This window comes from Ixodes scapularis, unplaced genomic scaffold (genome assembly GCF_016920785.2).
Source record: "Ixodes scapularis isolate PalLabHiFi unplaced genomic scaffold, ASM1692078v2 PGA_scaffold11__112_contigs__length_91849675, whole genome shotgun sequence".
NCBI classification, from domain to species: Eukaryota; Metazoa; Arthropoda; class Arachnida; order Ixodida; family Ixodidae; genus Ixodes; species Ixodes scapularis.
The window spans coordinates 72,054,821-72,126,433 of NW_024609837.1; the positions used below are offsets into that span (position 1 = coordinate 72,054,821).

Below are 71,613 nucleotides of genomic sequence, written 5' to 3' on the forward strand. Positions count from 1 at the left end.
AGGGGTCTTGGACTCCTTGCACCATGGGAGCCAAATTGTCCAGGTCAAAGTCCAACATATAGCCGGGCGCAGTTGAAAGGGTTTGGGGGCAAAGAAAATACGCAGAGGTGTTCCACGTTGCAAACCCCCCCCCCCCCCCCCAGCTTTTCGGCGACGCGCCGTAGTTCGCATTTCCCTACGTTCAGAACCAAATATATTACTGAGAAAAACTGAAGGCGAGACGAAGATAAGAGCATCTGGGGACGTCGAAGAGTCAACCCCGGATTGAAAGCATTAGCGGGTACACGAAAATAATAACTGCCACTCTCCCCCTAATTAGAGCGAGCGAGAGCATCGTCTGCAACTTGCCAGCGTCTCGCGTTCGAATGCGCCTGAACAGTGAGTTGAGACAAAGGTAGCTTACCTTTGCGTCCACTTACTATCCTTCCAATAAAGCTCGACCCTCTGACATTCTTGCGCACTCCCCTATTTTCCTCTACCTCAGTTTTTCTTCGCACCATTGATGAGATCCTTCTTGCCTCCGCAATCCGAACCAGGAGGAACCATGTTACGAAAACAAACTAAAATTGTACGATGAAGATGCAATGAGTGCAAAGGTTCAAGCGAGCTGTACATGAATGGCAATAATAATCCCTGGAGAAGCAAAACAAGATGGGCAAACACAAATCTCCAAACACAGCTATAAGTGACTGGTGCACCACCAAAAAAATCCGCCTGGCCCGGGTATCGAACCCGGAGCCTTTCCCTTTCCAGTGAAGCGCTCTACCAACTGAGCTAACCAGGGGTTAGACGTCACTAGAGCAAACAGGTTTTATCAGCCACCACCCGACTAACACCAACAAGGTTGAACGGCCATCATTTTTAAGGTTATGATTAAGATGAAATCAATACAAAGGTGCAAGTCAGGAAAACTTACATTTCTGAATGCCTTTCCTGTGATTCGAGCTTCGAAGTCATAAGTAGTTCAAAAATTGGGTGCCATTCTACTCTGTGAAGGTGACACAGACGTGGCATATAATTTTGAAGAAACGCACGAACACATTTATTGCCTTGATCATCGTGACAAAAATTACGCAGGCACACGTAACGCCGGCCACCGCCGCCGACATTGTCGTTGCCGCTGCCGCCCTTGCTCTTCGTACGCGCACTGTTCTTCGAGAGTCCGGAGCATTCGCCCCCCCCCCCCCATTATGACGAGAGAAAAGAGGGGAAATTTAAAGTAGAGAACGGCAACCCAAGCTTCAAGAAGAATTCAGGGTATGGTGTTCCACCCGCCGCACGCGCGCGCCTTCCACGTATAAAATATACCAAGTAAATAACAAAAAGAAAGCGCTAACAAAGGTGCGTGCAAGATGCCCTTGGTTTTAGGCTTTTACATAAGAACACTTACTGCTGCCATAACCTCCTCTATACTGACAATGCCTGGCAGATTGCCATGAGACGCAGCCGTCGAAAGTGAAACGGTACAGAGGCACACGACGGATGAAAGGGGAGATATGTAACGGGCGCCCCGCTGCGGCGAGACGCCGAAATACACTTGTCCCGAGCGATAGAATGTCCGCTCGTGCTCCCTGCGCTCTTCGCGCTACCGCTTCTCTTCTCTTCGAGTTTGAAAAACTTGTTTCGGGTCCTTGCCTCTGCAAAAGCTGTGCGCTGAATATCAGGTTCCCCGAGAATTGCCCTCTGCTATCACATCGTTTCTCTCCAATTCTGTGACCTGCACTCATGGCTCCGTCGTCGAACTACCAGGCTTTGTGCGTAGAAACAGGCTATGCTGCTGCACACGCCGGCACGTGCGGGGTGTGGGTGCGTCGCGGTGCGTGCGTGCGAAGCGAGCGTAGATTGTTTGTTGACGCACATCAAAAATCCCCGGAACCCTAGCCATTAACACCTTCACTGTAAAAGGCAAGTCATACTGCACCAAACACTTAATGTCGTTCGCACATTGTTGCGTCAACTGCGCTGCTCTGTGTTGCGTCATGCAGCACAGCCCCTCCCCATTGGCTCGTCGTGAGGGTAGCCATAGCAACAGCTCGACGCATGCCATCTTAACGCATTCAAACGCAGATGTCTGAACCAGTGTTTCTGAGAGATTATGCTTATATGATTTACCTGCAGTCTTTGCATGAATCAATTTAGCCAATCACTACCTAATAATGATAAGGTTTCGAGCTTTTGTTAAGGTCACCTAGTAAGGTTTAGCGATATTTCTAAATGGTTGGTAGCTTTCGGGTGGAAATTTAAACATGCCTATCACAAATATAGGGACTTTGATGATTAAATCGGCATAGCTGTATGTGGGTCACCAAGCAGGCTACTATGACCGGATGACCCTTATTCCTTTAAACGGCATAGAACGCGCGATACAGCTAAAGTTAACTAGTATGAAGAAATAATGAATGCACATAATAAACTTTACTTCACCACTAAAATCCAACGTTTATTTGATATCAACCGTTTGCACACAGCTTTTTGAACGTGAAATTTAAATTTATCACACGTTCGGTGACAAGTGTTTAACACCAAGATGACAACCAAACTTCATGGCATTGCAGAGGTAAGCCACAAGAACCATACTGCTGGAGAAAATACTACAGTTTATCTTTTTGAGAGTGTCGAAAGTTATACTTTAAACACAAACGCCACCGCCACATAGCACACAAAACATGCTTCATACCAAACATCACATCTAAAACAATTTTGACATACATATAGTTTGCAAAAAAAAAAAATATATATATATATCTTAAAAAAATTCTTCGCTTCACACGTACAATAACTTTTTTTAGTATTAGAGAAAATAAAGACGTAAACATTTCTTTTGGATAATTCAATTAAAGCCATATTTCAAAAGCCTCACAACCTAAATTGAGAAAACGACGGTACCTTTGAGTGGGAGCAGTTTACGCATAGAACATCATGTGAAGAAAACATGTGCCGCACTCAATACATTTTTAGCAACTACCACTTGAATCTACGAATTAATGCCTAAATACTCTCTCCTCAAAATCGCACCAAGCATCATTACAGGTCGTAATGTTTTGGGCACGGAGTGTTTGATTGCATACCCATCCTCGTCGAACGCTTACGCCGCCCTCATTTTAATACACGCTTAGCTGTGTTCACGACGAACACTGAAGCATCTCTCTGAAGCTTTGTATTCTTGATTACTATGATCGCTTTGGTAAACGCCCCTTTATAGTACGGAGAACAGTATGAGAATTGGTAAAGGTGTGTACCAAATGGATCATGCCTTAGGTTTGTATGCATCTGACTGTAAATTCTTCACATTTTTCTTCATACATTCGAAGCTCCTATAAGAAACGGTTTCACTACTCAACTTGTTTTATTTCTTTCCACTGTTCTGTGCTAGAATATAGAAATCATATCACTTTAAAAATATTTTATTTAATGTAAGCCGAGCCCGGTACTTACATGTTGTTTTTTTACGCCTACAAAACGTTTTGCTCTAAGAAATACTATCCAATTCGCCTTTAATAGAATGCTTACCGCAGTTCCCTTCGACCTTCGACCCGACGACGAACCCTTTTCGTCGTACCTGCCATTCGCATCCTCTGTCGTGACGGCGGTTTCCCGATCACCCTCACGCCTTCTGTGCAATTTCTGCGTGCCAGTCGAACTACAGCTGCTTCGCCAATGAACACCAAAATCGAGAAGGACATTCCCACGAGCCAAGCAAGAAAAAAGGGTCTCAGGTCTCTGAGACTTAGAACCAGTTCCTCCCCGTGCATCAAGCTGCGCTCGTAAAAATAGCTTCTCTTGTATTCCGTGAATGCATAATTCCTTTCGTACAGGCCAGCCTCTACCGCTCTACTCAAGGTCGCATCGAAATCGTGGCGGTAGACAGAAGATGCCCTCATTTCCGGTCCTACAGGGTAGGAAAACACGTTGTCTTCGGTCTCGACGTAGCCTTTATCATAAAGCTCTCGTCTCAAATCCTCGCTCAGACCCGTTCGAAAGTTGAAGGTAAAGAAGGTGTCCCTCCCATCACCGGCGATCTTGATCTCTCGATATATTTTTGAATTCGACTTTCGAATGTGGAAGCATTCCCTTCCTGTCTTGATGGAACTTCCGTGTTTGGAACTCCATGCTGTTGACTTTTTTCGAGAAGATATGGAATGCATATCAAGGACGCAGAGCCGATGGCCTTTGATAAGAAGCTCCTGAAATGAAGAAAACTGAGCGACCTCTCCGTCGAGCGGAAGGTTGTTTAAAAGCGACGTCATGCGGCCCTTCAAGACAGTCGACATCACGACAAACATCAAGGCCATCACGCCGAACAGAACCCGGTACGGTTGCCTGTTCAGCAAACGGCTGTGAAGTCGAACGCTTTGTTGAAGCAATGCCGCCACCACCAGAAATATAAAGACTACTGCATTGGCATTCGGCCTTTGCGTCACCTTCGCTATGAAGCCATAGGTCAAGACCAGGAAAAGGCAAGACGCGAGAAGTCCTATCCATACCTCTTTCGAAAATGGCAAGATAAATATTGTCTCCTTGGGAACCGGATTACGCTTGCGAACATAAAAGGAATAACCAGCCGATCCAAAATGATGGAGAGCATAAAGGACGTCTGACACATCTCTATCTGGGCGATTGTTTAAACTACTTACAAACGAGCTCAGATACATATCATAAGTCGTAAAGGAATGTCTAGTGCTAATCGAAGCATTGCGGTACGCCAAGAGCATTAAAGTAACGTTAAAGCTTGGATGCTCGCAGTCGTTAGCTTTGAAACATGCAAAATGTACATAGTTCCCGTTGAGCGTTCGTCGTCGTGTTGGCAACAGCTCACTCGTGAGAGTCTGGTGTTTGGCGGCATTCCTTTCGAACTCGCTAGTCAAGAAAGTACTGCCGTTGTAGAAATCTATAAAGTAGCTGCCGCTGGCTCTACGGTAAGGGAGACAATATGGTGCTCTTGTAGACCATGAATCATCACTCGGAAAATCACAGGCGTTCTCCGCTACGACAAAAGCAGTCATAAAGTAATATAAATCGATGGTATTCAATAAGTCATTTGATTCGCATTTCCCGCATACAAAGAAAACCATATGAAAAAACAGCTGCCTAAACTTCTCGCACGGCTTTCCATTGCAAGCTTTCCAGTGCTTGTAGCCGTCAGTCCACAATATTACTGTTTCTTTTCGGGACTTGAGGAAATCGTTGAAAGCCGCAGAGTGGTCCTTGAGGCAGTCTGGGGGCACGAAAACGTTCAAGAACTTGTTCCCAGGATCGAAGGAGAGGAGAAGGTCGTTGAGGATGCCTAATAATCTACTCAAGACACTCCCCGGACTTTCATACTGGATAGTTTGAAAGCTTGCCGTTGCTGCCAGGAGCACAGCCAAAAAGATAACCCTTTCCGGAAACGAGAACATTTCTGAATGTCAGGGAGCGCTATATTTTTCTGAAGGATCTTCTCATCTTTCCTCAGAGTTGAGATGATAAGGGATATAGAAGATTGCATATATTTTCAACCGTATATTTAATGGTCGTGGGCTAGCGCCATTGTCAGTGAAGAAATGCAAATTGATCGCGATTGCGTGGACCTTCCTGGCGTCTCTAAGTGCTCTAATCTCACGCGATGCCACTCCGATTCATATTTCTGGTCAATGCAAACACATCGCGAAAGAGTAGGAACGGACGCCAAATGGACGTGCCCACCGTTCGCGAAGAGCTTCGCAACCTACTACAAAAATGCATTAATGAGACACACCGCCATGAGGATCGAATGCCGAAACAATGTTTGACACAGCTTGCTTGTTCAAAATTAAATCTTTTCGTCTCATCGCAAATCATAACGCACGCAAACTAAAACGTACTAGACAAAAAAAAATACATGGTGCTTTTTGTTGTTAGATAGTTGAATTGTAATATCTGTAAAACGCGTGTTTCTACTGAAACGCGCATATGTTAGTGTGTGAAGAAACTTGATAAAAATAATTTCTTTGTCGGAGGAGTGTTAGTGATATGCATTAACTATTTCCCAGTACTGCATCGGTAAGGGTAGACAAATAACACCCTCCAATTTCACTTTCTGTTTCACTATGTTTTCCCAGGCCTCAAACGAATAGCTGACCTTCTTTTCGGTATAACAGGAGAGGGTATTATAATATGTGCAGATACTATGATAATCTTGATATGCCTTTGATAACAAAATTAACCGATGTTGAAACTGCGACAGAGAGTTTCATAAAAACTATTTCGGGTGGAATGCGCATTTTCATTCCCGTGGGTACAGTAAAATCTTCAAAATTTCCTTTTTGGTTTTCTCCGGAACTCAGACGGCATTGTTGCAGAAAGCTTCATTACCACAGACAGTACAAGAAGAGTGGCTTATAGTATTGGTACGACAAATACAATGTGTGTAGAGCTTTACTGAAGAAATTGTATGAGCAAGATGACATGCGTAAACATTTCGGTGGACATCCACCTGCTTCGGAACGGCTCCTGCGTGTCCGGTTTGCAGCGTATCCCGCGAGGCGCTACGAACCATAAACCACGTGCATAAACAACGGCCGTTTTAAAGAAGCCAACAACACTGGTCGATTTGCAGGACGACGACAAGGACAAAAACAGTCACCCGAGAACAAGGGGGTGAGCTGGTCTTGAAACGTCGGGCTCCCCATTAATTTTTGGTTCGAGTTTTCCTTTCATTCAAGATGACATGCGCCGCAAAATGAGAGTCGAGGGAAACCTAGGGACAGATTTTTTTTTTTTTTTGGCAATTTACGAAGAAACACTCGAAAGAACCTCGACAGCATAATACTTTGAATGAAGAGGGTTGCAATTATCACTCGCCACCAGATCTCGCTATAAAGTTTTGCGAGTTTTTTAGTTCAACTTTTTCATCTAAGTCTCCCAATATTGACACTTTCCACACTACGTGGAGTTCTGGGGATGCGATGGCAGCGGAGGAAGTCGAAATTTCTGAAATAATAGATGCAGTGCGGAAACTCAAGCCAAAGCTATCTACGGGTCTCGATGCCATCCCCCGTTTTATTCTATAAGGCTTTTGTAGCATACTCGCACCTTTTTTTAAATATATTTTCGATTTGTCTTTTAAGTCTGAAACATTTTCTGCCGCATGGAAAGCCGCTGTTATTGTACCTGTATTTAAATCGGGAAGCCCAACTGATAAAAAAAAATTATAGGCCGTTGTCATTTTTGTTTAAACTGACTAAAGTTTTTGAGATGGTAGTTTGTACAAGAATGTATCGCCTTTTTTAAAACAAAATTAGTCCTGCCCAGCATGGTTTTATAAGGCGCAGATGGGCAGTAACAGATCTTGGTGAGTGTATGCAGTTTTGCGCTCCAATCATAGAAAAACAAGAGCCAAGTTGATGTAATCTAGTTAGACATGACGAAAGCTTTCTAAATGGTCAATGATAAATTGCTTTTCGTTAAGATGTCTGAATATGGAGTAAGCAAAAGGTACACAAAATGGTTTAGAAGTTATTTGTTAGGACGCTCATCCATACGTCGCTACATGTTGGGTGCCTCAGGGATCAAATCTTGGTCCCCTTTTATAGATACTTTTTTGCAACAATTTTGTTTTGACTGTATAAAGTTTTCTCAGATGTTACAGCATGCTGATGATAAAAATATCTATTCCTCAAAATTGAGACCCCTGGAGATTGCTTGCAATTACGAAGAGATATTAATGCGGTTAGTGCGTGATGTTCAAATAATTGTCTTACGTTAAAATCAAGAAAAACAAGCGTCTTCAAATTGAGCCGAAAAAACCATTGTGCATACGTATTCTTATATGTTGAACAAGTGTGAAATAGAAAGGAAATCTGAAATTCGGCATCTCGGTGTGTGATGGGATTCCACCCATCGAATTAAAGCACATGTCAATGCAGTAGTTGCTTCATCGTTGAGGATGCTTGGCAGGGTGCCAAGATTTACACGTGACTTTAAAAACTCGCGCACTGCAATATTACTGTATAACTGTTACGTCCGCTCGAGATAGAAGTTTGCATCAACCGCGTGGAATCCATTGACTTTCTCTGGAATAGAGCGCATTGAAGGAGTTCCGAGACGCATTATCTATTTAATTTACGACCGACACTTCGGTAAAAAATTTGCACTGATTATAAGTCGCTACTTTGTATATTACAAATGGCCATGCCTTGGTGAGGGAAGGCATATTCGATATTTGTTCTATTTGCATGAATTATTGAACGACGGAGTGGCTTGACCAGGTTCGCTAAGCGATATATAAACATTCACTTAATATCTCGCTCCTTAAGATATACTGAACTTTTTCGTGTTCTCAGACATTCTAACCTCTCGCCTCTCACAAGAATGATGACATTGTATAACAATTTTGAGTCACCTGAAAAAAATTTTTGTTATAAATTTTTAGCGATATTCAAAACGTAGTGGTAGGGAAATTGACATAGGGCATCTGCATTTCAATGTTGTCTTTATACTTTTGTTATTGCAGTGTTTGCATTACTTGTTTCGTTGTGAATGCATCATGGTGTACCACTGGTAAGGCGTTTAGCTGTTGGTGGGCATCCTCAACTCAAGAACAAATAAGTAAATAAATATGCAAATATGTGCGCACGCATGTCTGCAAGGGGGGGGGGGGCATACCGTGCGAAAATTTGTGTTGCACTTATTTCGATTAAAATATTAAGCATTTCAGGAGGTTCCAAATTAGATCCAAACGCGCGCCCAGTTAATTTACTGAAGTTTTTTGATAATTTTATCCGTTATTTTTTCCATGATGGCAGAGATCCCGCCTACATTTTACAATGGCCAGCAACGTTTTTTCTGTTGGATCATATTTCATTTATATATATCGAGGATGAAGAGGAAGATAATAGAGACACACACTTGATAGAAAGGTGACTTTAGTTGTTAACATTTTTAAAACGTTCTCCTTAGAAATATATTAAAACTGCTATGATTCACCGAACCCCAAAGGGTCGAGGAGGGTGCTTCACAGCTAAACGCGGTTTACAAACTTCATGCAAACCTCGCGTCTCCGGTCGTCTTCCGCCCGGTTACAGATGCATTTAATGAAGATGTCTTGGCTAAGCCACCGATTAGTGCGACGACGAAAATGATTCAACTCTTACTTAAAGTGTGCAGCACGCGACGCGTGCTACAGGCACGTGCCAGAGGCTCACGCCGTTCCTTACGACCCTGCACCAAGCAAGAGTAATTTCTACCTCTCCAATACATGACTTGCACTGTGCGCGAGCCTTCTGCAGCGCGCATTTTGAACCACAGAATTTTATTTTTTCGGCAAGAAAACATCTCAATGACCAACAGCATATAGTGCGGAGACGGCACGTTCAAGCAATCTTAAATAGTAAAAGTTTTCTCGCAAAATGCGATGTTACTCACGCTAGCAAAAGTGGACATCAAAATTGTCAAGTTGTGCCGTATATAGAGCAGTCTCGCGGTGATATGTTAGCAACTTTAGAAAATGCTAGAGCACGCATGACTGATAAAGCACAGAGTTGTAAAGTGAGTGCCCAAAACAAGTGCACATCAAGCGAATATAGCACCAGCCTCCCGGGACAGTATTTTGCCAAGTTTCGGGCTCGCGCATGCCGTTGTCCAAATGTGATTTTATTATAAATACCTCGTTTGTCCTTCGCGCAATTTATGTGTAATTAGAAATATCATTGCATGCATCTCTCTATACCTTTTTGTAGTAAGGGTTTGTGTATGAGCTTATTTAGGAGAATGCCATTTATTATTTATTTTCCCGTACACGTCGTGCAATTGCATTAGAATTCTTTTTTATGTGAGGCACTGCCCTTTTTAGAATACCCGGTGACCCGGTGTTTCACACTGCCAAATGGCGAACAAAAAAGAACGTTTCCGCAGACTCAACACCTGGGGTATTTTTGCGTATCGCCCTCCCGTGACGGTCAAAGCGGTAATGTGAACCTCATACAGTTAAATTTATACTGCGTAATAAATATATATTTAATTACAACATGCGGATGTGGCAACATAAATAAAGGACCGATTACTTCAAGATTTCTGCAACTCCAGCCCGCCACTCGCACTCTCGGGGACGTTCATTGAACCAAAGGAGAGAGGACGGCGGTGGAGACGGTGGCGGGGAGTGTCGGACAAAGGGGTGCTTTTAACGCGTGGTTTTGTTCGGTGTGTTTCTGCATCATGCAGTTTTAACGAAAAAACCCGAGTACTTCAAAATAAGAATTGATCCGTTCCGCTTCGTAACGGCGTCGCACGAAGAGACCGGAATGCCTAATTTAATCGGCGACGTTTCGTTGATCGCATACGCTGCTGATTTCGGGTCATGCGCATAGGTCGGCATTTTAAGCTGTCCTCACTCAAACTCACGATCACCATTTTTTCCTCAATCAGAACTCACGCCCACTCACGATCACGATTTATTCAAAATAGGATCATCACCCGGACTCACCCTCACGGTTCAACGCAAAACCAAAACTCACTCGCCGTCATCATCACGGTCGTCACGCTCACAGATCATCACGGTCATCACCCTCACAGGTCATCGAGAATCATCTGACTCACAGGTCATCACACTCACAGATTCTCACGGTCCTCACACTCACAGGTCATCACACTCACAGATCCTCACGGTCCTCATACTCACAGGTCATCACGGTCCTCACGGCACACACTCACAGCTCCTCACGGTCCTCACACTCAGAGGTCATCATGCTCATCACACTCACAGGTCCTCACGGTCCTCACACTCACAGCTCCTCACGGTTCTCACACTCGCAGGTCCTCGCGGTCCTCACACTCACACAGGTCCTCACGGTCCTCACACAGGTCTTCACGCTCATCACACTCACAGGTCCTCACACTCACAAGTCATCACGCTTGCCGGTTGCTTTCTTTGTGCTTTTCTTTTGTTTCTCTGAGGCCGTTGGTTTGTCTTCGCGTGAGTCGTGCGGCGGGGAAACCACCCCAATACAGTGAACTTCTGAGCCACTAATCCAATTTGAAAGAAATGTACTAGGTTAATGTTTATGCTCCGCACGTTTCTACCAAATTTCGTAAACCTGGATGAATTAAGAAAGAAACTAAATGCAAGCTGACGAAAGTGGGTGCGTTTAACTTTCGCCTGCCGACAAGGGCGGCGGAAAAACACAAACGCGCCTTCCGACAGGTTACGCAGACGTCGCAGTGATTAGAGCATCGCCTCGCTGTACATACCTCGCTCACTTCTACACAGAAAAACAATTACTACATATATCACCCCGTTTCTTTTTTTGTGCCACCCACAGGTACTTCTAAGGAAGTTTATGCAGAATGTATATATAATAAACATATGGATCGACCCAATTTTTTTTTTTGGGGGGGGGGGGGGGGTGGGAGGGGGGGGGGGGAGAACGGTTATATTAGGTAGGGTGGTTTCACGTGACGACGGTTTGAAATCTCACCATAATCCCTGTTGACAGTGGTGTCTGTCAGTCGTATGCTATTCTATGAACAGAGGCCGCGGTGGCCGAGTTTTCTCACTCGAGTTGCTTCTGCTTTTGTTGATCGACCGTGCTTGCCGGAGTAGGCTGCGATTTAGGGAGAATCATCGGCCGGCATTGTATTTCAGTCACCTCTGCCTTTATAAAATACTGTCAGCATTTATTATCTTGATACATGCAGCCGTCCTTAAATTGATTTCATTTGGATTGGTTTGACTTTGGCATGACTTAGCTTGGTTTGGTTTGGGGGATTGGGGCCGTCCCCATGTGGTTCTTTGTCGCGCTCTCGATCATGTAAGGTGCGCCACTTTTCATGTGGCAAGCCGCGTCATTCTTGACGCGCAGATTTATAATGGGCAATCAGTTCGCCGAGCAAGGTTTCATAGACAGATTGTTTCATCGACACTGCGATGTTTCATCGGCAGATCGTTTCTTCGACATTTGTTTCATCGATGTGTCATCCGAAGATCGTTTCTTCGACATTCGATGCTCGACAGAGCTTACTACTCAGCCACCATATTACTACATTTCGTCGACACTTTTTTTTTTGTTTTGTTTTACTCGTACGTCCAGACGACATTTCTCTTTCTCTCTCTTTCATCGACGCGGCGTTGGCTCCTTGACGTCATGCGTTCTTCGCGTGTTCGCAGCGCACTACGGTGTCCGCTTCGGACAGGGCAGAGGTGGCGCAAGCGCAAATGCTCCTCACTCTTTGTACGCATGCAGTGCAGTGTGCTGTGCGTGGTGTTGCCTGTGCGCTTATGTCGCTTACGTTGCTGGAGTAGTGCGTGCGGCGCGGCGGCCTTTTGCACACGTATGGCCGTTTGGGCGCGCGCTCGGCATGTCTAGTGGATATTTGTTTACGCAAGGAGCGTGCCCTATATGGGAAGCTGAGGCTCGGCGCTCGGCAGCCAGACGGTCGGACGTAATTGTTGCTTTCTGTCGTGCTTTTGGCCGCGTGCACATTTGACGCTCGCGAGGTTCTGAATCATTCCAAACTTTGTCTAAAAGGAGTTTTTCTCGACGCAGTGGTGGCTTAGTATACCACTCATTTATTGTAGCATCATGTGAGGCTTATTTGGTGCCCAGTAATGCACGCGAAATTCCAAAACTGACGTTTTGCATTCTCGTCTCGCAAGTGTTCCGAAATAGGTAGTGACGTAGAGGTTAATCTGTTGGTTTCGGTAGTCTTTAAAAGTCCAATGAACGAGGCATTTGCAATGTTATAGAGTCGGAGCATGAGGAGTTTCAGCGAACATAGGGGGCGCTCCGATCGATCCAACATGGCGGAAAAGAGGGGGATAGACTTGCGACGCCCGTAGACCGGTATCGTATAAATAAAAAAAAAAGCGTGTTGTTCTCTGTTTGTTTACGTGTGCGAGGCGATCATCGCTTCAACCAAGACCTACCGTGATGCTACAAATGAAGTGTTCAAGCCAGTCGAAGGCAAGCAATCTTGCCATAGTCAAGCTTTGTTTGCAAGTGTTCGACGTGAGCTCTCACGCTGGTGCAGCTGTCATCAAGTTGAACCGAATGTACGCGGGTCCAAAGAAAGGTAGTACATATCAGCAATGTTGGCGCGTTGAAACTATGACGCGTACTTTATCTAAAACTAAACTTATCGGTCTGCGGCTACAAACATTTTCGTTGACGTTGCTTAGATGATGTAACCATTCAGCCCTCGCATTGAGCGGTGTTGCGAACTCTTCGGTTGTTCTAGTTAATAGTGCTAAAAAGCGGTTGGATGGAAAGTCTAACAGCTACAGCATACAAGCGACGATTGAGGTCTTTATCCTGCGTTCTATGTATGGAAACATCGGTATCCTTGGTGTTATATCGCGATCAGCTGGTCGCCGATCGTCCTGTTTTTATGCATAATGTAAACAAGCCCCGGAAGCGTCAATCTCATTTCGATGTGCTTGTGCAGCCCTACAAGCCTCCTTTTGGCTCTTGTGGAAAACTTTATTGTGATAGCAATAGTCTCATCGGCCGTTCGAGTTGTATGTACCACGGTGATATCTGCTGTGCGTGATCTGCAAAATAGACAAGTCTGTATTAAATGCCAGAAGGAGAACAAAGGTAAAGCTTTTTTAACCTTTTTTTATATATTTTTTATTTTTTATTTTTACAAAAGAGGGCGAAGCTTTTGAAACAAGAGCAACCTAGGCTGATATTTGAGTGTGCTCAAGAATGAATGGCAAAAGGTGCTTATGCTAAGTGGTAGGTGTACACAGTTAATTTTCTTTTGCCTCTGCATTGTAAATTGAAAGATATGTATCAGCAGAAGACACGTGTCCTTTTGAAAATGTATTTTATTAGGGCAAAAATAGGTTTTCACACACTAACGAAGAGTTCGCAACACCATTTAATGCGAGACCTGAATGGTTACATCATCTAAACAACGTCAACGCAAATGTTTGTAGCCGCAGACCGATAAATTTAGGTTTAGATAAAGTATGCGTCATAGTTTCAGCCTCAAACGCCAAACATTGTTGATATGTACCTTTCTTGATGACAACTGCACCAACGTGAGAGAGCCCACGTCGTCGAACACTTGCGCACATATCTCTACTATGGTATGGCAAGATTTCTTGCTTGAAGTGAAGATCATCTCGCTTCGACTAGCTACGACCACCCACCGCAGCAATGCAGGCGTCAAAGGGGCGCAACGCAGTCAGTCGCTGTCACCCGACGCTGCTCATTTGGCATTCACGGCTTTCCGCCCAGGTGCTTCGTTTGTACTTGGCACCGAGTGTTATTTTCTGTGCTTGTGTCTGTGCTCAGTGGCTGGAATTGGCCTCAAGAGCAGCTCTTCAGGCTCAATAGCATTCGCCGAAGAACTTCCGAAGAAAATGCCACCCAGGAAAAAAAGCACAAAGACACAACGCACCAGCTTGGCGGACTATGCACTGGGCGCGGAAACCAGGCCCTGCGGATTATACACCAAATGCAAACTAACTAAACAAAACAAAAACATTTTTAGGCTCAAATTGGTTTCTGCGGACTATACGCCTGGACACTGCCTGTTATTATGCATTGTATATTCACTACTGTTTGTCGCGACTTGAGACTGTCTTCCTGTAATGATGCAGAGGGGTCAACTGAACCTTGAAATTAGCATATTTAAGCACATCTAGACACGATGTTCCTTGAAGCCAGATGGTCAGGGAAAAGGTGTGCTATTACCTAATTTGCCAACAGCACACCAATGGTCACGATCAAAACTCACAGAGTCAATGGGCAGTTTTCCACCGCAATATTTATCGCCGAGTAATCACCCATTTGGTCCATTAAAACCTTGAGGCTGTAGCCACGAGCACACCCTTTCTGGATCTGCAAAGCTTATGCTGCAGACATGCATCATCACATGAGCATGTTTCTTATCAATCTTAAACATAAAACGCTAGTTATGCAACGAAATTCCCATATCATCACATTTTTAGCAAACTGAATGGTCCCACCTGTTACACTTTTAGCTTTGGAAGTAAACCAGTTCACAATACCACCAGTGGCATGCATCGTGCGAAGCATTAGTGCCGCGTGTGGCAACAAAATGTCTTAACTAGGGAAGCAAACCTAATCGATCGTGTTGATTAAAGCACCTAGATACGGGAGAAATTATCAATCAATCAAAGAAGGACCCTCGAAAGGGAAGTTTTCTCGCCGAACGAACATTACTTTTTATTGGGCAATCCGCAATGGTAAGGCCGAAGACATTCACTCCGTGATCGGTACAGAAGCATTTGCTTAGTAGTCGGTCGTGCGTGATAAAAACAAAAACAAAAACAAAGGTGGATTAGAAACGCGATAGATTCGCCTTTGCACGGAGTACTTACACTTAAAATCGTGTCAACATAAAGCGACTATGGCCCGCCATGCTAGCAGCTATATTAAAATTTACCCGTGTAGTCGTCACACCCGTGCACCAACCGAAAGCGTTGCTGCAAGCCCCTCCGCCGTCAACTTTGAGTCGCTGATGAGTCTGAAGAACTGTGTTATGAGGTCCATATCCAACCACTGAGCACATACACAAGCAAAGGAAATAATACTCGGTTCCAAGTACAAGCGAAGAATCCGGGGCGGAAAGCCCTGAATGCCAAACGATCTGCGTCGGGCGACGGCGACTGACTGCGTAGTACACAGGTTGCGCTCCTTCGACGTCTGCATCGCTGCGGCGGGTGGTCCTAGCTAGTCGGAGTAGTTCGTGTCAGCTCTGTTGCTCGTACCGGAACACTAGAGCCACGTAATATTCTTGCTGCCGAAGTTTATAAGCCTACGTTCGCGGCCAACGCATTTACACAAAGCCAACGCCCAGCTAACCTATCCCCCTCTTTCTCTTTTGGCGACCGGCCGCCAGGGCGGCGACATCGTCGCTGAAACTCCTCAATCGTCTACGTCGTCTTCTTTGCCATAGGGCAGCTGACCCATTCTACGTGCGCGAGCTCTCGCTGGAAGCGTAATCCTATTTATATAGTGCTCATCCGTGTGTACTGTAGCGAATATTTGAGGCCCAACATATCGATAGTTTATTGTTATCAACCAGGAAAACGCAATATCTGTAAACACCCCCCGACAAAGAAAGAAAACGAGAGCTCGCCGTTCGCTTTGACCAACGTTGGCTTTGACCAATAGACCGATCTCACCAACTGTCTGGAGCGTGCGTAACGCAGCCATAGTTGTACTTTACAGGAGGCAGCGGTAGTGCACGAGACGGCTTGTCTCGTGCACTACCATGGCGTTTACCCTCGTGCGGCGGAAAGACCACAGTTCCCGCAATTCATTGCGACAGAGGAGGCATTGCGAAACTGGCGATGAGGTCGATCTATTATCCCAAGCCCGGTTCACAAATCTGCGTTTCGAGCGACAGAAACAACACGAACGACATGACAAAGGGGACGATTATGTTCGTATTACAGAGCGTGACAGATAATGCAATGAGCAGCTTCGTCAAGCAATCATGTGTCACGGTTGTCCCGGTGTCATGTCGTGAGTGTCGTTTCTGTCGTTCCTGTAGCTCGGAACGCAGATGTGGGAGCCGGCCTTTACGAGCCTACTTTGATGTTACGCTTGAACGTCACGGAAAATCGGTCTTCTCGCCTTTTCGAGGTGCTGCCACGGGTAGAAATACTAGCGGGGTATTAAATGATTTGTTCGGCCAGAGCCACCTGTATACTCTGTGCCTGGCAGACGGAGGGGAGAACAATAGCGGGCGCCCTGGGACGCCGTCGAAAAAGTCGCCCGCCACCGCCGCGCCCGATCGTGGGGGCGCCACCAACATTGCCGCCGTAGCAGACGACGCGAAAGCCGCAACGCGTTTAGAAGCGCTTGCAAGCCATGCCAAAATGTTTAAAACACGAGTTTAAGCTCCCTTTGAGCACACCACCCTTTCCAGCCGAGTTCTTTCCGTTTAGTTCTAAGCAAGGCTCCTGTGTAAGCTCTGCGTTTTTCCAACCGCAAAAATAAGCCAGAACGAAACGAAGTCGAAGCGTGCCGCTATCTTCGGGTGCCGTCAAGTAATCGAATTTGAAGTTAAAAAGTGAGAGCATGCAGCCCTTGCGATAGTTAATACTTGTTGAGAAAAAATACATGACAGGTCATTTTCGGAATTTTCGCGCACCAAGATCACGAAGTTTAAGCAGTGCGTATGACGCAATGGTTTTTTGAACTACGCGCATACGTCTGTAAGTGAATTGATTAAAGTAAGTATAAAATAAAAATTTATTTCGTGCATTTAGTTCCAGGAAATTAGCAGCACATTCAAGAAGTTGAAGTTGAGTGGTTTTTTTTTTTTTTTTCATAACTCGCGGAAGTGATGACAAACGGTTTCTCCGGTCATTTAGTTGCACATTCTCAAGAGATATTATAATTAATGTTGCATAATTATCAAACCCTCGGCCTTTCTGTAACCATCGGTTCTAGACAGATTCTTTGTCGCTCAGTTAGCAAGTGTTCATTCAACGCAGTAGCGCACTTCAACGACCCGCTGATCAATCTTGCCGTCTGCTACTCCATGGTAAAAATTCATTACGGGCTTGAATCATCGCGATATGTGTCATATGCCTTCCAACAATAAGAAGTGTTTCAGAATTGAATTGTAAAAAATTGGTTATCAGATATATTATTTTTGTTTTACAAGAAATTCTTGCCTCACTCTGAGTACCTATGCATTCGACCATAATAACCTGAAAAGAAACATGAGTAAACAACGGCAAAGGGGGGGGGGGGGGGGGGGGGGGGGAGAGCACAGCGTCTTGCACGAAGCCCGAGAAGCCCGGGCAATTGGCGCCTCGGAGTCGCGTCCAGCCGGCGCGCCGGCAACCCGGCCGTGGCCGTGGGGCAGGCGCCGCGGCCACCGCGCGCCTCCGTCAGCGAAGGCACACGGCACACGGCGAATTCTGCGAATCCCGATGAGCCAGTAGATTTATTGGAGTGAGACACGTGGCAGCGTCTCACAGGCGTCCATTCTAGATGCCATCTGTATCTATGCCACGCTCTAATTGGCCCACTGAGTCGTAGCTTCCACAGTCTGCTAAGTGTGCACATAGGCAACCAGCAATGCAGCTTGGCACTACACGTTGCGCCATCTAGCGACTGAAAAATAAAACAAATTGGGTAGGCCAGTACGGCCCGGGTCGCGAGGACCGGGGGCGGGCGCATTTAGAAACCACGTGTGAACGTGGCATTTTGGATCGGCGTGAGCCTTTTTGGAACTGTTTTTTCATAAAATTAAGTCTCAACTTCACGTCTCTATGACCTTTCCGGGTTCCTGTGACATCTCTCCCAGCCTAGAGTTTCCCCCAAAAATAAACGCCGCTACTGCTGCGTGAAAGACTGCCACAGTCGCGCAGGTGACCCAACCGTCAGACTTTACCGCTTCCCTTTAAGACCTTGGGAAGCGACACGGCGACAAAGTGGATTACTGGAGTGCGATGCATCAAGTATGTGAACTTTACATTAATTGTTGAAGTGAACGAAAATAGGTGCGTAGACTTGGAAAGTGGTCTGACAGACTCCTTTTGCAAAATAACGTATTTATACAAGTTGTTTTACGAGTCTCTGAGACAGCCATTTAGAGAAATACCGTAGGACAAATCGGGCCGATTGTTGCTTCGCTTTGACGTCGAGAATCAGGCGATCAGGTCTTCAAGCGAGACGCCCTACGACCTGTTCCGGCACTCGTAGTTGCAGGCGTGCATTTGGTTGCGACCGCGCGCGCCGTTCCGCACGCGCGGTCGCAACCAAAACTTTTTAAGCATGCAAGTTTTCAAATAGTGGATTTTCGTAGAACAAATTTTTGTTTGTTTCGGCTACCAAATTTAATGCTGAATCTGGTAACAAATGTGACGGCGTGCAGAAAACAGGATGAAATTTTTTTTTCCAGAAAAAGCTCATGCGAAGCGTAGATATCCTTCTCACACGCACACTTTTTTGCCTGTCGCCTTTTTACACCAGACTTGTGCACTGTTCTCTAGCACGGAGAGTTTGGTTCTAATTACCCAGATTTTATTCTCGTGTCGTGGGGGCGTCGGGAGAAGAAGAGGACGGTCGAGCGAGGCGCGAGCGGGGGCCAGCCGGCGAGGAAAGAGGAAGAGCGTGCTGCACGAGGCTGGGGCCGGGCAGGAACGATAGAGCCGTTCTGGCTGGTCCGGCTCATGTCGGTCCCCGGAGCATTCCACCAGTGAACTTCGGATCAGGACCGGCGGAAACGGCGAGCCTGGCCTTGTCGGCCTAGGCCATGACGGTCCAGGAGTGGTTCCGCAGCGAAACTCTGGCTCTGATAGCCCGGAACAGCTAGCGTGCGCAGTGCGTGGGAAGGACGATCCGCAGTCGTGAACACGGACTGCGACTGCGAGCTATGAACGACAGGTGACATCTAGGGTCGGCGGGTCCGGACTGCCGGCTCTCGAAGACGGGCAACCGGGAAGTACAGTAAACCGCGTTCGCTGCCTTCTCGTTGTGTTGTGTCACTTCCTGGGAGACGAGCGAATCACAGACCGATCGGGCGGCGATTATTATAGAGCGACCCCGCAAGTGCACGAAGACAGTTCAAACTGGTGTCCAAATGACAACTTCAAATTATGCTCTAAACACTTCGACCTATCAAGGCTCCCGATGATCTTAAAAAACCGCATACAATGAACAGGGACATGGCACGCACATGCACACGGGGACTGCTGAAATCGGGGTCGCCGCTGCTCGCCACGGCCCGACGGGCAGACTGGCCGACCCATTAACAGACACCTCCGCTTGTGACGCTGAATGCAGCACTCTCGTGGCGCCGCCTGGCCATTGCCGGCTGGCTATCATGCACTTGCGCCATCTTGCCCCAAACGACACTTAAAAGCATGATATCTCACAATTTGAAAGACCTCACTCGAAGCTTCGATCGATCATGACACCGCCGTTGTTGCACTTCCTGAGTGATGACTCATTTGCGAAAGGTACGTTAAGGTGCGCGGAAAAAATAAAATTCCGGGTGCTGATGACGATTATGCGAGTCATTTAATTTTATTGCAGCCGTGCGAACGTTATAGCTTACGAAATCATAAACTTCTGTGCCCACTGATACCAACTTGACAACAGGAGCCTTCTTGACAACAAGATCCACACGAACCTTTCCATGCCACAGAGAGAGGAACGCTAACCGTTTGGAGCGCTCCCCCAACTCCGACGTTACCGCGCCGCCTCGAGGCGCCATCAGTCCGTTGGCGTCTCGCCGCCTGCCGTGAAGCGAAGACCGAACGCCGAGTACAGACGTAAGCGAACCCCCCCCCCCCCCCCTCCTCCCCATACGCCCTCTGCCCTCTACAGCTGGTTGAGACATTGCGGAGGGCGCTGGCAAGAAGGAGCCTGCAGGAACAAGCACCTCCTTCCTCCCCCTCCTCCGCCCTCCACAGGAGCCGGCACGCTTACATGGCGAAGGAGCAGGCGAGCGACACCCAAACCAACCCTGACGGCCTGAACCCCACGCAGTAGTTGCGAAGCGAGCGTCTCCTCGCCCACTAAGACGGCCCGGGAGCTCACTTGACCAACCCGGCTAAGATAATACCAGCGCTCATCGCGACTCATCATGGCCATGGTCCTCAGGCTCACGTCATCACGCAGACTAATGCGATCACCGAACTCATATCCACCCTAAGACTCACGTCTTGATTCAGGCTCATGCTCATGAGCCTCGAAACTCACAATCACACTCAAGATACCTCAAAACTCACACTCATGAGTACTTCACTTAGCGCTCAAGCTCACACTCATACTCAAGAGTATTAAGAACTCACAATCACACTCATGATCAAACTCACGCTCATGAGTTCGCAGGGCTCACACTCGCACTCGCACTCATTAGTTCCCAGAACTCGCGATCACACTCACGATCAGACTCACGCTCATCAGTTCTCAGGAGTCGCACTCACACTCACATTCATGAGTTCACGTAACTCACGATCACACTCACACTCACACTCACAATTTTCCGAGACTCGCGGCCTCACTCACGATCACCTCAAATCTGACGGTGAGCGTGAGTGATCGTGAGTGATCGCACTCATGAGTGAGAATGCCGAGGTATGGGTCCTGCACGCGCGAAGCAAACAGCAGCGCGACCGGCGGGGTTCTGTTTCTTATTTTTTATTTTAGCCGGTATTTATTTTTTACGTTCGTGCGCTTCATCCGCGGGGTTTTTGTTTGAACGCTCTTACGCTTCGCATGCAATTATAGCCCGAGAGTTTTGATATTAGTTTTAATTACATATCGTGAATATGTGTTGTGAGTCGGCTCGAGCCATAAGTTTCGCGCATATAATAATTGCGTTCCGGTTTGAGGTTAGTAAGTAGTTCTGAATTTGCCTCCCCGGCACACCACGGCAGTGGCGGCGGCGCCGATGCAGGAAGCTGGCATCGAATCGAATAGTGCTCCATCGTTCGTAGCTTTCACGGTGCAAGACAAAAGAGCCACGAGAACCGTTTCTGTTAACATGTTAACATGCAGCATGTTGAAGCTACGAATGACACTGCGCTATTTGAGTCGAACCAGTGTTTTAGGAGATCGTTCCGATAGCCCTGACAACGATACCAGATACGATGCATGTGCAAAGGCGGCGACAGAGTACCAGTTATTGTTTTTGGAGTCGTCTGATTCTGAATGATGTACTAAAACGCATCGCACAGCGCAGTGTCATTCCTAACGTCAACAGTGTCAAGAAAATTGGTTGTCGTTGCTTTCCCTTCCACTGTGAAGGTTATGAATGACGCAGCGCTATCCGGTTCGAACCAATTCGCACACCCCTAAAATAATCTCTGAAGTGATGAGAGCCAATAAGCAAATGGAGCATTCACGGAATACAAAACTAACCCATTAATTGCGCCAACAGGTCACGTCACCCTCTTCAGCGGCACTCCGCCATCTTGGTTTATATTGGGCGAGGCATCGGCACACACGTTGCTGGGGATCCCACTTGAACTGACCGATTTCGCATAACCAGTTTGTCTCTCGCACGCCCTCACCAACTGCGACATGACGACAAGAAGCGTTGGCAAGCAAGCCGTGACGACGACGACGACCACGACGACGTCGTCCTCCCACAACGTGTCTCAGCAAGACCTCGGGGACGGCCCGTCGAACCCGGCGTCGCCTCGCTCGTCAGTCACCAACGCCGGCGGCAGCCGAGAACGCTCGCACTCGCCGCACTCCGCATCCAGAGTGTCGCGAATCCAAGAGAAGAACAACCTTGCCTACCTCAACGATCGCCTGGCTAAATACATGGACCACGTTCGTCACCTGGAGTCCGAGAACAGCAATTTAACCGAGCAGGTCAAAACGAGCCAGGAGATCCACACTTGGGAAGTGGTTAGCGTGAAGATCCTTTACGACCGCCAGCTCGCCTATGCACGCCATTCCGTCGACTTGACCGCGAACGAAAAGGCCAAACTTCAGCTGGAAGCTAAGAAGTTGCAAACAAAGGCCGAAACACTGCAAGCCATGTGAGTAGCCAGCCCATTTGGGCCGCTTTCGGTTTTTGGGACGGTTCCATGTACAGTCGGGGACAAAAGTCTTCAGGACACGCGAGCTGCGACTGGAACGCATTGCTCTGCCATCTGCCGTCGGGTCGCCTGGTTTCGAGATCACAGAAAAGCGCATGCGGGTCCTACTGCGCCTGCCAACATGTGCGCTTTCCCGCTCTTCTGCGGTGCGGCGCCTAAAGGCCCATACGCACATTCGCGTTTGAGCGCGGTGCGTTCCGTAGCGGCAAGCGGACGCGCTGCGTTGCGAAGACCGCTTGCGCCAATCTTGTACGCACAATTGTGTTGACACGCAGTCAACCGCAGTGAACAGCCAATAAGAACGCGCTATCGTCGCTAGTGGCTCACCAATAGTAAGCGAAATCCAAGGCAACATGGCGGCGCACAGCGACAGTGTCGAAGTGTTCGATCTTGGCAGGGTTGGGCAGTATCGCGATACAAATGTATCGCGATAATATTTCAGAAATACATTTCGTATCTGTATTTCTGTATCGCGATACAGTTTTTTCATCAGTATCTGTATTCCTGTATCGAAATACATTTTGAATGTTCCTTTGTATCGCGATACAATCAGAGTGAAATGTATTTCGCTACATTTCTTGAGAAATACTCCCCCCCCCCCCCCCGAAAAAACAAAACAAATCCGAACGCATTTTTTTGTTGTGTTTTTTTACTACAGAGGGCACCAGGGTCAGGGAGATGCTGGGGATTTGTTACTATGCTGACCAAGGTTCCTTCTGATACTCCAAAATATTTTTCAATGCGTCCTCTTCTCTCTTCTGAGAAGTGTTGCGTAGTCGGGGACTCGAACCAGGTGGCGTGCCAGGAGTGCAGTCAGAGCACTTTGTGCCGCAGGTTCTTCGGTAGTGATTTTTTTAGTCATTGTTTGCTGGCATCCAAAGCGCGCTGCTAACCGCCTTTCTTGCCTTAGCGTACTCAGTACACCCAGCCGGCAAAGCTGAGTCACAGTCCGTTGCAGCACGAGCCTGGCGGTGGTTGAGTTGAAATAGTAGAATGACTCACGCAGTGAAGTTCAACACATATTCGAATGCGTCTGCGGCTGCGCCCGTAATATTGCACGGCTCAGGGGTACGTCATCTGCCGACGTGAATGTGACCTGCTGTTCTGGTGATCCGAACCCAGGAAAAAGGTCAGACGTGGCCTCTCTGTGCCGACCCAGACTTCGTACACCTGCGACTCGTCTCGAGCGCGCTGTTTCTCAGAGAGCTCGCACTAGGGAGCCTTCATATGCGCTTTGCTAGGGTGATGCCATTCTTTGTAATACCACTCGCCGACAGACCAGCAGCCATCTTGGTTCTCGGCGATGATCCGTGGGGCTTATAACCCTCCCGGAAGCAAGCACATTATCTCACAAGTTCGGAGCAGCGGTGTGGAACCCACGGAAGGGGGATTAGCGTTTTCCTCCTCGGTTGGGAAAACCGATGGACACAAAAGCCACTTTCCAGCGCTCGGCGAAACAATGGAGAACCAAAATGGCGGTGGGAGAGGGACTGGGAAAGGGAAACGGGCAGTTGGCATCACCCTATGCGATGCGCACATGAAGGCACCCTAGCTCGCACCGGTGCCGGCAATATCAGGTCGCAATCCACGAGGTCTATATTCGGAGTATGCAAGACGAAACTTGAGGACTGCAATCCATGCGTTGGTAGCGGAGGGTCGGCAGGAAGCACCTTCACAACAGGGATGCCACCGTATTGCTTTTTCAACCGTAACAGAAGATAAAACATGTGTTTCAGGAGGCTTCAGGTGGTCTAGTATTCTCGAAAACTCCAAATGACACTGCCTGCGCGATCTTCAACGAGGTAACCTACAACGAAAGTACGTATTGCCCTTTCATATAGCAGCGTGGTAAAGTTTCATGTTCAAGGCCACACGTACAGTTAAAAAGTACCAGTTCATTCCAGCGTGACGTCATGTGATAAATGTTGACCGGGCGTCCTTATTGGACAGAGGCGTGGTGACGCTTTGATGTGATTTAGGATGACATAGAATTTATTTAGAGGTCGAAGTCTTTTCGCATCCCTCGTCAGACAGACAGGATGTCAGGGAAGGGACCATGGTCAGTCCTTAATGGAAAGTTTTTTCTGAGCCCATTGAAGACTCCTTGTCGTCCGAAATCACTACCTTCAAGGCAAAGTGCCAAGCCTACGCGAAAGTAATTTCAGGATCGAAAACGTCCACTTCCAACTTCAAGCTTCATCTCATTTGGCGTCTCAAACAAATTTGCAAAATGCATTGCAGTATCAGTATTTATGTATTTGTATTTCTGCTCTCCCTAAAATGTAATCCTGTATTTGTATTCCCAAATACTTTTTGCCTCTATTGAAAATGTATTTCCGATGCGTATCGCGATACACTTTTAGAGATATAGTTCAGTATCAGTATTTTAGCTACTATTTTAATGTATCCCAGTATTTGTATTTCCAAATACATTTTTGAGTATTTCTGCCCAACCCTGGATCTTGGGACAATCTCGCCGGCTTCCCCGACGTTTTGTCATGCTTGAATTATCGCAGCCTTGGAAAATAATCCCCACCGCTCCCCAAAACGAAAAAGCAAGCACTGCGACCGGCGAACCGAATACGTCTCGCCGAGTCGGCCGGGTGAGGAGAGCGAACACGTCACCCCCTCTCCTCTTTCGGCTGCTGATTGGTCGAACACACCCGAACGCACCGCAACGCTTCGGAAAGTTGAGCGAGTCTCTACTCGCTTGCGTCGCGCTACCGAGCGTTGCGGGAAGGCGCGCGTCGCTCCGCAAGCGACCGCGCCTGGCCGCAAGGACTCCGCAACGCACTCAAACGCGTTCAAACGCGAATGTGCGTATGGACCTTAATTCGTAATCGAGCGCGTGGTACCGCCTCGGAGATAGCGCTTACTGACATGGAACCTTTAAAGCAAGAAGTCACGGCAGCTCAACTGAGCGATAAGCTCAACTGGTTCTAAAGCAAGGTGCGCTGACACGGCGAATTGCGGCGCAATGCCCCAGGCGGTATCTAGAGTTTCGGAATGTGTATCAGACGCTCGTCAGCCGCCAGCGCTATCTCCAAGGGGGTACGACGCGCCCGATTCCGAGTTAGGCGCTGTGCCGCAGAAGAGTGGGAAAGCACACATGTTTGCAGACAGAGTAGGATGCGCATGCGCCTTTGTGTGATCTCGAAACCAGGCGACCCGTCGGCAGCTGGCAGAGCAATGCGTTTCAGCCGCAGCTCGCACGTCCTGGGGACTTTTGTCCCCGACTGTACGTCGGGTCGGCCATATTAGCATTGTGGGTAGGAGGAGGATCGGTTTTTCTGACCGGTCGCGTTATATATTTTTGTTTTCTTGAGGCTATTTCTAAACCATGGGACTTCGCCGAGCGGCTGTGGCTCCCGGCCGTTGTCTGGCTTCCACCGCCCAGGTTCTACGCAAACCTGGGCGGTTTGAGTGACCGCGAAATCTTTAACCGGCATCTAGAAGCCTTGGAGGCAGAGTAGAGACAAGCTAGCTTGTTGAGGCTAGACTTGAAAAGCCGCTTTTGAACCGAGTGCAGAAGCTGTATTGATTTGACAGCTTCTACCTTGAAAATAATCCGTTGTAGTCCACATACCTCGGGTAATGTCTGTGAAATCGAAATGAGTGGAAGCCTAACAGATCAACTTAAAAGTGCAGTTTTCATTGATTAATCAGTCGCCGGCTGTTTTCGCCGACCTTGACAGATAGGTGGCGGTAGTTGGACCGGATGTGGCGTCACTATCATTTTCGCCAGACCCCGTTTCAGCGTAACACGTTCGTTTTTTGTCTGTGTGTGTGTGTGTGTGTGTTCGTGTGTTTACGCAATGCGCGCAAGAGGATAGTTGTAGCTTTAGGTTTATCTCTACATTTTTATTTATTTCCATCCTCGTGTAGCAGCCACGCTTGCGAAATGGCTAGACTGGCAAGCAGTTTTGAGACGAAACTGTCCTGAGTAATATCCCTGTGTACTGGATGGAATTCCTGCTTCTTGGTTTACTGGGATAGTACAGTATACTGTACTATCCCAGTAAACCAAGAAGCAGGAATTCCATTTGAGCAGTTGAGCATATATGCTCAACTGCTCAAAAAAAAAAAAAATGCGGGAGCGGTGGCCAAAACTGATATCAGAGCTGTCTAGCGATTAAATCTATGATTCGGCAGAGAAAAAGGCGGCTCTTCCTGCGATTGTCGCCACTCCCCATACAATTATGGCATGACCTCCTCGTTTTTATTTTTGCCACTCTGCTTAGTCGCACCTACAATTTACCATGCGGGGCTACCACATCTCGGTGATCTTGCAGATTTTCTGATAAACACCATCTCCTTTAAATATCAAAAAACTTTTTTTTTTTTGCTGAGTCACGCATCGGTGATTGTTTCGAACCTGGGAGTATTACTCCAGAAAACACCACCGGCAAAAGCTGCCAGAGTGAGCCGGAAAATCACGCATGCAGTTTTTCCGGCCACTGCGCCAGCAGTTGAGTACACTGTACGTTAACTGTTAAGCGCACTGTACGTGAAACATTGCATACTGGGTGCAAAAGGGTAATAATGAAATAGGTTATCATATGGACTTCTGTCACAGCCTCATCGGCATTTTTTTGCACTATTTATTAAAAGGTATTACTTTTGTTTGCCTGTAGTGATAAGTTGTCTGCATGGGAAAGGTTGCTCCTACACCTGTCCGTGAAGCGATTATGTCTTCGATCGTTTGCTCGGCCTAGAGCCTGGCAGCCTCTTTTTGTACCAAATAAACAAGTTAAAAACCTATCTGTTTCCACTATGAAACTCAGTTTTAGGAGTGTCCGAGAAAAGTTAATTTCAGTTCTCTTTTTATTGAGTTACTGACATTTGTTTTACTCTAGTTTTGACCTTTCGAAAAGCTGCGTTTTACCAGCCTACAAACGGTGTGGATTCCTTGCCATTACTCCTCCCCTAACAAAAACAAATCTGGCAAACGCAATAAAGGGCTGCTCTTTCAATGGTATTTCAGAATTCATTTGTAATGTTCCAGATTTGTTTGCAATAAAGCATGCCAGTGTACTCCTGTTAGGATTTCTAGTTAACATTGTCATTTAAAAATATCATTCCACATAAAAAAGCTTTGCGTCTCGTGCCTAAAATTACAATGGTATTTGATTACCTAAATCCGGAAGAATAGATATGAGGGAAATCTGGACAACCCCTCTCCGAATGTTTTATGCTTTCATGTTTAGGTAACTTCTTTTACTGTTCTTCTAGTTAGTTCATAGTAAATTTTACAGCTTTCACTGGACGACTTTCTCCGAAATTGAACTGTAACGGCAGCCCCCAGGCATGCGTAATTGTAGACGGAGTTCTTTCAGTTGGGGCTCGCTGATGACTATCATTTTTAACGGGTGCATATAACTGAGTATTTTTTTTTAAATGAGTCACGATTCTGTGAAGCGAAACTGAGATAAACGGGAATAAGTGCGTATCAAACTAGCTTTGAGCCTTGAACTGGGGTCACCTATACTTCGTTTTCTTCTAGCACAACATGACTGACTTTAGACGAATACTTTTTGCAAACGATGCCCGCTTTCCAGGGTCATCTTTAACCGTGTGTTTGAAGGAATCCCCACAATGTTACGAGCAAACTCTTCTCGTAGATAGTGGGTAGGTCCTGGCACACAAACATTTCCAAACCTTCAGTCTAATTATACGCAGTCGATCGCATTCAAGGCCCGTTGACACACTTGCGCTTGACGCCGATCGACTCGATCAAGCTTACGATCGGACGTGCAGTCACGCAGCCGGCCGTAAGCCGTCGCAGAAAGCTTAAAGACCGGTCTTGCCGGAGTCAAGCGCAAGTGTGTGAACAGTTCTTCACACATATATGTGCGAAGCAGCCTTTTGGCTGACACCGTTTCCTAACGTGCATGTGTTTGCGACTTCTTTTTAATCGTCAGACTCGCCAAACGAGAGCGCGAGGGGTCCGTAGCCGAGCGACGGGTGACGTCGCTACAGTCGCAAAACGTCGACCTCCAGGAACGCCTGAACCAGGCGCTCGCACAACTCAAGGTAGGGGAGGCCTCCAAACGCTTCGTTTTTACGTCGACCGTCGTTTGTCTTCTGCGCCGTTGGCTTGCCGCGTTTTCCGACGGCTTACTTTTCGTTGTAGTGGACGGTAACTGGCGGTATGTCTCTCGTCCCTGTCGCTTCTTAAGACGGGCCTTAGATTGTGTTGAACGTTTGGAGCGACAGCCTTGCGTGGAAATCCTGCATGGACCTTGGCGGCTCGTGTTTGCGTTGGTTACATGGTTTCATGGTTGTGTAGAAAATGTCTCGGCAGACTGCAGCTGCTGGCTTGATGCAGACGCACGGAGTGAAGGGAGTAATTGGTGTGGTAACTCCCCCCCTCCGAATGAAGTAGAGCAATTAGGGTAGTAACCCCTCTCCCCTCTTCTACACCTCTACTGTGTAAGAAATGGGGGCTGCTTATAAGGTAGGGTCTTGGCGTTAGTGCTAACACACCGTCATTGCCTTAAACAGGGTATATAAACCAGGCTGCTTTTTGCAGTCATCGTTTTCAAGCGTAAGCTGTGTAACAGTATGTGCATGTATGAATATATTCCACTTTCTGAGAATATACTTTACAAAGCTATGTGTAGAGAAAGTTTCAACCGAGTTTTCTAGACTCCGGGTCGTGCAAGCATCACGATATTGAACATTCCAAGAAAGGCGAAGTCTAACTGAAACCTAAAATTATGCTTCTAAATAAAAGTACCAACCAGTTGCTGACCAGCTAGAAACGGCAGCACTTCTTGTTTTTGGTAGTGACCACAGTCTGTGTGCCATATCCTTGCCCACGGTTCAAAACTGATGCAAGGCGCTTTTTTTTTGTTGGTCCATTGTTTAGGATGCCGAGGAGGAACGTGGTGCAATGGCAAAGATGCTTGAGAAGCTCCGCAAAGAGCTTGAGGCAGAGACGCTGCGTAACGTTGAGCTGCGTAACAGGGCCATGACACTCTCCGAATTCCTGAATTTCCTGACGCCTCTCTACGAGAACGTGAGTGTTAGAATGAAAAGTTGCAGAGTAAAGGCTCTGTTATACTCCGACGTAACGCGCGCGCAAGCGGACGCTGGCCGAAGTCTGCTACGTCACGTCAGTCACGCCGCGCGCGTCAAGAATTCGACCTCTCTATACTCCGGCGGCCCTGGCGGCTTCCGCGGCGCGCGTCAGTGGGCCGCTGGCGCGGCGCATGCGCAGAATCTAACTACGGGGGCTCGTTTCCTGCGAGAGTGCGCCACCTCCGGTTCCTTTTCTTTTCGAATAGCAGACGAAACTTCTGGCGCTTCTTGAGCGCCAAGTTCGAGCGATGGCGTGGACGTACCTTGCACGACGAAAACTCGCGCTTGCACTGTTGGTGCACCACCTGCGCCGCAAGCGTAGACGGTCAATGTACATACGGTACATGTTTGACAAGCGCACGGTCAGCGGTACTTAAGCTTTCTCGTGTCGTAGACACACGGGTGAGGACGAATTCCCTCGATGAGCTTCTTGAGCTTCTCGATGAGCTCCCGTCGTCTGCTATTGCTCGTATTCGCCGCGCTTCCCGCGCGGGGGCTGCCGGGAGCCAGCGCGCGATGCATGCTAGTCTGGCGTCGCTGGCGCGGCCGGCGCGGAATACGGCGTGCTCCATTTTGGCGTCGAGGCGGTCAGGCTGCGTCGAACGCCGCTGGTCGCGTCGGTTACGCCACGACGCCGGAGTATAGAGCTTCGTGTTTTCGCCGACGTGACGTCGCCGTGACGCGCTAGCACGCGCGCACGAGTTACGTCGGAGTATAACAGAGCCTTAAGCGGGCTTCCGTAGGACGTTTCTAGAATTCCTGGCAACGGGGAACATGTAGAAAGAGGACCCCCAAATTTCTTTAAAATTTCATTGCACGTGAATTTGAAAACTTCAAACTGACGGGCAACGCATGAATTTAGTGAGTAAAGTACGCAAGAAAGTGTATTTTCAAAAGCGTGGCACGTTCGTATTTCTAATGTCAGTGATGCGATGCTTGCCATAAAATACCGTAAGGGCGCCATGCTCTCGAGAGGTGGCCTGTACCGTTTATCTAGCTAAATATTCATAGTAGAAAAATTCTATCGTCTGCACGCAGATCGCGCGGTCGATGCGATCTTGTGGTACCGGTACGTGTGGCAAGAGCATTTGTTGTGGGTTCCTCTTTTTTCGTCTGCAATCTGCGTGCACAATTTCGGTTCCCGTGATACGCGATTTTTTTTTCCGCATGTATATTGCATCGTGAATTGTGGATCTCCTGCGTCTGCAATATGCGGTGTCCTCCGTTCCCGTGGCATGAAACCTTGAATCAGTTTCCCACATTTCTTTCTGCAGTCTGCGGGTCCGACGTTGGTTTCGGTGACGGGCAAGTTTGTTGCGGGTCGGTACTGCCATCTGTCGGCCTATCCTGCAATAAAGAATTTCGCACTTTCAAATTGTAGTTATCATACAAATTGACTATATATCGAGTATCGGAAGGGGTCCTTGAAAATATCTTCGCAAGCCCTTAAAAGCCCTTGAAAACCCATGACTATTTTTCGGAGGAAGCAGATGAAACGTGTGGTAGGCGCTAAGGAGAGGAAGAGGTTTCCCTTTCCTGTCCAGCGTTCCTCCTGCTTCCCCCTCCCCCACCCTACCTTCTTGAGTTGCGACGGACTATAATAAGATAGAAAGAAGACTTAAGGCGCACCATTTTTAAGTTGCCTACATTAAAACGTTCATTTTTTTTCATATTCAAGTATGTTTGAAACATTATGCTTGCGTTTTTGCTGGAGTATTCCTCATTTGAGGTGAGATTACCACGACTCATCTGAAGGTGTGATGCTGCGCAGGTTTGGAGTTCCGATGCCGGCGCTACTCACAGCCCTCCGTCGGACCTTGTGATGCGCAACCAGCAGTGGCCCCACGGAGAGCAGATGAGCACGGCGTTGCTCAGCGCTGATGGCGAGGAGGTGAGAGTGCCTTCGGTTTTGGTTTTTTGCCACTGTAGCTGGGCTGCATAATAGGTGCAATTTTTTTGTCAAATCGCTCGTTCGGTTACACACATCGCATTGGCCTCCATCTGTTCGAAAATGGGTCAATAAAGCTTACATTACATGAAGTCATCTAGAGCTTACTTTAGAAAAGCCTATTTATTGCCCGGATGTTTCTTTTGTGTGAAAACTTGTTAAACAGCTTTTTCTATTCCCATTCATATAGTGTAAAACCCTTGATGTTTGCGAGCCTTTATTTTTCGCGATTTGTAAAATTGGCTAACTTTAATGGGTTCGAATATTTGTATTGTTTGTAGAGGCAAATTCCAGCCTTTATTAATCGCGCAATTTAATGGTCGCCAAAATGACCCCGCTGCCCAATGAACGAAAAATCGAGGCCGCGAAAATGAAGGGTTTTACAGTACAAGGAGGGAAAATAATTTTCTTGATTAAAACACTTTCATGTAAAATGTCATCGATGTGCGTAATTAAAGGATCAAAGCTGTTTTTCCATGTGAATTTTGTTATAGAGCCTTATTTTGGTGAACACGACTTGGCTTACCTCTGATTCTACACCCAGAATAACCATTTGCATGTGCTCATGCTTTGTCCTTCATCAGTCCCCATGTATTGCAAAAGTGGCTATTACAGTTGTACCTGGGCTCTATTTGCAGGGTGGGCAGCTGCACCAATTGTGCCATTTTGGTGCATTCAAAATTTCCTGGGCCTCGCGGCGGCAAAACCGTGAAATTGACCAAAACCTACTCCACGGTATGCCAAAGATCACGGTGGCGCTAGATTTAGAAGAAAATCAAAATTCGGTTGACAACCTTGGTTATTCCATCGCCAGGTAGCGCAAGCCACTGCCCGATTCCTTGGTTCAGCAGTATCAGTCCATCTATCCACCCATCTGATGGACTCAATGTAAACATCCATAAATCCTACCATTTTGTCGTTGCATCACGCATCGTACAGCTGCAACGGAAAAAGAGTAGCACAAGAGACCGATGACCGGAGCGGCAAAACCACGACACGCGGCGCTATTGTTCCCGAGCTCGCCGATAGCGAGAGTGCAAGTCATGTTGCATTTTTCAATGTGGGGGTGGCCAGCAAAAAGTTGAGGGATAAGATAGCTTTCAAAATGCAGGCTTTAAAATAAGCTGCTTGCTGCCGGCCGCCCCCGCGTTGAGACATGGAACGTGACTGTCACTCTCGCTATCGGCGCGCTCGGGAACAAGAGCGCCGCGTGTTGCGATTTTGTCGCTCCCGTCGTCGGTCACTTGTGCTACTTTTTTTCCGTTGCAGCTGTACATGGTACGATGTATGGTGCATGTAGCATTATTGATCGAGAGTCGTGCCACTTTAATTTTAGTCTAAATTTGTTCCTAAAAATAAAAAAAATGAAATCTCCTTGTACAATTTGAAGTATTGCACAGTAAAGTTCTATTCAATTCTTTCCAACACTTGTAGTATAAACCTAGTTTGCCATGTCCCATCAAAGTGAAACGCTGCCAATAAAACCGCTATAGACTAAAAATAGATGTCAGCGGCTGTGCACGCGGTTTCGCATTTAGGGGGTGAGGTTTCGTATACGCGTACTCCCGGTCATACAGGTGCGGAGGTGACCTTGCAGGGCGGCTTCTTTGCTGCGGTACACGCTCGGAAATGACCCTCGAATGGTTACGGAGTTACGATGGAGAGTTAGAGAGTCTAGTTTTTATCATATTGAAGCTCTTGGCCGTATTGAAGCTGTTGGCCGCAGTCACGTTGCTTATGCACGATACGGAAGACACTGTCTGCTGCAGACATTGAGACGCACGCTCGAAGCACGTTGGCTTCACAGATATGTACGCTTCGTACGTGTCTGCAGACGATCTTTGTAGGACCCACGTGACGAGATTGTTGTACAAGGGCAAAACGTGCCTCGGACTTTGTCTGAGATCGTCCTTTTTGAGTGACGAAATATTAGTGTAACCGCAACTCTAGAGATTCTGCGACGTGTTACGGATGACAAGTTGACGCTCGCTTCCGATGCACACGCAGGTGGCCTCTGGGGAAAACCGGCGGCGTCAGTTCACGCGCCCATCCGAAAGCTCGTTCGGCGTGGGAGGGTACACGGCGGGGCGGGAGGACCTTTTCCACGAGCACGTGAGTACCCTGTCTTTTTTTAGGAGCCTTGCGATTTGTTTTGCAAATTTTCTAAAAATATTTATTTTCTCCATATCTTGTTTTCGTAAATATGATATGGCTTCTTAATTTATATAAAGGAAAAAAAGAAAATAATTGAAACAATCGGTGATCTTTTTTAGAGCGTAGATTCTGAAACTGGGTTCCGGGGACCCAGGGGTTTTCCCCAGAGTGTCCCTATGGGTTTCCAAGAGTGTCCTTATAGGTTCCCCAGAGTTTCCCTGCAAGTTCGAATCCCGGCCGGGCAGTTGCATTTTGAAAGCTTCCCCCGGCAGACAGCCGAACCCTGCCCCAGGAGACAACCGAATCCTCGGTTGTCTGCTGGGGCAGGCCAGATGCTTTTTGTTGGTACGGCACGTGACTGCATTCAAGTTTGTCAATCTCCAATTTAAGAGTTATTTCGCCAGACCCAAGCAACCGATTAATACGTGACTATGAGAAGTGTACGTATTGTTCACACTGTAATTTTGTTTACTGCTTCATTGCATTAAATGTGCACTAAATCACGCTCTGCGATAGTCTATGTATGGCGCTAACCAGTCTATTAGCTCGTAAGAAACCAAGCGTCACATTCGTGCTTGATGATTTCTCTACTAAAATCGGTATTAAAGAATGAATTTCCTGGAACTATTGCAGATACCAGAGACAGCCATCGGACGAGAAGAGGGGCTTTTTTCCTCCGACAATGCCCTCTGGTGTATGCGGCAGTTCCGAGGTAATTGACCTTTGATACCAATTTGAAGGCATCTCCTACACACGATTGTGATGTGTTTTTTTCTTAGGATGCTTAATGCGCGTATATTGAGTTTATCACAATTGACCACCGTAGTAAGTGGTTTAACGCTCCTTCAATGACAGAACCAAGAGGGGCTCCTCCAGTGTCAAATGTTTAAGCCCAGTCTTGGAGGAATAATCAAACATAACCTACAATGTTGAAATCTCGTGTTCTTGCATATTGACGTAATCACAGCGAGATATTGCTCGGGCCCAATTGCCGAGCTCGTGCTATCCGGCCGCGATAAAATTACGTGGAGGTTAGACGAGTCTGTTTGCAGGCTTTGGTTATTTTGATTTGTGCTGGCTACATTGGCAATTGTCTCCGCAACAGCGAACTTTGCACACCTCTGGCGATGGAGAGCATTCCCGAGTCTACCCAACGCCGGATGTGGCTCTTTTCTCTTCGTCGATTTTCATCAGCTTGAAGTTCGTATCGTTGAACCGGTTTAGCAGCCCCCTCAAAATTCTGATTAACGAGCTTTTACTGTAATAGAACAATCTCGCCGGACTGTTTGACTATTCCGTGTTGAGGGGACCTTAGTCTCTGGACGTATGACAGCTGCGCCGGAACTCTGTACGTGCGCAGCGTCGACACGACAGGAGCCCTCTCCTGTACTGCCGTCTGCCTCCCGCGAACTAAAGTTGTTGCGGCGTCGCGGATGTGCCGAACGCTTGGCGAGATTGTTGTGTTAAGGTTTTTGTCCTTGCTATGAAAACGCATTGGTGTTGCGAAGGCTCGTTACACGCCTTAAAATTAACGAACATTGTAGGGCCTGTTATACCCAACAGTGGTCATCAAACCAAAGTTTGCTGCAACGTTACTGATATATGGTGACTGTGCTTTTTTCTCTAAAATTATATTCTTGCGAAAGGCTAGAGTATAATGAGCGAAATTCTGCATTTCTCGGGCTATGAGTGGCTATGGGGAGCCCCAATGTTCGTGCCGCGATATAGGACATACTGAATTGCAACATTTTTAAACCTTTTTTATTGCTCTGCTTGCTTGAGAGGTTGCATTTCTTGGCACTAGGTTTTACTTTGGCCAGGGTTCTGGTGGCGTTTGGTTTCCGGTTATACAGAGTGCCCCTATCCCAAGAACTCCGAGGCACTCTAGTCGTGGCAGTCTGTCGTAGCAAAAGATTGTGTGAGATTTCTTTTTTACACGTTGACGTTTGCTTTTTTTACGGTCTCTGCAGGATACCAACGACCCCAACCACTGCTGCGTGATGTAAAGATACCAAAAAGTTATTAGAAGTGCGGAAACTTAGTGTTACATATTATTTGTTATATTCCGTTTTGTCTTTCTCTTTACTTCTCTCTTGATCCATGTTTTTTCTGACTAAAATTTTCCATCCTTTATTTCTTATTCGAACATCAAAAATTCAAGACGTCCGCGCTGTCCCAAACCTTTTTGGTGGCGTATTTATTTCCGGCGTGCTTGTTTCGCCATTCCCGTTTTCGCATTTATCACAATAGGAGAACGGAAAAAAAGTCGTATTGTGTCACCACATCAACTGTCCAAAGCATTTGTGGTAACTTGTTAACTTCACTCTCTAACCTCTTTTTTTGCGTGATTTCTTTGCTATAGATTCATAATATATGTAACCTACATCCCGTTACATTAAAGTGACCGTCTTGTTTGTAGTGTTGTGCTTGTTCGTTTAGTTTTGTGGGGAAGGGAATCCGTTAACTTGCAGTGAACCCTGCATGGTGTTTGGAATGGTTTTTCCAAACTTTTCCTGTTTTTGAGATCAAAGCCTGCAGTTTTTAAACCTTTATTGCTTTAGAAAAAGAGTGTAGTTGCAAAATTACTGCAGTAGGTATAAGGGAGGAGGAGGGGGGGCAGTTTGGTCGAGGTAAACGAGGGGAAGTTCTTTTTCGTAAAAATTTGAAAGAAATTGCACTTTTTCTTTCAAGAGGCTACATTCTTCTGCAAATTATTCTGCAGCCCTGGCAGCGGTTTGTGAAGCTCTGGCAATAATAAAAATTTTGGCCAGTTTGTTTTGAACAAGTCGACCCCGGTGTCGTACTAAGATCAAGATAAGTACCCTTTGAATCATATTTCTTCATTTGCCAGATGTACCTGTGAGGTACCTTTTTCCAAAAAAGCAGAAGGCTTTTTTTTGTATTTTTTCACATGTGCGACAGTGGTTAACTTGTTATACGACACACGCGACTTTGTCCTGCAGTTTATTAGAATGCGAGCGAGTGGTCTGGAATATTTAATTATGGTTGTTCTGGTGGTGGTTTTGCTCGGAGATGTCATCCGTTTGTTTGACCTCGCAAACAAAAAATAATTACCTTTTTTTGTCGTTATATTTGAATTTACCGTACGCTGCATCGGAGTATCATATTTATGCTTGTTGTTTAAACGGCCCAACTGAAATTGCTGCATGTGAACAGTTTGGAGCTGGCACCAGTTGTTGAATGTGTATGCTAATCAAAAGCAATGTCGCAGCTAGGAAAGGCTAACATAGGTTGTTCGGGGTTTGTCTCTAGATTTTCTTCGTCAAGGCCGCGTGGATCTTGTCGATCATTTCCCGCCACTCGTGATTTTAGCATTTGCAGTGTTCTCAGGCGTGCACACTTGTACGCAGTCGATCATGTTAATAATTGCCGAGGTAATCGCACTGCTAACACAAATACCATTTCACCTTCTCCGCGATCACGGCAGTGAGTTTACACCCTAAATACATTTTGTCGAAGTTTCTCGTTAGTTTGTGTGAACTGCTCGATGTTTTGTCCGCTAGAGTTTTCTACAAGCTTCTTAGTATAGCGAAACGGTTTAAGCCCTCAAGGGAAACCTTTTTGGACTGTTCAAGGTCCCATTTAGTTTGTCCGCCTAAAATAAAATGTGTCAAGTTTTTTTTTCTGTTTTGTCTTGGGGCAGGTGCTACGAGATATTGGACCAAATTGAATGCTGGGTTGACTGGTATGGCTCGTAGCATGGGCTGCAATCTATCATAGGTGAAACAAACTGTAGAGTAAGAGCTCACTTGTGCTGCATTTGTCTTCGTTTAGTTGTGTTGTCTTTTCCATCGCTTTTTTCCTTTGTCTTGGATCCCAGCGAACTAGTTTGTCTTAAAATATGTTTCTGGTATTGTTCCTTTTGGTGGGTAGCATTTGTTTTAACAAAGCTAAACTTATGGTGCCAGGTTTCACTGCCATGCCTACCCCTAGCCTGCACTTGAGTCTTATTTAACCGTGCAAAGATCTGCTACATCAAGTTTGTTATATACTATTATCAGAGTTTTTCAGAGTGTCCAATATTTTTACTCTCACAAAACACGTTTGCGCTTCTCGAAGAAAAACAAATCGCATAGCCGGCCCCGTCTTCGTGTCCCCGTTAGACGTTAACCGCGATTTTGCTCAAAGTGTTCGTTTTTGTGGGCATCCTTTTCAAAAGTCTTGTGGTGGTATGTGACCCTTGGAAATTATTCGATGGTCTCGAACCGTCGCCCTGAATATTTACTGTACAGAGTCGCAATTAAACGTTTGTTCATTCGTACCTTGGCTTTCTCTCTTTTTGCGGCCGACTTGCTCTGCCTGAAGAACGCGTTTTTTGCTGCTTTCAATTAGTTCTCAACTGTCGTAACAAGGTATGTGCCAAAGTGCTTACCCCCGGACATTGTATTGCATTTCTCCAAAACCATGATGTAGTTCGGAGCATGTGGGCCGTAAACCTGCATTGCATAACCCGGGGATTGTTGGTTCAATCCCCACCCATGGCCATTTCCATTTGGATGATTTTTGGTACCGGCATGCGGTCGTGTATCACCACTGTGTGTTGCAAATTGAAGATCCCAGGCTAGCAGTGGTACTGCACTGGCTAAAGCTCTTGTCTACAGCCGGGACAGCAGACGCCCATTGAGGCAGACTTAATTTTCTGCTCTCTAGACGTGCATAACATAATTTTTGAAAATGTGAGAAATCCGATTTTTTTGTGTCTTGTAATGCCAATGCCTCGTTCGGGACTTGTCAGGCCTCTTCCTTTCATGTTGCGGTAGGCCTGTTCGAATCTTCAAGAGCTCGGTATTGCTTCGAATAACGGGCTATACAGTTTGATAATTGCATCAAACATGGACAGTACTCGTCAGTTGGGCTTCGAACTGTGCGGAGGAGATTCGCACGTGACGGTAAACATCGCAATCTCGCTTCGCCGCAGCGCACCTGTGTGCTCGGGAAGAAGCAGCCTTTCAGAGAAGGACTGTGCTCGCACACGTGCCTCTACCATATGGTAAAGTTACTCGAGGAAAATCGCTCCAGTATTTATTGTAAACTGCGATGCTCTGGTAAGTCCCGTGCATTGGTGGCTGTTGATTTGTTTCTCAAATTTGGCCTTCTAAAGGTGGCTTAGTTAATTTTTTAAATCATTTATTTAATAATTTATTTAAGTATGTCCAGCTTTCGAAAACAGTTCTTCGCACGAAAGCTTCGAAATGGCAGGAGTCTTCCGAGCACGGAACACCACACTAAATAAGTGACAAACAAATTGTGCATAGGACAGGTTCATCAAAAATAATTGTCCTCTTTCTCTTAATATTCTTGAAGATGAATGGGCATATTTACTAATTCCCCAGAAATTCCTGATCACCCATTTTGTCTTAATCACGCCACAATTGTAAAACCGGAACATGAGACACGTGTATGAAACACAACCATTCGTTGACAGCTAGACAGTCCACCGTCTGTAGCTCTGTCAGAGTTTTTTTTTTTATAAGTTGATATAGATAGCGGTGTGTGAACCGATTCAGCTGTGAAAATTGCCTGGTGCCTGATAGATGAGTAGGTGTTTCTTGTAGTGATCAGTGTCAATTACGCTGTTTTCTTCTTGTTTTGATTTCTTCACTAATAAAACTTTAGTTGCGAAAACGGCCTCGTTTTGTCGTGTTCGTTGTCATCACTCCGTTTTCGTCGTTTAGGCTGTTTTTATGATGAATAATGTTTACCAACTCGCCCAATTCGCTACCTTACAGAAGACAAGTTCTTTTATAGGTAACGAGTAACAAAGGTGACAATGTCCAGCTCTGAATGTCATCGGTAGTTTGCCATAGAAGGCCACTATCACACAAAAGCAACGTATGGAAAAACTAGCACGAACGGCTGGAAAAGTCCATGTCCGTGGAAGAAAGATATCTCAATATTCTACTGGTCGTTCTATCTTGTTTTCAAATATTTACAAAAGCTCCAAAGAAAATTTCAGGAACCGCGTTGTTGCGCATGCACATTCGGATTTTTGGAATTCACAGTTTTGCTTTTTCAGTTTTAAACAGACATTATTCAGTTTTCCATTTTTTTCCTGTTTTTTAAGCTGATAAAGTTTTCAGTTAGGCTTTCGTTGCCTAAACAGTAAACCACAAAAAAACACTCACAATAAATTTTTAATTTGGGAGCAATATACCCATAAACTTCACAAATATTACAATAAATAAAATTTTTCTTTTTAAGAATCTTACAAATTACTTACAAATCGGTGAGCTTTTTCCCGTATCCTTTAAAGGGCCAGTGAGCTTTCCCCCGTATCCACCGGTTTTGCGGTGAGCTTTTCTCCGGTGAGCATTTTCTCTGGTGAGCTTTTCTCCCGTGAGCTTTTCTCTGTTTCTCTAGAATTCGCGCAAAAATAGGCAAAGCAAAAAAAAAAAAAAAAAACGATAATATTTGTTGAAAAATATTTAGAGAAAATGAGGGAAATAAAAATGGCAGAGATACATATTTCACGGCATCTCTCTTCACCGTATAGTTTGTTTTATCTTAGGTCAAGGTTCAGTCGAAGGCTCGAAAACATACAACCACAAACACACATTAAAAGCGCAAGTCACGAAACATTTTCTGCCCCTGATTCGTTTAGTCGATAAAAGCCAACGCACATGAAGATAGGCGAATGACATAATGCCGTGCTTGGACGCCTGTTGGTCACATTGGCTTGTGGCAGCGACTGCGCTTTAAAATAAGGTGAAACCATAGAGTAATATAGTAAACGTAAAGAGAGGACACTGAAGCCGATTCGCGGCCCAGATAGTAGGATTCATACCCTCCGCTACGTGGCGCTTTTCCGTAATTTGGTTAATATTAATTACAGCTTTCTCTCTGAAAAAGTATTTATTTTCTAAATTTTTATGCTTTAGAGTTTTTTAAAGTACTTAAAACGACTAAATAATGTTAATCAAATACGTCACAAAAACCACGTGATGAATGGCGCCTGCCATGGCCTGTCTGCTTGCACGTCGTCACCTCTGCTCGTCCGTGCGGTCCGTGCTTCGTTCGTCCGTGCCGTACCGTCCGTGCCGTCCGTGCCGTTCTTCTCCGTTTTATGCTACAGCGTGTTCGGTCGACTTTGCTTGAAACAAAGTGACGAATGACCGCCGCGTGCTCTCATGCTCGGCGTGAGTTTGTAGAGCTGAGCGGCTTGATATGGCTTGAGCTTCTCGTGTTTCCGTCGGGCTGCCTGGACCTAGATTTTTAAACAAAAGGTAAGTCGTTTTGCTCATTTGTCTCTCGACTGTGTTGTAAAACTGGCTTTTGAATTTGCTGAGTCTGGGTTGCCGTCCGACGCCCCTCGGGCAGAGCTTTGTTCATGCGTGTTCAAGTGCCATCAGACATCTGTGGATTGCTGTTGAGAGGACTTATGCCGTCATAGATTGAAGTTAATTCACTGACTAAAGCTGGGTCGACAGTCGTTCGCAGTGCGACGAATTCGGGGCAAGGTGTACATTGAGTCATATTGATATTTTGACATGCATTCTTTCAATGGCGCGTCGCTGCTTTGATTTATCACATAAAGTACGTGCAAAAGAAGCGAACCAGCGAACGTCGCTCAAGCGAGCTACATGACTTGTGTGTACCGCCATACGAGCTGCAGTATGCTGCAGTTACGACGACAAACACATGCATAGAATTTCGGGGGAAAAAACTGCGAGACGCAGTATCAAATTTAGATATTTAATAAAGCTCCCAAGCAGCATATATATCCTATGGACGTCCACGGGACATCCAGGATAGGACATCCATGGAACTTTCGGACACTCTGAGAATGTACGGAGGACTATTCAAACATGGTTCCCACTACATCGCTACATCACCAAATGGAGCTCGAAATTTAGGTCTATGGTTCGCTGACATTATTTTCTATGTAAGAAAGCAAAATTCAAAATATTGACGGCCAATTTACCAGAAACAGTAGAGGTAGATTAGTCTTACTTATTTTGGCCGTACCGCTGTACTATGCTTAAATTCCTGTTTTACTCTTAAGGATGACATTCGAACGTTGGGTAAAACCAGTCAGACGTCACTTGAACACTTGGTTGGAGTGCTGTGGCATGGCACTCTAGACACTGCGTTCGATTATGATGCATGAAGGTTGCGTAAACTCCACAAACTTCACAATATTTCTTTCACCCGTCTGTGTTAATACGTGTCATGGGTTTATTGTAACATTGCGTCATGGCAATATCTTGTGACATTGTTTAAATCTCCATCAGTTTATTTTTTCACCAGCCGCTATTGTGCTACGTTGAACTAAAGGAACGCGCCATTGGCTAGGCTTCAGTAGATGTTAAACTCTCCCTCCCCCGCTGGCCCAGATTATGTCCTACGGAAGTTACTGCTGCGTGGTCTGGTGTGCCAACAATGGGAAAACAAAGAAGAAGCCACATGTCAAGTTTTTTCGAATTCCACGTGACCCAAGGTACGTCTAGATTCTAAGGCAGTCCTTACAACATTTGATCGAAGCATAACATTTTGAAATGAGAACTATGGTCCGTTGCAACCTAAGAACGAAGGGCGAGGGTAAGACGGGCCGGGGAGGAGGAAGCAGACGGAACACGAAACGCTAAGGAGAGAAGGAGGTTTCCCCTTTCTTCTCCAGCGTTCCGTCTGCTCCCTCCTCCCCGGCCCGTCTTACCCTCGCCCTTCGGTCTTAGGTTGCAACAAACTATAGCAAAAACGATTTCTTCCATGTCACTTTGGTTTATGGACACCAATATCTTTCAGCATTTTAAGGTTATCTTGCCTCGGACCTAAATTGATTGCATACCCTGGTGGGTATGCAATCTGTTTGTTTAGCTGTATTGCACTGTACAGTAGCATGAAGAAGAAAAACAAACTCTTCAGAACGTGAACACTTTGCTGAGAGGTGCCATACCAGACGGCAGTGAAACATTAAAAACAATTGAGGCTCATATATTTGGAGTTTATTTGACCCTTACAGTATGTGTAACCTTGGTGGTATATACAATGTTCTGCAGGTCAAAAGCATGGCTACAGTACGCCAGACGTCCTGAGCTCCTAGGAAAGACAGCCAAGGAGCTCTATGAGGGGTATCGCCTGTGTACTGAGCATTTCACAGCCAAGGACTTTTTGGATCCTGGGAAGACAAGGCTGACCAAAACGGCTATTCCTACGGTTCGGCCGCAAATGCTTAGGCCATCTGTAACAGCCCAAGGTAACATAATCTTTATTTGCAGTCTGTACGGAGTTCTGTTATATTTTGCTTTTAGGCAGCACCAACTCTACGTCACTGATGCGAGCTGCCAGCATGCTGTCATCGATGCTTGACAGTCTCAAAAGTTTTAATCTGATTTAATTAGTTTTTATTATTAGTTTGTGCTTAAATGTTTTATCTAATTCATTTAGCATTTTTGTACATTATCCCTGTAATGTCCCTGCGCATACTGTTGCCCATAACCAATATCCGTCCCAGTTTGTTGGAAAATTGTTTTAAAGCACAAGGTCAGCTGCATTGAAATACAGTAATTTGTGTCCTGCAATCAAGAAGGGCAGTTCTGCCAGTGCAGTATGACTTCTTACAGGGCATCCTAGGTTTGTAGCATACAATAGTGATATAAATGAAAGATAAGACAGGTCAACGTTCCCCTGTTCATATCCAATTCGACAAGAGGACTCATGCCGTCTGAGTCATCTTCCTGACACTCATGTTTACAAGGTTAGCTTTAGTTGCCCATGCTGTTATGTTCTCATACATTAGCATACCGGGCCGTTAAAATTTAAGATATTCCGAGATTCCTAAGTGCCTTTTCAAGACCCGCCGGATCCTGTGTTTCGCCATTGATTAATATTGCTCGACATTAATTTTCATCACTAAGGGATTTCAATGCCCTTTCAGAGTGCTGAATATTTTCTGTTCCTTTGAAAGGTAACACTACTAACCTATCATTCGCCTGTAGCAGGAATTCTCCATCAGAAGCTTTATAAGCAGGTATTCATATCTGAGAAGCCAAAATTTTTCAGAAGAACCGGTGGCAACAACATGGCCCTGTGACGTTCCATTGGAGGGAAACAGAATGTCGCATCCCACAGCAGCTTATGGTGAGATTATTTATTTTTAATTGGCGGCTCATATCGGACAAGGAATCCCTTTTCAGAAAAGCCAATAGCGGAACCAAGCCCCGGGGATGTTCGATTGGAGGGCAGCAGAACGTCGCCTTCAACAGCTGCTCATGGTGAGATCATTTATTTTAAAACAGGGGCTCATACCTGACAAGCAAACATCTTTCAGAAGGACCGATGGTGGCACCAAGCCCCGGGAATGTTCCATTGGAGGGTAGTGGAACGTCACCTTTGGGAGCTGCTCATAGTGAGATCATTTCTTTTAAAACTGCTGCTCATATCTGACAAGCAACCGTTTTTCAGAACAACCGCTGGCGGCACCAAGCCCCGGTAATGTTCCCTTGGAGGGCAGTGGAATGTCACCTTCAACAGCTGCTCGTGGTGAGATCATTTATTTTAAAACAGGGGCTCATACCTGACAAGCAAATGTCGTTCAGAAGGGCCGATGGCGGCACCAAGCCCAGAAAAATGTTCCAATGGAAAGCAGCGGAACGTCACCCTTGGCAGCTGTTCATGGTGAGATCATTTCTTTTAAAACAGCTGCTCATAGCTGACAACCAAACATTTGTCAGAAGAACCGGTGGCGACATGTCCCTGTGACGTTCCATTGGAGGGAAGCAGAGCGTCGCATCCCACAGCAGCTTCTGGTGAGATTATTTTAAATGAGCGGCTCATATCTGACAAGGAAGCCCTTTTCAGAAAAGCCGATGGCGGAACCAAGCCCCAGGGATGTTCGATTGGAGGGCAGTGGAACGTCAACTTTGGCAGCTGCTCATGGTGAGATCATTTCTTTTAAAACAGCTGCTCATATCTGACAAGCAACCGTTTTTCAGAACAACCAATGGCGACAAGCCCCTGTGGTATTTCACTGGAGGGTACCAGCGCGTCACATTCCATAGCGGCCTGTGGTAAAATAAATCTCCTACACAAATTGGGTTTATGCAAACATTCGTATTTAACAGTGACACATTTTCCAGAGCAAATGGGGATGGCCAGCTCTCCTGGCCAGCTTTTGGACCACAGCACTCCATCTTCGTCTGTTGGCTATTCTGAATCATCTGGAACCTGTGAGTATAAATAGACTTCTCTACAGATTTAAGCACTGCAAAATTGTGTTAAGTACCTCTGCATTTAGTATGCACATTGCTTCAAATTAGGTGACATTATTTGTCACTTCATTTTCGTGCTGGCCTTAATAACTTGGAACATCACTACAGGGCTCTAGGTGACGGGGAACATAAGCTTTGAAGTGTGGCACCGTGAAATGCTCTGAAAAGGGGTGGTTTCCTAGTAATCTGTGCTTACTGTAGTAATTTGCCAATCCTGTTACATACAGTTCTCATTTTGGATGACCCTGTTGAATGTAGTGATTGACTACGCGATTATTCAATATTTGAAAGATTCATCAATTTATGTTAATACAGTTTTTGTGGTGAAATTATTGCAGCTGAAAGACTAAAAGCTAGTTTAATTTTTTTTTTTCTGATAGCAGCCATTTGTGTATAAACAGTGGTAACAGAACATGCGGAGCAAATGCCCACTCACAATTTGGAGATAATCATGAAAAACGCAGAGATGTATGCTTCTTATGCCCGAAAGCAAAATTGCAGAACAGCCAAAGGTTGGGGGGAAGGGGGGTCACCACTTTGGAGGCCCGTGCACGTGTCGAGCTTCACCTTTTACATTGGTGTGCTTGGAGAAGCAGCTGAAGCGGATGAGCATTTATGTTAGGTGGGTGGGTTTTTAAGTCTGTTTATTTCGCAAACGTTTCGAAAGTGGTGGGGGGGGGGGGGGGGGGGGAAGGGTGCACATATTGCAGCATGGGTAAGTGGTCGGTATTAGGCGGTATCGTTTCTGTCGGGTTCTACTTTAATCATTTTTGTGTAGCCTGACTTATGTGCTTTCGGTATTGTTTTGGCAGGCTCTGGTCGTTCAACACCTGCTTCCGCCAAGCTCTCAAGGAGGCCCAGGGACGTCATAAAACGCCTACAAGCAAAGGTTTCCAGTTACAGAAAGACAATATCAAGACTGCGCAAGCAACATAAGCAAATGCCTCAAACAGCTGCCGAAGCACTTGAAATGGTGCGTCCGTTTGTGACAGACGAGGTTTTCGGACTTATCTCGTCACATGTAAAATTAGGGCGCAAGGGACGAGGAAAACGGTTTCCACTGTGGCTCAAGAAGTTTGCTTTGCATCTGAACTTTCATGGCCCACAGGCATACCGTTTTCTATCGTTACATTTAACGCTTCCCACTCAGCGTTCACTGCGTAGGTGGCTGTCGAACGTAAAAATGACTCCTGGTATTATACCTGGTGTCATGTCCTCCATCGAATCTCAAACGCGGTCTTGGAATGCACGTGATCGTGTCTGCACCTTGATTTTTGATGAGATTGTTTTGAAGAAGAACTTGACATACGACCCTGCACACGACATTATCCATGGATTTACAGATGACGGTGTTGAACGAACCTCGACCATTGCAGATAGAGCCCTGGTTGTTGTGCTCTCTGGAATTTCCAGGAGGTGGGTTCAGCCCCTCGCATACACTGTTGGGCACACTTCAACACCGTCTTCTGTTATCCGGAGCCTCCTGATTTCTCTCATTCCAGAGCTTAAGACTGTTGACTTCACTGTGAAGGCCGTGGTCTGTGATCAGGGGGCTTCAAACGTAAGCTTAGCCAACCAACTTGGTGTATCTGCTGATAAGCCATTTTTTGAAGTCGACAACGAACGTGTTTACTTTATCTTTGATGTTCCGCACCTCATCAAAACAACAAGAAACAATCTCCAAGCCCACAAACTTTGCATTGGGGATGAGGTCATTGAATGGTCCCATATTGTTGAACTTTATCGTTCTACTCATGAGATGAGGTTGCGATTGGCTCCAAAACTTACTGAGAGGCACATTTTTCAAAAACCTTTGAGTAACATGAAAGTAAAGCGTGCCACACAGGTCCTGAGTGCCTCAGTCTGTCTTGCCATTCTATCCCTTGTTTATGCCAAGGAGCTTCCTGAGGCAGCCATGGCTACAGCCTATTTTTGTGATAGAATGGACAGACTTTTTGATTGTTTAAATAGCTCGCAATTCAAGAAGACGGCGCAGAAGTTGCGTCATGCAATTTTGAAAGGAGAATCTGAGATACTCGATTTCCTTCACCAACAACTCGCATGGATTTCAACATGGAAGTTCCAAAGTAGGAGGCGGCCACAAACCACCATAGGGTGGCAAGTTACAATAAGGAGTGTCCTCATGCTCTGGGATGAGCTTTCAAACAGCTATGACTTTAAATTCTTACTTACTCGACGCCTGCAGCAAGACCCACTGGAGAACATTTTTGGGGCAATAAGACAAATGCTGGGCTGCAATACAAACCCAAATGTGAATCAGTTCACCTCGGGACTGAAACACATCGGGATAAAAAAAACTGTTCAGACTCTCTAACAATGGAAATGTAGAGGATGAAAAGGCTGACCTCCTCAAGGAGTTGCCAATATTTTCGCACCATGAAAGTTCCATTGCAGACAATGTGGAATGTTTTCCAGTTGATAACTTCCCGCCACTAGAAGATATTTCTGAGCTGGCATCAGACATCAGGTCTAATATAATTGACGACTCGTGCACTTACTACGTTGGAGGCTATTTGATCAAACTTTTCCTTGAACAGACAACCCGCAGCTGTGGCTGTTCTAAGCTGCTAAAGGATGAGTCTGACAACTTGACCAGGCCTCACCAGTATTTTCTTATGCTTAAAGCATACCACGTGCCTGGGAAACTCTTCGGAAACCTAGTAGTACCATCACAGGCTGCCTTTAACTTTATTCAGAAACTAGAAAATCACTTTCTTGCCGTAATAGAGAGTGTAGCGCATGTTCGAGGAGTGTGTGCTGCCTTGTATCACACACTCTCAGAGCTGGGTGGTTTCAGCCTTTGCTCAGAGGAGTGTCACAAAAGGTTTTTAAAAATGTTTTGCCGAATACGCCTGTGTTGGCATGTTCGGTTCCTTAACCGGAACTTGGACAAAGTTCGGTTACACTCTTCGGTTGCTAGTAAGCAACTTGATAAGTTTAACTGTTAATAGCTTAATAGCGTATTAACAGAGGCGGTTGCCAAATCAAAAACAGAAATTGATTATTAATTGGGCAGTGTAGCTTGCACTCCAAACATGTGTTTTCTTTATTTCCAGGAAATGTGTATCACGGCCCCCTTACACAAATATTTATCCACTTTCTGCAGAATTTCTATAGAAAATAGTTTATAGAGGCATGGATGTTTGGAAGAAAATGTGTCCACTTCTGTACCCGTCTATATTTTTTTGGACGTTTTTTTTTCTGAAGTAATACTCCTGTCCTGAACAAATGTATTTCGGGGAATGTTTAGGGACGTTGAATCATGGTTGAATATCTATGGTTGAATCTTGTCAGATTCCGAATAGAGTTCTCATTGTTTTTTTGTTTTTTTTTTGTAATGGCTCACCCGCAGCGAGTTTCAGGCTATGCCATTTCGTGTGTTTTATATTAGCCGGTAATTTGGAATTTGTACTATCCGGTGTGTGCTTCGCCTGGTAATGATAGCGATGTCTTGTTTATTTCTGCACTTACTTACCGTGCCCGAGTCGGCGTGAAGGTGAATGGATCATTCAGCATGTTCCCTGTGGAAAGCTTTTGTAAACTTGACTCCGCTAAAAATCTATTACAAAGTGTACGATATGCCGAACTCCTTCATACTCATTTATTTTTGTGATTATCTATTTCTTATAAAACATACAGAGCTTCTGAAGTAAATAATGTACATATGAATGTGGTCCAATAAAATGTTTTCAAACCACTTACTGTTGTTGACCCCAAAACCTCCCAAAATGCTCCACCAGCCAGGAGTCAATGTGGCGATTATGTACTTCAATGTGTTCAATAAGTTGAACTTTTATTCGACACATTACACATTTTGTAAAACTTATATCGTATATTGCAAAACTTATAACATGAAAACAACACAAAAAAAAAAGAATCATTGGCTCCGGAGCCAAGGAGCTCCCGAGAGCCTAGCGAGGAGGGAGGCGAGAAGGAAAGAAAGAGAGAAAAAGAGAAGGAGAAGGGTACCAAAAAACCGAAACAAAAATGCCGAAACCGAAACTAACTTGACCGGAACCGGAACCAGATTGTGTTTAATACCGTCCGCTAAGAGCGCTAGTTGTCACTGCTCTATCTGGGCCGCTGGGGCCTATGGCAGTGTCCGCTCTTTACCTTGTGTATATTACTCTATGGTGAAACGAAGTATTGCTCGTCAACCACGATGGTTGGTTGATGCGCTGGCGGATTGATCGCCGATATCGTCTAAATGTCCAGACTATTTCGGCGATGTAAGAAGCTAAAAGTTGCGAGGAAACGTTGCTAAATTCTAGAATGGCGGCTACCGTGATAAGACAGAACCAGGGTCTTGTACCTCTGATGAGATCACCTAATTATCATGTCTGCCGCGTACCTTCGTGCCGTCTCTCACCAGCGCGCTTTTCGATGTTCACCGCATTGCACTGGAGTGCTAGGTGCAGCGGCTGACACGGGTGAGCGCCTGGGTTAGCGCGATAGGCTCAGTAATTATGATTATAATGCAACCAAATGCAAAGCAGCAAGCGAGCTGGACAAGAATGACGATAATAATCCCTGGAGAACGGGAATAAGAGGGACAAAGGACAAACGCAAAACTCCAAACACAGCTAGGTGACTGGTGCGCGACCGAAAAAACCCGCCTGGTCCGGGTACCCGGACCAGGCGGGTTTTGTGGTTACTTTTTGGCTAATTTTTGACGTAAATTCTGGCGATTTTGTAGCCAAATAAATGTCTGTGTTTACAAAGAGGCAGACAGGTCACAAATCCCTTTTAAATTAGGACGAGCTTTAGAAGAATGCTAAGGAAGACCTTGCCCTTTCTGGTCATCACAATACTGAACGAGGGGTCAACCACAACGCTAAGACGAACAAAAGCCTTAGCTTCGTAAAAATCGGTCTTTATTAGCCAATTTATTTGTTTTGCGCGTGATGTTTCGTCACCCAAGGAACTACGCATACCTAGTCTTCCTTGCATCTGTCCTCCATGCCGTAAAGCGTGTCAACAAGTTGTCTGAAAGCAATGTTGCAGACGGTGGGGCGCTCTCAGGAGCTTGAAAATCGAAACTTCCCCTCGAAGATCAGAGGAATCACCGAGAACGCTTCTTTCATTTCTTGAAACAAGTGGCAGTTCAGCGGCAACGACGGCTACCATATGGTCCGTCCGCACTTCGAAGGCAAAATTCCACCAATTCAGAAGACACAGAGAGCGCCAAGAGCCGCGCAGAAATCTTGAGACTTCCACTTCACCTTTTTGGATGTCCTTTTTATGAGCTCGAATCAGGAATCCTGCACCTGCAGTCTGTTTAAGCACCTTGGACCATACGACCCGCCTAAACTTTTGGCACGGAGCGGCCGCTTACAAATGCCTTTCTGGCGACTACCATTTTTTTTTCACCACTTAGGAGGTGCTCTCAATATCTTATCATTTCCAATATAGAACGCGGATTCCGAGCGCGTGTTCTCTCAAGTTTCGTTAATTAAGGAACCGAACAAAGGTCGACGTCCTTGTGGCCATTTTGAGACTAAAATTGGGACTGTGACTGCAAAAAAAAAAAAAAAAAAAAAAAATCCTCGACATTTGACGTGCCGATTGAAATTCTTCAGCAAATGATGTAATAGCATTTTTTCACGTTGATTGCGGGTGCACAGAGCCACATTTTTTCCTACTTTTTCTTGTTTGCACAGAGCCTAATTTTTAGATGCTTTATGACATAGTTCTTTTTAGAAATATGGTGGGGACATGATTAGTGAAAAAATAATTAAAATGTCTACATTTCGCTCTTTTTTACTTGCTTTTTGGCTACTTCTGTCCACCCCACAGCCACAATTCTGCGCTCCAGTGTTCGCATTTCATTCGAACCCAATAGTGCAGAAACATGACCATGTCGAATTGACCCCTCCAGCCCGTAGCGTCGGCTGTGTCTGTACTTAAAGACGCACTGAAATAAAATATTTTTTTTTATTTGAGACACATGTATTTTTTTATATTTTTTTCCACGTAAACATTTTTTTTGTGCAATATTTACTTTGTTAGACGCAGCTTAGGTGGAAGTAGCCAGCCCCACCCTGGAACGTAGCTATGAGTACGTTCCATTTTTAGGCTCTTATTGGTTGGAGAGATGATTTACGTGTTGATTATTTGTTGTAATTTTATGTCTCGGTGCCAAAGTAGTATTTATATGGACAATATATTATTCATCTTTGAAAAACAAATAATCTAGTTAGAGTCATGATGGCAATGCAATTAAATGCAAAGGTGCAAACGAGCTGAACAAGAATGACGAAATCAATCCCTGGTTCAATACCAGGACCGCGATGATATTTTCGGTAGCGTATCATTCACCTAGATGTGTTTGGAGAGTTGCGTCTATTCTTTGTCCCCTACTCCGGGGATTATTTTCGTCATTCTTGCCAGCTTGCTTGCAGCTTTGCATTTAATTGCATTATCATCATAACCTTAAAAATGTAAGCCGTTGATCCTTGTTGGTGCTAGACTGATGGCAGTTGATAAAACCCGTTTGCCCTACTGACGTCATGGTTAGCTCAGTTGGTAGAGCGCTCCACTGTAAATGGAGAGGTCGCTGGTTCGATACCATTATCAGGCGGGATTTTTTGGTCGCGCACCTGATTTGTGTTTGTCCTTTTTCCCCTTGTTTGCTCTACAGACGTATAACTCTTGGTTAGCTGGCTAGTGTTCGGGCTAGTGTGAGACTTCCGGACGCGATAGCGAACGGACGTGTCATGCATCGCTCCTCGCCAGCGGCGGCGGCCGTTATCGGCCGCGGTGATAACGTTGCCCCCGTTTTGAAGGAGCATCGTCTGCAGCTGCCGACATTGCCCACCGGTGAAGCGGCGAAACCCACCGTGGTCCTTCACGCTGACCTCGAAGGGAGACCGTACCGCCTCGAAGACTTCCGGGACCCGTTGAAACAGGTGGGCGTCTTGTCAGACGTGGCGGGTCTGGGAGCCTACCAGATGAGCCACGTCTGGCTGCTCAAGTTGCGGACGCCGGAGGCCAAGGCGAAGCTGCTGCAAGCCGGGAGTCTTCAGGTGAAGGGGAAGACGTGTCAGCCGGTCGACCCCAAACGGAGGGAGCTTCGCGTCAAGCTCCACTGGGTTTCCTTTGACGCGCCGGTGGACTCGATACGGCGAGCCTTCGAGCCTTTCGGGGAGGTGAAGGAGGTTTCCCGAGAGAAGTGGAAGGTCGACGGCTTCGTTGACGTCGACTCCACTACCGTCGTTATACGCCTGGCCCTCAAGGAGGGCGTCGCCCTCGAGAGCCTCCCGCACCAGCTCCGTGTCAGCGGAGGCAACGTTTTGATCGTAGTTCCCGGGCGGGCGCCAATATGTCTCCGTTGCCGTCGCACGGGGCATATTCGCCGCGACTGCCGGGCTCCCCGGTGCACAGAGTGTCGCGCCTTTGGACACGAGGCCCGGGACTGCGTCAAGACGTACGCCCGTGCGGCCTCCAGCAAGGTCACTGAGGAGTCCACGGAGCTGCTGATGAATGAGGACGAGGCTGAGTAGGCTGCGACCCCGGCTACGTCAACGGCGAGCGTAGCGACCGCTCCCGAGGGTGTCGCGGAGCCGTCCGATGTCAATGCCGCGCCGGTTGCTGGAACGGCTGGCCGGGCCGAGTCTCCGGACGTTCCGTCCGTCGAGGCGTCGAGACGTGGGAACACGGCAGCCGGCACGAGCGACGTCGCCGCCCCTGACTTGTCAGGGGAATCGCCCATGGAAGACCAGGACTCTTCGGCAAGCGGTGCAGCCTCAAAGCGGACGCGGGACGACGGAAGCGGGGTCCCTAACGTGACGAGCCAGGAAGAGCCACCCTCCAAGGCAGCGCCCCTCTGGAGAAGACGGCTCCCTGTCAAACAGAACATTCCTGTGAAGGACCAGAAAGGAGCGCAACCATCCCCCCAACCTGGCGTGGCCGGTGGCTTTCGGACGTCGAAGTCCGCACGTCGGACGGCCAACTTCTCAGAACTTAAGGTAGGCACCATACGGTCTCCCTCCCTCTGAATGGCAATACGTCTCGAGGCAGCCTTACGCGTGGCCACGATTAATGTTCGTGGCCTGTCAGCCAGGCGTAGGCAGTGCCAGTTGAGCCGTTTATTTTCTGAGACGAGCTTGATATTATTGCGTTCAAGAAACCAAAATTGAAAGCCAGGAACAGACTGACCGTATGGTGCGAATTTTTCAGAATTTTTTTAACGTTTGCGTGTCGCATGCTGTTGGGTTTTCCGCCGGCTGTTGTTTGTTTATTCGGCGGTCAATTGGAGTGGTAGAAACAGCCGTGCATTCTTGTGGTTCCGGGCGATTTGTTTACTGCGATTTTTCTTTTTCTAACGCTGATTGGCGCGTTTTCTTTGTCTACGCGCCGAATCGCGAAGGTGAACGCAAAGTGTTTTTTGAAAGCCTGAGCACGTATCCCGATTGCGAGCGGGTAATTATTTTTCTTGGTGATTTTAACTGCGTTTGTAGGCCACAAGATCGAGCGAGTCATGCTCCTGTTCGAGACGCGAGTTCCCTTTCTTTGAATGACCTTGTTTCGGAGCATTGCTTAGAGGACGTGGCGGCCTGTATGAATCAGGGAAATGTACAGTTCACGCATTTTCAAGGCCGGAGTCATGCGAGACTGGATAGGGTCTATGCCTCTCTTGATCTTTTACCTCTTTGTAGCGATTACTCTGTTAAGCACATGTCTTTCACTGATCATGCGTTAGTCATGTTTAGTCTTGGCAATAAGACAAAATCACCTAAATGGGACTGGGCACTATGGAAGCTCAACAGTAGTATTCTTACGGATGAACCTTTTAGAGGAAGGGTGAGTAAACTTTTTGAAAATTTATATGGTAACGATAATGCACTGTGGGCTGTTCGTTGGGATATTTTTAAAGAAGAAGTAAAGACGGCTGCAATCGAGAGAAGCAGCACCCTTAACTATCAGAAAAAGAAAGAAGAGGATGTTTTACGGCGTCAGTTAAACGGTTTTGTAACACTAGAGAGCGCAAATCCCGGTGAAGTTATGCGCGAAATAAAAGAATGTAAAAGTAAATTGGAACTGATCGATGTCGAGAAATACAGAGGAGCGATAGTAAGGGCACGAAGCGACAAGCTGTGGATGGGTGAAGCTCCGACGAAGCGCGCACTATGCGACGAAAAAAGTTACGCGCAACGTAACGATATCAGGGAAATCTGCTACGGAACCACGGTGACGCGTGACAAGGCGGTTATTGAAAGGGCTTTTGTGGAGCATTATCGAAATCGGTTGGGGCCAATCGCGTCAGTAGGCGACGGGTTCGATGCGGATTTTTTGTTTTTGATGCCCCAGCTAGAACAGCACGTGTGCGACAGCCTAGAGGTGCCTATCACCGTGCCGGAAATCGAAGCGGCCATCGATGAGCTGACGAGTGGAAAGACCCCAGGGCCGGATGGCCTTGGTGCCGATTTTTACAAGTCTTTTAAGCATGCGGTGGTGCCTGCGCTGTATGAGGTAGTGACCGAAGCCTATCAGAAGCAGATGTTACCACTATCTTTTCTTAGGACGTACACTGTGCTTATCCCTAAGTACAATGATTTGGTGAAACTCTTGTCAGTGGGATCTTACAGACCGATTACTTTAACAAACGTTGATTATAAAATTTATATGAAGATTTTAGCTAAAAGATTACAAAGGGTTATTAAAGTACTCGTAGGGCCTCATCAGACGTGCGGCATAAAAAGCCGTACGATTTGCACGAATATACATGTAGCTAGAAGCGTTTTAGAATGCTGCGACGCCTTTCAAGGCCGAGTAGCAATGTTGCAACTCGACTTTGAGAAAGCGTTCGATCGTGTTTCGCACCGAATACTTTTTCGTATCTTGGAACACGCCAATGTAGGGTACGTTCTGTTGGAAGGTTCGAAGATGGCTTATAAAAATTGCATTACAAGTTTAGTTGTAAATAAGAGAGTTACCGAAAGCATTGAGATACGTTGTTCAGTTAGGCAAGGTTGCCCACTTTCGCCCTTACTTTTGGCTATATTTTTAGAACCGTTTTGTTTGAGACTTCTTCGGAACGATAAAGTACGTGGTTTTAAGCTAAACACGAATGAAGTAAAAGTCCTGTCGTATGCGGATGATCTTGCGGCTCTTTGCGTGGTTCAAGAAAGTATTCGCGAAATTGTCAAAGTTGCCTCTTCTTTTTGTGCGAAAACCGGGAGTGTCATTAATTGGGACAAAACGGTAGGGTTTTGGCACGGTGATTGGGATAGAAAACCAAATGTTTTTATGAATGTTAGGTGGGAGAGTTTACCCACCAAGTATCTAGGTGTGCCGTTAGTGCATTATCGTGACAGTACTTCATACTGGAAGGAAGAGACTCAGAACGTTAGAACAAAGGCGGAAGGGTGGAGGGGGAAGGATTTGTCTATTTTCGCGCGTTCCACTGTGTGTCATGTTTTTTTGATTGCGAAGATTTGGTATGTCTTACAAGTACTCTATATGTCTCGGGCCAATGTGCAGAAGTTCCACAGAGTTCTTGCTGTTTTCATATGGAACTCAAATTGGGAGCGCTGTGCCCGCACAAATCTTTTTCGTTCAGTGCGAAGTGGCGGACTAGGGCTAGCACATTTATTTATACGGCAAATTGTTTCGAGATTTATGTTTCTTAGGGATCAAAACGACCCCTTCTTATGTGCTGTAATTCAAGTTCGCCTGCAAAGTTTTCTGCCTGAATTTGTTGTGTCATCCGGTGTTGTAATAGGCGCAAGTGTTCGTAGGTACATGAAAGAAGTTTTATGGTCTTTCCGCATGTTGAAAGTCCGTTTTTCTATGGAATATTTAGCTACAGTTTCAAGAAAAAAAATTGTATAAAGATTTAGTCGATGTTTTGTTTCCTATACCATTGTATAGATCATTATACTGTGTCGGCAGTGGTTTAGACGTACTAAAAAGAGTGAAAAGAATGCCGGTCAGGCCATGTGTTGAAACCTTTTTCTTTCAATTACATTGTGGCGTTCTTCCGGTGAAAACTTGGCTGGAGGAAAAAGGTTTATTCGTCCTTTGGTCCACCAATTGTTTATTGTGTAAAAAAGCCGAAACCGTAGAACACGTGTTTATCGAATGTTGGGACTATGTGTTCCACTGGGACATCCTCCAGCGCACCCTCAAAAAAGATTTACCTGTCAACCCACGCGGTATTCGTTGTCTCGCTGTGAAAAATGAAGATGAAATTCCGTATGATATGATTATGTTATTGAGTCTCCACAGTATGTGGAAGACGAGAATGAGTTTACGACAGGCAGACGTGAATGTTCGCACTGTGCGTGAAAACTTGATTGAAAACATTGTCTATGTAAGAGAAGTTTATCGCGCCCTCGCCAAGCCTCCAGACTGGTTACCACTGTTGGATCAGCTGGCCAGTTTTAAACGCCTTTAACCGCCACGGCCTTCGTACGGCTGAAGTGTTTTAGCCTTTCATTTTTGTGTGTATTGTAAAAGAATCTGTCCAAGCAGGCAATAAAGAAAAAAAAAAACTCTTGGTTAGCTGAGTTGGTAGAGCGCTCCACTGGAAATGGTGAGGTCCCTGGTTCGATACCAGTGTCAGACGGTTTTTTTTTTCGGTCGCGCACCAGTCATCTAGCTGCGTTTGAAGATTTGTTGTTCTTCCTCCTTGTTTCCCTCTCCAGGCCCAAAGAGCTAAGCTTTCCAGGCCCTTAAAGTTTGGCTTTTGAGCAAAATCCTCGACCGACTCACATGTGCGTTGTCTATGGTCCCCGGCTGCTTCTTTAGTCACTTGTTTCTCGCCACAATGTTTACTATAAATATATTCTATCCGAAAACAAAAGTATGAGTGCGACTGCCGTTTGCTGTAGCCGTTTGTCGCACACAAGGGGCACTCTAAATTGACGTTTTAATTGTTTTTTTTGTATGTTGGGTGATTTTCTTGCGTTCATTTAACGAACACAAAGGCCACTCTAAATTAAAGTTTTAATTGTTCTTTGTACGTCGGGTGTTTTTTGTTTGCTTGTTTGTTTCGCTGAAAATATTCTTTTGTCATAGCAGTTGCGTGTAAACAAAGGTGCTTTGTATTTTATATTTGCAGTTGTTGTGCAATTTTTTGCATATTACTTTGAGTGGAAGTACCATTTTTATTTTATTTGCATCTATTTTGCCCCAGTCTGCACGCCACTGCTGAGCAAACGAAGGGAGGCGCCTCGTCAAGCCAACAATTGGCGTTTTGCCCACCCCGTCATCTAAACTTTTTGCGCAGATGAAATAAAATTGCAATTTAATAGATACACTGCCGCAGCAACAAAATAAAAAAGCAAATATGTCGTGAGGATGCGTGCATCTGAATAATCATAGAACCTTACCTTCCTTGTAATAAAGTGACATGATAGAATTTGTTGTCATTAGCAAGGTTGATACCCTGGGCCTATCGTTGAAACTAGTACAACAGGAGGTGCAATCGCGGAAATAAGAGCTGAGACAGTCCTTCGGGCGTCTTCGGTGCATCTACATTTCTTTGAAACACATGTGGTTCGATCTAGGAACAGAACGTGAAGTTAGGGTCTCATACTTCGTACGTTTGGAGAAAGTGAGAGATAATAAGTTTTCTCGGAGTCACAGATGTAAAAAAAGGCGGGATCGGGTATTTCAACTCAAATTATCCGCGGGGGTACATGGCATCACAAGGCGAGACAACGCGGTATATGCAGAGTAATGAGAACGTGTAGCTGCACCCTGTGTATCCCGCCGTCGCCTATTAGCCCCGAGAGCGAACACAAGCGTCGCTGCGGTCGCCGCGCCCTGATTGGGTGAGGTGTACCGTGACGTCAGGGGAAGGACTCCACTTCGCGATCTCGCATCCGGCTCGCGTCCCTGCACCGGTTCCCTGGCTCGGCGGTGTGTGCCGCAAGCACTTCGAGGAGCGGGACCTCGTTTACCCGGTGCACAAGACGCTAGGTTCGGCCGATATTGACGTGCTTTCGTATATTTTATAAGCCTGCTTGTCACAATTACCTTTATAATTGGGTTACAAATCCCGAAAACAATCGGCGGAGGCAATTCGGCCGATGAACCTTATTCCCGTCCGTCCACACGACACAAGGCAATCTTGAGAGCGGTCGGTGAAGCGGAGGCGTTTGTGTTCCAGACGCTGGAATTCTGTTCCTTGCATGTTCATGATTTAGGAGAATATTACACCCCGCTTTACAGGCATTTCAAATGACATTGATATCAAGGGCCTCTGTGTGGTCGGCAAATTAGCTCGCGACCCCAACTCTCCGCGTGCCGCTCTGCATGCGCTGGTTCGCAGACGTTTTAAAAGCCTTGGTTCTGACTCTGAAGGCCTTTGCAATGCTCGTGGAACAGGATTGTTTTAGTTAAATGTAGCTTCTTCGTGAAATATTGATATGGTTCATACACGTGTGCAGGCATATTTTTTTTAAAGAGGCACAATGACTAGAAATTAGTTTGTATGGTAGCAGGAAAAACGGCCGAACTGCCCCCAGTTGCCTGTATAAGATGTATTGAACTGCCCAAAATATGCGTAACAATAGTACCGTAATTTGGAATATTTATACTTTTTCCTGACATTCTTTATTTATTCCAGCCTCGAGTATTCGGAAAATGCACCGTTTAGTTTAAATTGTCATTTCCAATTAAAAAAGACGCTGTTGTTGTCCCCAAAAGCTTCCTCAACCTACAACCTGCTACAACTGGTCTCTCTGACAACAGTGGGAAACAGGAGGAACAGCGCGCATTCGAACGGCTGTCCACTCGTAGATGCTGCACTAGTAGCAGAAAATGTGGAACCTGTGAAGGTTACAGTTTGCGTGAGAAAAGCGTCGGGTATTTTAGCTTCAGGACAATATGATTAAGCTAAAATCTTAATTTCAGAGCCCAAGGGACTAACAACGAGGTGCTTTTCATTAGGTTTGTTGAGCATTACTTGAGGGATGATATAAACATGTCTACAGATACCACCAGTGGAGTCCATTGAAATACTATACTAATCCAGCAAAGGCCAAATGCAAGCAATATATATAAATGTTCCTTCTTTCTTTACTTCTCCCCTGCACTTGGGTTGGCTCACTTGTGATTCTCTCTCCATGGCCCATAATATATTTAACATGTTGCTCGAGCAGCATGCAGCTTTTCTGCTTCGGCGATCTTGCTTAAAAACTTACACAAAAATAAAATAACTAAGTAGTATACATAACCTGCCAATTTATTCAGACCATCGGTAGCACTGATTGTGTGAGATGCAAATCTATAGTGATGGTCCAATAGTGGCCCTCTTTCTTCATTTTCATATACCAGCTGCGATTCATGCGTTGCCTGTCCTGTCAACCATGTCGGAAATGTTGGTTGAAGTTTCGTCTGCAGATATAGGCCATACCTCAATAAAGCCATATATGAAAATTTACACTTTCTACGAAAAAAACGCACAAAAAATTAAATAGAGACAAGCGCGCCGCCAGCTTACGTCGTCACAGCCTCCACAGGGCTAGCGGGGCGAGTCGGGGAGAACTTTTGTCCTCTCCATGACGTCACCCCTGTTCGCCGTAAGGGGGCGCCACGCGAACTTCTTGGGGCTAATACTCAAGGTTTAACAGCTAAGCGCCCCTAAATAAAAACAAATGCCCACACGACCTTTTTTTTTTTTCATTTCCTTTTGAATAGCTGGTTAAACTTTTATTTTCGTTTCGTTTAGTCGAGAACTCATTTCCTTTTCAGAATGTTGCATGGATGGATAAACGTGTATTGAAACCAGATAATTGGTCCGACTGCGCTGTATCTTATGGCCCCTCTTAGGGAAGTGGGGTAGTTGAAGGTAGAGCCGCTACAGTTACTGACAGGATCAGAACGGTAAAGAAGAGTTTCGGTCGTCCCACCAACGTCGCGAGCTTCTTCGCTTCGATGACGCATCGGCGTCTCGTGAGCTTCATACGTACAAGCGCAGTCAAAGCACGACGGAAGGCCACTTGCTCGTGCTGGAGCCGGAACATAACAAGGACATGTCCCGCCGTTCTCATTTTCTTAGTGACTATGGTTGGAGGGTTGTGCTGATGCCCGCCTTTTACCGAGATTATATGTGATGCTGTGGCGGGCGGAGTTTTGAATTGATTACGCGCACGTATACGAGATGGCGCCACCAATCCATTCAGCCGCGGCCGCCCCGCCGCGCCCTGGTTCGAGCACTGCCCAGGAAAGACGTACGACCACTTGGGCCACTGAGCCCTGCGCCATGTCGGGGGCTCGACCTTCCTTTGAAGTGAGTATGATAAGTTATCGCGGTGAAATACGCCAAAACAACAAGGACGAAAACAAAGGGAGAACTGGAGAGGACGCGGCGTAACTTTAGCTTTACAAAAGGCTTTGCAACGAATTTGAGTAGGGACGGTTCTCGATTCGAACTAACCGGCACTAGGGGAACCCACAGGAATACTCGCACGCAACGCCACTTACAAAGACGTGTCTTTGTCGCCCGCCGCGTAATTTCGAGGCTAAAAGCAGACGTTTCCTTCGACTTTCCCCTTCGGAAAACTTGATGACGATGTTTTGCGACAGAGACAAACTAGGATTTCGTCGTCAATGTTTGCGATACCCGCATTGACGATATTTCAATTCAATCTTTATTTAATGGGGTGAAGAGTTTTGTCCAATATCCTGGAACCGGCTACTTCAAAGCAAGTAATGTACAGTATGAATGACATATGATTTTTAAGTATAAAATCGGTACACCATGAATACTACTCTCAAATAGCATACACACAAAAATAATAATTTAACAGGGTGAGACAAGCGAGTACTCAATAAACATCAAGTTTGATAAAACAAAGTTCCGGGACTGATTTTTAGTGTAAAAAGAGAGAGCAGCACTGTTGTGCGCGCGCAGCCGTCGAAGGCAGGGACCTTCGTGTCACGCTACACCAAAAGGCGTCGCGCTGTAAACATTTGGAGCTGCGCTACACGCGTTTTTGAGACCATGTGCATGGGCACAATGGAGATTTTATCATAAACTAAAAATCAGAGCAAGAGAAAATATTCATTCTGGCTCAGACTCGGAAAATATAAAATGATTCTGCAGGCTTGTGTCAAAGGCAGTGAATTTCGCGATTTTGTTTTAAGTGGCACTCGCTCTTCAGGAACGACAGAGATCGCTAGAATACGAAGAACGGTGGGGCAATCTTATCCGACCTCCCCTTGACTGCCATCCTTGAGGTGCGAGTGCCACTGCAAACACCTCGCACACCTCACTGCATTTTGACATAAGCCTTCTCAATAACTTCACAACTTTGCGTGTTCTATTTGCCTAGTTTGACATAAAATTGATGTTCGTTCGCGCTTTGCTTTGCAGTCTAAGGAGAGATCGATATTATGCTTGTGCATGGGGTCACACAAACTCGTATAGCGCAGTTTGAAATGTTCTCAAACCGACGCCCTTTGCTATTGGGGAGGGTATCGAACAGTCACGCCCCTAGCGGAACGCTTCAACTGTGGGAATAACAAATCGAATTTTATTGTTTGTTTTAGAGCGCAGCTCTTGGGCGCCTATTTCCGGTTTGAGCGGCGCCGGCGTCGGCGTCGGCGTCGGCTTAACCGCGCGTTGCAGTAAGGGTTATTTTCCTGCTAAATTTAACGATAAAGTATACCTCCCAAACTGAGCGGGTGAAATTTTCCGCTAAATCTAGCGGAAACATGTTTCCGGTAAGTTTAGCGGGAAAATTGTCGCGACGTTATATCAACACCAAATCACTTTCGCCGCCAAATTTAGCGTCAAAATTTACAGTAAATTTCCCCGATTAATTTATCCGGGAAAGTTTCGCTCAATGTCCCGCTAACGTTATCAGGGAACATTTTAGCCAAATTTCCTGCTAAATTTAGCGGGAATATTTTCCCGCGAACCTTACTAAAGAAACTTCCGGTATATTGAGTTGGAAGTTTAGCGAAAATTTCCCGCTAAATGGGAGGGCAGCAGGCGAGGAGCAAAGGAGTGTACGGAGGGGGGGAGGGGCACACCCCCCTCCGTACCCTCCCTACCTGCTCCTCAAGAGCTGCGCTCGAATTCGGCATGACAGACGACATTACGGTAAACGTATTTAACTTTTTGATCCGAGAAATCGAATTTGACGATACGAAAGCCGCTCCTCGTGCGACCAAAGAACAGGTAAAATCGAAGCGCTCGTGCCCCGACCGAGGTGAGGTTGCATTTTAATGCAAATGAATGCAAAGGTGCAAGCGAGCTGGACAAGGAATGGACGAAAATAATCCCTGGAGAAGGGGAACAAGCTTCACCCTTCTTGCAAGCTTCACCCTTGTTGGCGTTAGACTAGTGGCAGCCCCGGTTCGATACCCGGACCAGGCGGATTTTTTCGGTCGCGCACCAGTCACCTAGTTGTGTTTGGAGACTTGTGTTTGCCTTTTTCTTTCTTGTTCATCCAGGGATTATTTTCGTCATGTCGAGGTTGCATTTCTTTGTTATGCTGGGTCAGTCCACACCCGGTTGTGAGGACAACAAGCTGAATAAAGCGCCCCCCATAGTTTGATCTCCTGCCCAATATCGAGACACGAAGGTCCATTCCTTCGACTCCTGTGCGGTCATCACTGTGCTGCCCACTCTAAATTTGGCCAAAGAAAAAAGAGTGATTGCAGAGTATGCTTAGTCCCACCCGTAATCGAGTTCGCCACTGGTCGAATATGAGACAGTCTATTAGGACGTGCTCAATGTGTTCTTTGGGAGGAACACACGTGCAGCTCGGTGTTTCCACTTGTTGAATTGGGAAAATAAAGCTGCCGGTGTACGCGACATTTAGTCGTAGGCGACGTCGCCTAGGATGGACGCGATGGACACGGGCACTGCGTGATCATTCGGTTTGGGCTCTTGACAATCAATGCCTGGACCTGTATTCGGATAGTGGCTTCTGCCCAATCGCTGCCATGGCGGGAATAGCCGAACCTTACAATGTGTGCAACAGGTCTGCCTGCCCTGTTCGCAAACACCAGAGTGAGGCGATAAGAAACATTGGCCGCATATAATCGGCTGCAGATGATATAACCTTTTTTTCCTGGCAGCGAGTTAAGAAGTTGAACGCTGCTTCCTTTCGTACATTTTTTTTTCTAAACAAGCCTTTGCGTGGAAAAATAATTACCGCGTGTTTTAAATGTTAATACCCCGAAGAAATAATTCTGGGCGTTATTTAGAAAAACTACTAACATAGCCCTTTTCAGCTTGTCTCGATCATATCTGAAAAACTCGGAGGCACATTGAATGTGTTGTGAATGAGCTCGACACATGCTTTGCGTTTGTGTGTGTGCGTGCGTGTGTGTGTGTGTGCGTATACAGATTAGTGTCTTTGTTTATATGTGTATGTGTATAACATAACGTGACGTGTCTTTTTAAAGCGATAACCTTATGGGCGACACTTTGCAGCGATGTTGTCCTCGTCCGTTGTCGTCGCCGTGCGCGCGAAAAATGGGAAAGCCTTTCTTCTCGACGCTCTAATAATCAAGAAGAATCAAGAATCAAGAACCATATAATAATAATAATAACAATAATAATAATAATAATAATAATAATAATAATAATAATAATAATAATAATAATAATAATAATAATGTTTTTATTCACTTTACAAATACATATAAATAATGCTGGCCTACAAAAGCAGTATTCTGCTTGTGCGAGTAGAGGAAGTCGGGACATCCCGTCCGCCGCGTGCCGCGCAATGCGAGCAAAGTGGGCAGCCTTGACGTCCCGCCAAAAAATTGCGCGTCAAAGGGAGAATTATCGCGCCGTCTGCTTGACCTTGTTTTCAAACATTACAAGCTTTATGCGAAATCCCACTTTGGCAGTATCTAGTTGCTACGCGTAATGTTGTGTGGTTTTAGAAACTTCCATTGCCCTTACCCCGCTTACTTCACGGATCACTGGTGGCAGCAGTCAGTGGCATCGGCGACGCCAACCACGACGGCTATTATAATTACCCACGTCGCACCTACGTCCTCATGTTCGTGACGGCGCGATTCCACCCGCATTGCGCTACCGTGCTACATCTATCGCTTTTGTTTCTTCGCGCAATGTGGGCGAAAAATGCGATATTTCTTTTCCAAATTTCGTATCCACTTTAAAACACTTTGTATATTGGAGACATAAACATGTGCTGCGTAGGCGTTAATTTCTATCTCTTGTCCAGTCAATAAGTTTGTGCCTACAATCGGCTGCAAAGACCCTTGATACACAAACTTTCTTCAATGTGGGTAAATGCCTTGTTGATGACTTTAAATGTGGCGCCACTAAATTAGTGGCGGTTACATAACAGCACACCATCCCTCGGTTTTCTTGTAGGCGCCGCCATTTTGGTGTCTAGTGCAGAACGAACGCTTTGGCGATCGTCGTGACACGAATATGCGAATTTTTTAGCTTTGTATATACGTTATCAGGAGTTTCAGATTACATCGCACTGCTGTCTCGCGGACTGCTTTAAGAGGCAACTCCGCTTAATTCCGAAAACTTCAGGATAATAGGCGAATTAACATTAAAAATGAAAGCCGTTTACAAATCCCTGTAACGCCGAATTGGAGCGCAGCTCTTGAGGAGGAGTAGGGAAGGGTACTGAGGGGGGTCACGTCACCTGCAGGTAGTCACGTGACCTCGGGGGGGGGGTTCACGTGATTTCGGGGGGTCACCTGACCTCGGGGGGGGGGGTCACGTGACCTCGGGGGGGGGTCACGTGACCCCCCCCCCTTGGTTACGCCGACGCCGATGCCAACGGCGACGCCGCTCAGGCTGGAAACGGGCCCCTAAGGGCTGCGCTCTAAAAGCACTAATAAAAGCCACTTTGTCATTTGCTTCGCGAGAAATTCAATATATTTTAGAGCGCAGCTCTTAGGCGCCCGTTTCCGGCTTGAGCGGCGTCGGCGTAACCGCAAGGTCACGTGACCCTCCAAGGTCACGTGACCCTCCAAAGTCACGTGACCCCCCGAATTCACGTGACCCCCAGGCCACGTGACCTCCCTCTGAGGTCACGTGACACCACAGGTCACGTGGCCCCCCAGGTCACGTGACCCCCCAGGTCACGTGACCCCGCCCCCCCGAGGTCATGTGACCCCCCCTTCCGCGCCTTCCCTCCCTCCTCAAGTGCTGCGCTCTAATTCGGCGTTACAGGAAGTTGTAGACGGCTTTCATTTTTATTAAATCTTACTTTAAACGTGAGCAGTAATCGAAACCGAACTTCGGCTCCGTCGGACAAGATTGGCCTCGGGTCGCCAGAAACATGACTGCCACGTGGACCGAGATGTCTCGTGATCCTCTGCGGAATGACGGGAAGGATCGGGGCGGGCCACCGCTCGAGCGGGCATGTGCCAGGCACAAATGTCTTCTGCACCGGACTTTTCACCACGTTTTGGTGGCTACGATATCCAACGGCATCTGCACACACTGTCGAATTAGTTTTCGCACGTAGTGCGAACGAAACTAAGAGAGGCAATCATCAGAAACCGTGAGACGACGACGGCGGTTGTGACGTGGGAGACGGCGGGACGGTCGGACGGCTCCCAAGGTGCGCGCTGCGCATGCCCGTGACGCCAATGACGTTGACACCACTGAACGCCGAGAGGAAACGTTGCTGACGTCACTTGTTACGCTTGCCCGGAGAAGTGAAAAGAAACAAAGTGGGGCAATGCTGATGACGTTTAGCTGAATGCTGGCTACGCCAACGCCGTAGCCTTGACTGCGCTTTTGACTGCGCATCGATTCGCCCGCTATTTAGCCGATTTCGGCAACTTGGCGCATTTTAAATTTTCAGGTTCATTTATGAAACAATCAAACAGAGCTAGATCGTAATGTTTGACGTGTGGCCTCGTAGAGAATGCTGAAGAGGGCTGTATTTTAGAGCGCAGCTCTTAGGGGCCCGTTTCCGGCTTGAGCGGCGTCGGCGTCGCCGTTGGCGTCGCCGTCGGCGTAACCGCGCGGTGCATCATGGGAAATGTCCCATAATGCACCGCGCGAGCCCCCCACCGGGGTCACGTGACTTCGTGGGGGGGGGGCACGTGACCCCCCGAGGTCACGTGACCCCCCGAAGTCACGTGACTCCCTTGAGGTCACGTGACCCCCTCCACGAGGTCACGTGACTCCCCTGAGGTCACGTGACCCCCTCCTCGAGGTCATGTGACCCCCCGAGGTCACGTGACCCCCCATGACGTCATCGACACTGATGACGTCACCGGCATCCACATCGTCATCGTCATCATCACGGATGACGTCATCATCAGTGATGATGACGATGACGATGCGGGTGCCAGTGACGTCATCGTCATCATCACGGATGACGATGTAGATGCCGGTGACGTCATCAGTGATGATGACGATGACGATGTGGATGCCGGTGACGTCATCAGTGATGATGACGTCATCAATGATGATGACGTCATCAGTGACGATGACGATGTGGATGCCGGTGACGTCATCAGTGATGATGACGATGGCGATGTGGATGCCGGTGACGTCATCAGTGATGATGACGATGACGATGCGGATGCCGGTGACGTCATCAGTGATGATAGCGATGACGATGTGGAATGTGGATGCCGGTGACGTCATCAGTGATGATGACGATGACGATGTGGATACCGGTGACGTCATCAGTGATGGTGACGATGACGATGTGGATGCCGGTGACGTTACCGACATCCGCATCGTCATCGTCATCATCACTGATGACGTCATCAGTGACGTCACTGATGTCACCGGCATCCGCATCGTCATCGTCATCATCACTGATGACGTCGTCAGCGACGTCACTGATGACGTCACCGACATTCGCATCGTCATCTTCATCATCACTGGTGAAGTCATCGGTGACGTCACTAATGACGTCATCGGTAGCCGCATCGTCATCGTCACTGATGACATCATCAGTGACGTCAGTGATGACATCATCGGCATTGGGGGTCACGTGACCCCCCAAAGTCACGTGACCCCCGCCCCTGGTTAGTCTTACCCCCCCCCCAGCGCCCTTCCCTCCTCCTCCTCAAGAGCTGCGCTCTAATTCGGCGTTACAGGGAGTTGTAAGCGGCTTTCACTTTTTTTTTTTTTCAAAGCTAAGATGAAGCGGAGTTGTTCTATAAAGGGGCGGTGCAAAGATTTTTGTGTTTCGCCCAAATACCACTTAAAATAAATTCTTGACGTTTATAACCAATAAAACACGCTTTAGTTTTTCTTCTCGTGCAATAGCAAAAGTTAAAAAAAAAACATAAAAAGTGAGTCGCATTGTTTTCTTTCAACTCGCCGCCACGACAAGCGGCCACATGATTTGAAGCCGATTATATGACGCCAATGTTTATCATAGCCACGCACAGGGGTTGGAAAGGCGCAGCGCACGCGCTGAGTTCCAGACATTGTTAGGGTTCGGCTTTGGTCGTCATTGAAACGATTTCGCACAACCATTTAGACAAGTGCTTATCGGGCTATTAATTGTCGCGAGCACAAATCGAATGCTCACGCGATGCTCGGGTTGAATACATAAGCCTCAGGAAAATACCTTCACAGGGTGACTATGTACCCTCACTGGGGAGTACTTGGACCTCCATAACCGTCATGAAGGTTTGCAAAGGAGGGAATAGAGTTTTTTACTACACCGTTCGGATGACTCCGTTCACGTTACCCAATACTCCGCCGCCGCCTTTGCTTATGCTTCATATCGTCATTGTGTATTGTTATCGGGCGTATCGGAGGTTTTGGAACAATCTAATAAAACTCTATTGAAACAGAACGCTTGCATTTATTTCTGAAATTACACAGCAACAAAGAAGTTTTGGGGTCGATGGCGTTGAGTCAAGTGTGCTTGGGTCCCACTAGTTCCAGTAAGCCCGTGTAAAGTGAAAAAAAACATTGACATTAAATATCGTTCTAACGCCACTTTAACCTTTCTGAAAAACGAAAAAACAAATATGACAAAAAAACAACGTTTCATGCGGGTAAAAAAAAAGCTTTAAAAAAAGCGAAAGCCGTTTACAACTCCCTGTAACACCGAATTAGAGCGCAGCTCTTGAGGAGGAGAAGGGAAGGGTACTGGGGGGGTCACGTGACCTTGGGGATCGCGTGACGATGCCGATGATGTCATCAGTGACGTCACTGATGAAATCATCAGTGACGATGAGGATGCGGACTCCGATGACGTCATCAGCGATGATGACGATGACGCTGCGGATGTCAGTGACGTCATCAGTGACGTCACTGATGACGTCATCCGCGATGATGACGATGACGATGCGGATGCCGGTGACGTCATCAGTGAGGATGACGTCATCGGGGAGGTCACGTGACCTCGGCGGGGGGTCACGTGACCCTAGGGGTGGTCACGTGACTTCGGGTGTCACGTGACCTTGGTCACGTGACCCCGGGGGAAAGTTCACTTGACTTCTGGGGGTCACGTGACCTTGGGATGACCTTGGGGGTCACGTGACCTTGGGATGACCTTGGGGGTCGCCTGACCTTGGGGTGACCTTGGTTACGCCAACGCCGACGCCGACGCCGCTCAAGCCGGGAACGGGCCCCTAAGGGCTGCGCTCTAAAACTAACAATGGATAGAAACTTTAGGAACATAGGAGCGCTTCAAGACTGTGACGAGAGTAGGAACGATACAACACAATGCGCTAACGTCAACTGTTTAATTGTCAGAAAATCAAGAATATAAATACTCTGCATCATCGCACCATTCGATCAATCCCATGCCACGCCAATACTCGCAAGAACTTCTCTTTTTCTTACAAATTGATCGACGCCGCGCTGACACATCGATCCCCGCAGTTTTTTTACCAGGTCTGCCTCTATGATTTCCCCTACCGTCTTATCTCTATGTTTTCTAATAACAGTGTATAAATCAAATTCAAGTTTGCGCCCACAGTCATGGCAGTGCATTAACAGATGAGCGCCACGCTGTCCCCTCACTTTTTGGTTGCGTTTGCGCCAATCTATCATTTAGACATCTTCCCCTCTCTCCCACCTACCTTTTGCCGAGCGTCAACGGGATCTGAAAGACAACTTCTGAGCAATCAACAAACGGGCTGCGACGCTTTTTCACGCATCCAACCGGTGATTTGCGGTAAGGATCCGTCAGTTTGCACAACTTTCCAAGTTTTTCCGGTGTGGAAAAAATAAACCCGAGCCTTTATGCTGTTTGCTGTATTTTTAAGATTGTGTGCGGTTTTGTGCATGTAGGGCATAACCCCCCCTTTCTGTTTCCTTTGGTCCATATCTTCATCTGGACTCCCTGCTACTCGTAGCTTCTTTAAAACTTTTTCTGCAACTTACACCAGGAGCGCCCCCGGAAATCCGGCAGCCACCAAGCGTTCCGACTGCTCCTTCGGACATGAAGGCAGCGCATGATGACACGATCTTCTGATGGCGTTGACAAAACACACATTTACAATTCCTCTCTTAACGAGTTTCGAATCAAGTGAACTGAACGGCAACATCGGCTTATTTGCTCTCGGTTGGTATTTCCAACACATATGTTGCTCCGAAAGGGTAAGACTGATATCTAAAAACTGTATTACGTTATTTACAGGTACCTCGTGCGTAGGCTTGATACGATCTAGGAAGTTACTAAAAACTGTTAGAAGGCTGTCCACCGCCAAGGGGAAGTGAGAAACATCATGGTTAAGAAAAACGAAATAATCGTCGACAAATCTAAAAACCTTGCTAGCATGAAAGTCATTCAGGGTGTTCCGAGAGAATTCTGTCATGATGGACTAAATATATATCGCTCGAAATTGGAACTAAACACGAGCCAATACACACCCTCGCTTCTGAACATACACAACATTGTTCCACTCAACAAAAATCGAGTTTCGATAAAATGTAAGCAATTGGAGAAAGTCATCTACAGTCATTCATGCCGAATTCTGAAACGCCACAACCCTGTATTTATCGGTGTTTTCTTCTACGCAGGTCAAGAATTTGCCATGCGGTTGGGAATAGTATAAATTATTGATGTCTACTGAGCAGGCTAGGACGCTTTTGTTTGTGCTTTTCTTTAAAAATCTATGACTTCATTCGAGCTTTTGACTAAAAGCGGGTCGTCAATACAAATAGCTCACAGTTTATCTTGCAGAAAGAGTGCTATTAATTTCTACAATGTGCCTCTCTTCGAAACTATCACTCTCAACGGACAATCAACTTTGTGTGTCTTAGCGCTGAACATCATCTGTAGGCACTCCCCTTTGGTTTTGTCAATGTTCTGTGGCAACCTGTCTAATTTTAACCTCTTGCACAATTTTTTTTCCTTCCGCCTATAGCTTAGTTAAAGACACCTGGTGACGCTGATTGAAAACTGACGAAATAGCCTCAAGGGCCTTACTCCCGAATTCGGCTCCTGTAAGCACCATAAACCCTCCTCCTTTGTCGGCGGAAATGATAGACAATCAGCGCTCTTTCAATAGTGACACCACACGCTTAACCGGAATTTCGAGCCTCGCGGGTTTGGTATTGTTTCGAGATCTTGAAGCGCTATTATGTTCTCAAAGTTTCAGTACCAACACGCCCAAGAATCCGCTCAATAGATAGAAGCATCAGAATTTGCGAAGTATCGTTACTTTGAGGGGTAGATTAATTAGTGGCTCTTGTTCTGACTAAAGTCACTGAATCATGGGAAAGTAGCGGCAAGTTCACCGTATCGACGCCATTTCGGTACATGGAATGTGCAGTTTTTTTAATCTCCACTCTTGGTGAACCGATTCAAACTCGCGGTAAGTTTTTTTTTTTTTTTTTTTTTTTTTTTTTATAAATACATTTTTTGTATAAGGAGAATTTACTATTCACACTCCGGTGCAACAAACGCACACTTTCGGCACCGGTACAGCATGCGGCATCGCTGCTTGGTGGCTTCAAAAATAGTTTCCCGTCTTTAAATACGCAAGCGCCACATTGTAAGAGATATGTTGAGATAAGCATGATTGATAATTTTATTGCGCATACAGTGCAAAAAGATGCTTATATTGGCAAAGAACGCTTCCAGTACAATGAAGCTCCATAGTGATCTTGTCTATGCTGGTTCAGAAGGACCATTTCAAGGCTTCGAATACTTGACTAGACCAAAATGGCGATGGCCACAGCAAGAGATACTGATCACCCAATCGCTTTGTGATGTTTGGCCGTCTGTATGTTATTATCTGTTCGTGTCTTGCTAGCAAGCAGGGAAGGCAGTGTCGCTACTTTCCCAGTATGCAGTGACTTAGTTCTAAAGGCTCGTTCACACAGACCCGTTTTCTTGCGTTACGTTACGAAAAGTCAGCGGGACATCTCTGCTTGATATCAAGCGTGGCTACCCATTCAAGGAGATAGCCCGGCACGGGACATTCGAGACACGAATGTTTAGGTGGCGACGAGCTACGACGGTGAGTTACCGTGGCAACTAGGGACACAAGGCTCGTCGTAACGTAACGTAAGGAGTTGAGCTCGGTTTAACTTTTCACATAGCACTGTTTTCTTACGTTACGTCTAAGTCACCAAAACATTCATATCTCCAGTGTCGCGTACCACTCTATCTTCTTGAATTGGTAGCCACGCTTAATACGAAGCACATATTTCCCGTTGACTTTTCGTAACGTAACGTAAGAAAACGGGTCTGCGTGAACGAGTCTCAACCCGTTGTATCTTAGTCGCCCTCGTAACTGAATAAGATCGAGCAAAAAACTGCACAGCG

The 71,613-nt window shown here is 46.4% G+C and overlaps 2 protein-coding genes, 2 long non-coding RNA genes and 1 other non-coding gene across 5 annotated transcripts; all 5 read left to right on the forward strand.

Annotated features, from left to right (window-relative positions):
* The first annotated feature begins 21,980 nt into the window (after window positions 1–21,980).
* LOC115327290 (lamin-L(I)-like) lies at window positions 21,981–31,532 on the forward strand. Its single transcript, XM_040209081.1, has 4 exons — window positions 21,981–22,447; window positions 28,429–28,540; window positions 29,379–29,528; window positions 31,362–31,532. The coding sequence occupies exons 1-4, from the start codon at window positions 21,981–21,983 to the stop codon at window positions 31,530–31,532; spliced, it is 900 nt and encodes a 299-aa protein (XP_040065015.1).
* Window positions 31,533–40,726: 9,194 nt separating this feature from the next.
* LOC120839150 lies at window positions 40,727–42,792 on the forward strand. Its single transcript, XR_005715270.1, has 3 exons — window positions 40,727–40,936; window positions 42,047–42,150; window positions 42,710–42,792. It is a non-coding gene; the product is annotated as an uncharacterized LOC120839150 (long non-coding RNA).
* Window positions 42,793–44,280: 1,488 nt separating this feature from the next.
* Window positions 44,281–44,547, forward strand: LOC121835151. Its single transcript, XR_006077498.1, has 3 exons — window positions 44,281–44,327; window positions 44,384–44,458; window positions 44,511–44,547. It is a non-coding gene; the product is annotated as an uncharacterized LOC121835151 (long non-coding RNA).
* Window positions 44,548–44,658: 111 nt separating this feature from the next.
* Window positions 44,659–47,925, forward strand: LOC120839152. The gene is made up of 3 exons (XM_040209391.2): window positions 44,659–44,719; window positions 44,789–44,878; window positions 45,733–47,925. Exons 2-3 carry the CDS (start codon window positions 44,794–44,796, stop codon window positions 47,253–47,255), a joined length of 1,608 nt encoding a protein of 535 aa, XP_040065325.2. The 5' UTR covers window positions 44,659–44,719; window positions 44,789–44,793; the 3' UTR covers window positions 47,256–47,925.
* Window positions 47,926–51,447: 3,522 nt separating this feature from the next.
* Window positions 51,448–51,521, forward strand: Trnay-gua. Its single transcript has one exon. It is a non-coding gene; the product is annotated as a tRNA-Tyr (tRNA).
* Window positions 51,522–71,613: the final 20,092 nt, after the last annotated feature.

What these genes read in the sequence shown, in the direction of transcription:
- LOC115327290 (XM_040209081.1), top strand. Translation starts at nt 21,981, where the DNA reads ATGACGACAAGAAGCGTTGGCAAGCAAGCCGTGACGACGACGACGACC. An exon ending in AGGCGCTCGCACAACTCAAG is followed by an intron (nt 28,541 to 29,378) that starts GTAGGGGAGGCC and finishes TCCATTGTTTAG; the next exon opens with GATGCCGAGGAGGAACGTGG. An exon ending in TGACGCCTCTCTACGAGAAC is followed by an intron (nt 29,529 to 31,361) that starts GTGAGTGTTAGA and finishes GATGCTGCGCAG; the next exon opens with GTTTGGAGTTCCGATGCCGG.
- LOC120839152 (XM_040209391.2), top strand. Translation starts at nt 44,794, where the DNA reads ATGGGGATGGCCAGCTCTCCTGGCCAGCTTTTGGACCACAGCACTCCA. An exon ending in TTCTGAATCATCTGGAACCT is followed by an intron (nt 44,879 to 45,732) that starts GTGAGTATAAAT and finishes TTGTTTTGGCAG; the next exon opens with GCTCTGGTCGTTCAACACCT.